Below are 72089 nucleotides of genomic sequence, written 5' to 3' on the forward strand. Positions count from 1 at the left end.
GATTTAGAGGCGTTGACTTTGTAGTATGAGACTTGATTAAAGTGCTCTAACGTGGCGTGTACAGCTGGCAGGGAAGTTTTGGGGTTTGATAAGGATAAGATTACGTCGTCGGCGAATAACGTAATATAATTAGTATGTTTGAAAATTGATATACCTGAAATGTTTGGATATGATCTTATTGTTTCAGCGAGAGGCTCCATTAAAAGGGCGAATATTAAGGGTGATAGCGGGCACCCTTGGCGCGTCACATTTGTGATATTAAAACTATCAGAGAACATGCCTTCTGTATAGACCATTGCTGAGGGATTGGTGTATAATGCCGAAATGGCTGAACTCATTCTACCCACTACTCCAAATTTGTGAAGTACCTGCCCCAAATACCCCCAGTGGATTCTATCGAAGGCCTTCTCCGCATCTAACGAGAGAAGCAGAGAAGGAAACCCCGACGACTCCGCAGCATGGATCAGATTAATAATCCCTCTAGTTGCGTCTGGCGCCTGACACCCTGGCACAAAGCCTACCTGATCTTGTTTTATCAGGGTTGGTAGGAGTCCAGACAGTCTATTTGCTAGTATCTTAGCGTAGATCTTGAGATCCACGTTCAGTAGAGAAATGGGCCTGAAGTTTTGCGGTGTATCTGGTGATTTCCCTGGTTTGGGTAGCGTTACAATTGTGGCCACTAACATTTCCGGAGGGAAAGAAGATTCTGAAGTAGCTTTTTTGAAAGTTTTCAGTAAGTATGGGCTTATTATGGGGCAGTATGCGCGGTAATACTCGGATTAAAATCCGTCTGGGCCTAGAGACTTGTTAAGTGGCAATGACATAATCGTTTTATGAAGTTCACCTAGCGTAATGGGGTCGTTCAAAATTTTGAGTTGGGCGTTGTTCCCTCTGGGCATATTGTGTCCAGGAACTCCTGGATTAATTCCTGAGAGGGTTGTGAGAAGTGTCTTCCTTTAGGTTATACAGTGTGCAATAATAGTCCCTAAATACGTTAGCAATTTCCTTTGGGTTGGATAATTTAGTGCCTGTGATTGGATGGAAAATAAATTGGATTTTTTGCTTTATTGTTTTCTCCTTTATTTGTCTAGCTAAAAGTTTCCCAGCTCTATTTCCTTGGGAGTAGAAGCGGGCTTTCCATTTTTGGAACAAGTGATTATGTTGCGAGATTAGTAAGAGTCTGAGCTCATGCTTAAGTCCATCTAATTGGGAGCTATTGAATGAGTTTGGGGCGTTTTTATTCAGAGATTCTAATTTGGCAATCTGAGATATGAGATCTTGAGTTTTCTGGGTTCTTTGTTTTTTGGCCATACTACTTATTTTTATAAGGACCCCTCTCATAAATGCCTTGTGGCAATTCCAAAGCGTGAAAGGGTCCGACACAGACGGAGCATTAACGTTAAAAAGCTCACGAAGCTCTGAAGCAATTTTGTTATTGTAATTTGGGTGCTCAAAGAGAAATGCGTCATTTTTCCACCTATTGTCCCTGGTCTCCGTGAGGGACCCCTCCACCACAATGGATATTGGGGCATGGTCTGACCCCTGACTAATTAGATGGCTGATAACCAGGCGACCTCTTATCCCCGGGTATTTATATTTTATTATTTTCTGTCTACTTCCATACAATCTGGCCTGCTCTATCTCCTCTTGGCAGAACATAATACAGTACATGTTTGATTTTACCAGGATTAACACCCGGTCGTTTAGAACAAAGGCTACTCTGAACCAGGTTGATGACAGGACCTTTTTCCTATATAGCCATTTATATCCCGTTCTATTCCTACGGACTTTCTGCAACTTTTATGGCCACCCTCATTGTGTTGTATGACAATTGCTAAATACATTGGTACGTAGACATTGAGACTGAATGTTGGGGATACCAGTGTCATTGCCATGGATTATCTATGTACCAGTGACAATGGGTTTATGTTCAGTGACAAGGGGGTTTTTCAACCATTTATTTATTTATTTATTTGGCAATCTTTTTTTCTCTTTTTTATTTTTTAGCCGGCTTTTACTACCTCCCGTGTCCGCCCCAAGGGTGGTCAAAGCCTGGTAGGCAGGGACCGCCCTGGCTCTAAGTTTTATCTGCAACACGGTTTCTCATAGCGGTGAGCCACTCACTCTCCAATTTCTTATGAAAAGTAATACACTGCATGTTTTGAACTGTACTAACTAGATATATATAAAAAAATAAAAAATATTGACATTGTATGTTTAATTTTAGATAGTACCAAGGTCTCCTGAAGAAGCGACAAAGAGTCACGAAACTAGTTGAACAAAAAGACGAACTTGGATACTAAACACTGCCTTAACATACATGTATATGCTGTAACTATACCGTGTATCAACAAATGTTTCTAATGTTTATATCCTTTTCGTTTTGTATTTAAATAAAAATTATTTTAACTATTTTTTGTTATAATCTCTGGGTATCAAGACAGTCCTTCACTTTACTGGGGGATGTGTGGCCGGTTCGTGGTTTAAGTGTTCCACGTATGCTTGACAGAAGCTGTGATCCAGGTTCCCCATCATCCTCTCAAATTCTTGAGTTTTTGCAGGCAGGCCTAGACCTAGGCCTTGCACTAGGTACACTAAAGGTACAGGTATCAGCGATTTCAGCAGCAACCAGTAGAAGATGGGCAGAGGATCCATTGTTAATCCAGTTCTTCAAAGCTGTCAGAAAGATCCGACCGCCAACTAAACAATCTTTTTCCACTTGGGACCTTGCTGTCATCCTGGAGTCCTTGGCCAATCCAGCTAGCCTTCCTGATAGCTATAACCTCTGGCAGACGGTAGAACTCAGAACAGTGCGAGGATTTATTCCCAAGGTCGCATCATCCTTGAATATGTCGGAACCTTGGGCACTCCCAACATTTTCGGAACAGGACTCCGGTTCTCTTCATGAGCTAGACATTGCCTCCACTTTGAGATGCTATCTGCAGGCCACAGCATCATTCAGGGCTTCCATCAGGCTGTTTATAATTCCCTGGGGTAAAAACAAAGGCAAGGAGGCGTCAGCAAGAACGATTGCCTCATGGATGGTTAAACTCATCCACAAGGTGTACAGGACAAATGGACTGGAACCCCCTTCGGCGGTCAGGGCACACTCCACCAGAGCGATTTCTGCCTCTTGGGCGGCAAGAGCGAATGTGTCAATTGAAACTATTTGTCGGGCAGCGACTTGGTCGTCCCAACATACGTTTCTGAAACATTACATGGTGGACCCAGGAGCTCTCTCATCGGTGGAGTTTGGCAGACAGGCAGTCACATCAGCCCTCGCTTCTTCGAAATAATAATTTCTTTAAAATAAACTTCTAAGCATCATCCCACCCATCTCAGCTAGTTATTTGTCACAGGTATGCTGCCATGGAGGCAGCAGGAAAACAGAAAATTGTATCATACTTACCGTAATTTTCTTTTCCTGGTGCCTATCCATGGCAGCATACAATACCACCCTCGGTATTCTATATTACGGAGAATGCGGGGGCCACGCTAACCATTTCTTTTATAATATTCACTAGTCCTGAGGGAGGAGCCAAGGCGGAGCTTGTCACAGGTATGCTGCAATGGATAGGCACCAGGAAAAGAAAATGACGGTAAGTATGGTACAATTTTCTGTTTTACTGATTACCACTTGACATACTGCCACAGTGCCACTAGACTCTGAAAATACTGATGAAATGCAGTCAAATTTACAACTCTAATTTTAATCATTTTTAAGGTGCATGCTACTCCAGTGCAGTAATATTCTGAACAAACGAACATATTTCAGCAGTAGCAACATCTGCCTTGAAATTAGTTTTAGCCCTTGTACACACTGTCGGACATTCCAACGGAAAATGTTCGATCGGACCGCGTTGTCGGATAATCCGACCGTGTGTGGGCTCCATCGGACTGTTTCCGTCGGAATATCCAACCGACAATGTTTGAGAGTTGGATATAAAAAATTTCCGACAACATGATCCGATTGGACTTTGTCCGATCGTTTGTAGAGAATTCCGATCGGACAAAGTGCCACGCATGCTCAGATCAAATTCCTAGACCAAAGCTATTGGCTACTAGCCTGAACATAGTCCCGTCGTAACTAAATAACGTCATCACATTCCGAACGATCGGATTTTCCGACAACTTTGTCCGACCGTGTGTATGCAACACCAGTTTCGGACAAAATCCGTCGGACAAAATCCGATGGATTTTGTTGTCGGAATGACCGACCGTGTGTACAAGGGCTAAGACATTACCAATTATGTAGTTGCTGCAGTCCTTCTTCAACATGTTCAACATGAAAACAGTTTAGGCAGATGCTAAAACCTGGATTGAAATACAATATACAAAGCTTTTTCTTCTAGTCTTTATCTTTTAACCTCTGTTAAAATAAAATAGTATTGGACACAGCAGTATGCGGGTGCTCCTTTAATGGGGAATCAAGTCAGTGTAGGGTCCCGGATGGAGTTGGTTAGTAGGTTGGTTATTTGTCTAGTGCAACCCCTGCGCATTTGTATATCTTAATTTTTCCCGCGCAGGTTTTTGTTCAATGTGTACAATTGTGCTAAATGCTTGGAAAGGTCTATTGGTGCTGTATTGTGTTTTGTCTGTTGTGTTCAATAAAATTCTTCTAAATGAAAAAAAAAAAAGAAATACAATATACAAAATCTGAACATCTTAGCTATACAAGCATTGCATTGTCTCCAAAAATCACGTACAAAAACTTTTAATATTACACTTCTTGAATTAGTTTACACTTTACAATATACGTTTTATACTTTACAACACATTTGTATCAGATTTTTTAAACAATATAACTTTTTTACTTGAAGGCCTAGAATGGCCTTTAATAAATATTAACGTTAAAAGTGTATCAAAGATTGAAAGACGTAATTTAAAAATATATATTTTTGTGATATTTTTCTAAAGTAGGAAGCAAAAAAATGTAATAGTGAAAATATTTTCAGAGACAACATGAATAATGAGGAACTGCTCTTGAAAATCAAAGCCAGAAGGCTTCTAAGACAAGCTCAGTAAAAGTAAAGATCTTTCTGTGATGTAAAAAAAAAAAATGAGACAAAGATAAATCATTTCAGAACTTTTGCCACCTTTAACCACTTGACCACTGGGCACTTAAACGCCCTTAAAGAGGAAGTAAACCCATTATGTGTCACTTACCTGACACAGGAGCCAGCGATGTCACAGCTGTCCCCTGTAGTCCGCCGCATCCATCTTTACGGTGGGGTCTCGCAGCTCTGCGGCTGTCATTCGGCGGAGCCGCGATGACGTCACTCCCGCGCATGCGCACGGGAGCCGACACGCGCGGCAGCTCCATTATTGGAAATGCATGCGCCGTAGACAGCGGTGCCTGTCTTCGGGCAAATATCTCCTAAACCGTATAGGTTTAGGAGATATTTCTTGGACCTACAGGTAAGCCTTAATCTAGGCTTACCTGTAGGTCAAAGTGGTTTGTAAGGGTTTACAACCACTTTAATAACCAGACCAATTTTCAGCTTTTGGTGCTCTCACAATTTGAATGACAATTACTCAGTCATGCAACACTGTACCCATATGAAATTTTTGTCCTTTTTTTCACACAAATAGAGCTTTCTTTTGGTGGTATTTAATCACCTCTTGGTGTTTTATTTTTTGTGCTATAAAAGAAAAAAGACTGAAAATTCTGTAGAAAAATGAATTTTTCTTTGTTTCTGTTATAAAATTTAGCAGATTAGTCATTTTTCTTCATAAATTTTGGCCAAAATTTATACCACTACATATCTTTGGTAAAAATAAGTACAAAATTAAGATTTTTTTTCCTTTTATTTTTCCACAAAATTGTCATATTATCAGTTTATTTCTCACACACAGCATATGCATACCACAAATTACACCCCAAAACACATTCTGCTATTACTCCCGAGTACGGCGATACCACATGTGTGAGATTTTTACACAGCGTGGCCACATACAGAGGCCCAACATGCATGGAGCGCCATCAGGTGTTCTGGAGCACCCAGGACAATTCTGACATTTCTCTCCTACATGTAAAAATCATCATTTATTTGCTAGAAAATTACATAGAACCCCAAAACATTATATATTTTTTTTAGCAAAGACCCTAGAGAATACAATGGGGGTCGTTGCAAATTTTTATCTCACACGGTATTTGCGCAGCAATTTTTCGAACGCGTTTTTTTGGGGAAAAAACAGTTTTGTGCTTAAAAAAAAAACAGTAAAGTTAGCCCAATTTTTGCATAAAGTGAAAGATGAAGTTATGCTAAATAGATACCTAACATGTCACTCTTCAAAATTGCACACGCTCGTGGAATGGCACCAAACGTCGCTACTTAAAAATCCCCATAGGTGACTCTTTAAATTTTTTTTACTGGTTACATGTTTTGAGTTACAGAGGAGCTCTAGGGCTATAATTATTGCTCTCGCTCTAACGTTCACGGCGATATCTCACATGTGTGGTTTAAACACCGTTTTCATATGTGGGCGTGGCTTTCATATGCGTTCGCTTCTGCATGCGAGCACATGGGGACAGGGGCGCTTTAATTTTTTTTTTTATTGTTCATTTTACTTTATTTATTTTAGTTTGACATTTTTTTCCCCAAAAATAAATTTTTGATCACTTTTATTCCTATTACAAGGAATGTAAACATCCCTTGTAATAGGAATATGGGATGACAGGTCCTCTTTACAGTGAGATCTGGGGGGTCAATAAGACCCCACATCTCACCTCTAGGTTGGAAAACCTGAAATAAAAATTAAAAAATAAATAAAAAGATTCTGGCTTTGATCGTATTGGCGAGTTGGTAGAAGCACCGGAGGGGGGGCGTCTATGGCTGGGTATTGCAGGGTATCACCGAGTATGGCTGGGTATCTCCGAGTATGGCTGGGTATCTCCGTGTAAGGCTGGGTATTGCAGGGTATCTCCAAGTATGGCTGGGTATGGCAATTTATGGCAGGGTATTGCAGAGTATTGGTGGGGTATTGCAGAGTATTGGCGGGTATTGCAGAGTATTGGCGGGTATTGCAGAGTATTGGCTGGTATTGCAGAGTATTGGGGGGTATTGCAGTGTATTGGCTGGTATTGCAGAGTATTGGCTGGTATTGCAGAGTATTGGCTGGTATTGCAGAGTATTGGGGGGTATTGCAGAGTATTGGCTGGTATTGCAGCGTATTGGCGGGTATTGCAGAGTATTGGTGGGTAATGCAGAGTATTGGTGGGTAATGCAGAGTATTGGTGGGTAATGCAGAGTATTGGCGGGTATTGCAGAGTATTGGCTGATATTGCAGAGTATTAGCTGGCATTGCAGTGTATTAGCTGGTATTGCAGAGTATTGCCAGAGTATGGAGGGGTTAAATTTGGTGAGCAGTGATGTGGGCACTGCAGATGCAGCCCACAGCGCTGCTGACTCCAATCTCTTTCCCCTCCGCTGTACCGATCGGTACAGAGAGGGGGAGGGAGGAACTGGACCCGGCAGTCACGGATTCTCTCGTGTGCATGCCCCAGGGGGGCGCGCAAGAGCAGAATTCTGGGAGGCTGTTAATTAACGGCCTCTCAGAGTTAAACAACCACCCTGAAGCCGTTAATCGGCTATGGGCGGTTGTTAAGTGGTTAATGTGACCTGTGACCTATAAACTATACAACTCAGTTGAACAACAAATTGAAACCTTTTAGGTGGAGGGAAGTAAAAATAAAAAAATAAAATAATACGGTTGCATAAGTATGCACACCCTTAAACTAATACTTTGTTGAACCACCTTTTGATTTTATTACAGCACTCAGTCTCTTTGGATAGGAGTCTATCGGCATGGCACAAATTGACTTGACAATATTTGCCCACTCTTCTTTGCAAAAACACTCCAAATCTGTCAGATTGGAAAGGGCATCTCCTGTGCACAGCCCTCTTCAGATCACCCCACAGATTTTCAATCAGATTCAGGTCTGGGCTCTGGCTGGGCCATTCCAAAACTTTAATCTTCTTCTGGGGAAGCCATTTCTTTGTGAATGTATGCCTTGGGTTCTTGTCATGCTGAAAGATGAAGTTCCTCTTCATGTTCAGCTTTCTAGCAGAAGCCTGAAGGGGTTTGTGCCAATATTGACTGGTATTTGGAACTGTCCATAATTCCCATAATATCTTGACTAAGGCCCCTGTTCCAGATGAAGACAAACAGCCCCAAAGCATGATGCTGCCACAACCATGCTTCACGGTGATGTTCTTTTGGTGATGCGCAGTGTTGTTTTTGTGCCAAGCATATCTTTTGGAATTATGGCCAAAAAGTTCAACCTTGGTTTCATCCGACCATAACACATTTTCCACATGCTTTTGGGAGACTTCAGATGTGTTTTTGCAACATTTAGTTGGGCTTGGATGTTTTTCTTCGTAAGAAAAGGCTTCCATCTTGCCACTCTACCCCAAAGCCTAGACCTATGAAGAATATGGGAGATTGTTGTCGCATGTACCACACAGCCAGTGTAAGGTGTTCGTCTTCTAGATTCCCCTGGATAGCCTAGGCTGGAGTGGCTTAATGGAGGTCCCATACGCCGGCGGTTAATCAAATACACATACACTCATGGGTACGTGGTGAAGATTACAGGGTTTAATGGGAAGTGGACCTTCTTTTATATGGTATTTACAAAGCCCTGCCCAGTGAGTTTCACATACATCAACAATTTAACTCATGACATTAGTTCTTTCCTGAAATGTAAGTTAAAGGTTATCTCCTGACAGTTATTTTCAACATCTACTGACTGACCATATTCTTGCGTAACCAGTCCTTATCTTAGCTTTGTGCCTCTCACCACAGACAGATGTTTCCTGATGTGTCAATATCTTGCATAGACCCTTCTGGAGAGACATGCAGATATCTATCATCTAGTCACGTAGGCCAGTATGCTGGTGTCTCAATTCTGAAGCTATTAAGAAATGCAAACCCAAGAATATTGGTACTAGATTTTTGACTTAATATATCTTTGGTAATTTTAAAAGGTATTCCCTTATAATCCTCCCTTTGATCATTCTGTGATTTACATAATGATCATTCCTTTTCTAATTTAATAGCACAGGCTTCATACTCCGAACCCTTGTGCTCTTGGTTTTTATACCATACCGTTGGATCCTTAACAATGGAAGTGAGTTTCAGATCCTTCGGAGCGGCCGTGTTTCCCTTTTTACATAAACATTTGATTATCTTATAACAGGCATATAAAAATAGAATGAAGAGAATCACAGTGACAATTGTCATGGCAGCATTTCGGAGCCAAGATATTAATCCCCCAAAACTAAAACTGCTCGAGAATGGATCCCAGTTTTTTCCTATATTTCTTGCCTCTTTCTGTAGTTTATTTACCTCTTCCCTGTGTTGGGCAATAACGTCATAGTAGTCTGGGACTTCGATGCTGGTATTATGAATCCAGGTACAGCACTCATAATCCTCAGTAGTCTCACAGAGGCCAGTAAGGGCTGCACTCATACTTTCTATAGCCAACTCATGTAGTTCTAGTTGCTTCCTAATTGCCCTAGTTTCTAGATTTAGTTTGGTTATGTCATCAGAATTTTCCTCCAGAATCTCATCAATTATGCCAGTGTAATTATTTAATCTTTTCATTAGGTCAATTCCCCATCCTGTCCAGGAAGGGAACCATGCCCAGGCCATATCTTTTTCTAAAAACAATTCTCGTTTATTACGGTGTCTAAGGGGATATCTAGGATGCATGCTAGCTTCAAGGAGGTGACTTCCCTTGTTATCCCCTAATACCCCCATAATAGGAACCAGGGCTGTAAGGTAACACCACCCCTGGGGTTTGGTTGGGATCCAGGGGTGACAGAGTTTGCCGCAGCATATATATATGGTATTTCCTAGAGCTAGGGGCCGTTTATGGAACACGTTCCTAAGAGTATCAGAAAGGCCAGAGAGCATCAGAATTGACATTAATTGGTGTATTGTAGACTTGGTACTGGAGCTAAGAAAGTCTAAAAAGGTGGCATTTAGGGTGGGATCTGAAGTATGGAAGAAAGAAGGACTGTTAAGCGATGTCATTGAAATGTTAAGTTTTGTTTGTTTGCAAACCTCGGCTCCATCTGTGGTGTTTCCCAGTCGGAAACACCAGTCTGGCAAGTGGCTTCTACCTATAATTTGGAAAGTGAGGGTTTTATTTGAAAGGGTCCTAGTAACATTCGTTAGGACAATAGGGGGTGTTCCATTAAGAAGGGGGGTAAAATTCAAGGGGACTGCCATGAGAGGGATTCTAGCTGTACTGGGATGTAGCTTGCTGCAAATCCAGCATTTCTCAAAACCGGATTTTTGAGCATAGCTATATTTGAATTTTAGTAGTAACATCTTGTCAGTCAGTCCCTTAGGTGACTCATTAACGGGTACAATACTTCTACTATGTCTTTGGCCGGGGGTATTATTCATCTTAGGTGGTCCACATATCCCTTTTAATAGACCTAAGTCTTCTGGATGATATATACAGTTGGCTATAAACCATGTGGGCAGGAATACAAGTAGTACCAGACTACCCCAGAGGCATACAGCCTTCCCTGACACTGAAGGTAAAAACATTTCTACAAGTTCTTATGCTTGTCCTTCTTCCTCGCTATCGTGTAGGGTTTCAAGGATTAATTGTCCAATGCCTTCCTGAATCTCTTGCAGTTCCGGTAGCTGTTCGGGTGGGTCGGGTTCTCCTTCAATAGGTGGGGGTCGGGGGTTGTGGGAAGCGGTGGGCACTTTTTCAGCCTGCTGGCGTGGATCCAGGTGTTTCCTTGGTCAGTCAGGACCGCAGTTCTGGACACCTTTTCAACCTTCCAAGGTCCAGAGTAGATTGGTCCGATCCTCTTTTTGTGGGCCAGTTGCTTGACTAGCACTTGATCTCCTGGGATGAAGGGGTGTGTTGGCTCTGTGGAAATAGGAGAAAAGGTGACAGAAACTTGTTCGTTTATTTCGTGGAGCATACTTACCAGATTTTTCACGTACATTTCCTGTTGGGAATAAATGTTAATGTCAGAGTTAGGATTTGTTAAATTAGGATTTGTTATACAGGTTGGTTAAAGGGGCAGCTCCTATGTGTCCTGGGCCATGGAGGCATGAGAGTATGAGAATTCAACTTGCTTCAGGTACTCCCAATACCTTCCCCTCTTTTGTCCAAATACCCTCGGGGTCTTTGGTCAATCCTGCAGCGACCCAGAAATGAACGTCCTGGTCTGTGGCCATTGTTTGTATTTGTGCTACAATTGTTTTGAAGTTGGATGAAGTGAAATGTTCTTTAAAGAAAACTGTTGTGGGGGCAGGGGGGTTAGGGGAGGAGGCGGCAGCTTGCTTTGCAGTTCTATCGGCTAGGGCGTTACCCTTGGATATTTTGCTGTCGTCCGAGGAATGGGCTTTTACCTTGATAATAGCCACTTCCTTTGGAAGGAGGATGGCCTGGAGAAGAGCCATAATATGTGTGGAATTGGCAATTAGTCTATTGTCTGCGGTTTTGAAACCTCTATTAGCCCATATCACACCAAAGTCATGCACCACTCCGAAAGCATATCTACTGTCGGTGTAAATGTTCACCTTTTTATCAGTGAATAGAATGCAGGCTCTAGTGAGAGCTTCCAATTCCGCTACTTGGGCCGAAGAGGGAGGTAGTGGCTTGGCTTCTAGTACCTTGTTTGGCAACTGGACTATTGCATATCCTGTTTGGAAGGTGGAATCGGAGGGACGGGAGCAACTACCGTCCACAAAAACATCGTCTGCATTGGTAATCGGTACGTCGGTGAGGTCTGGTCTTGGTGATGTGATAGACTCCACTTGTGTTATACAGTCATGAAACTGGTCTGGGTCTTGTGATAGGCGTAACATGGAGTGCAAAAGACGGACGGCAGGGTTATTGGCGGGAACATATTTGAGAGACAGATTGTCTGTGTTCATGAGGGAAATCTCATATCCACTGAGTCTTTGTGAGGTCATGTGTTGGGTATTCATGTTCTGTATGAGGTGGGTGACAGAATGTGTGGTGTAAAGCGTCATCGGGTGTCCCAAGACCATCTTGTTGGCATCTTGTACGGCCATAGCACAAGCGGCTAAATTCTGAAGGCATGATGGCATGCCTTGAACCTGAAGGGGGAGTTTTTTAGATAGGTAGGAGACAGGGCGGTAGCCTGTTCCATGCTGTTGTGTCAAAACCGCGGCAAAAGAGGTCCCCGAGACTACACAGTATAGCTGAAAAGCTTTACCATAGTCTACCAATCCCAGGGCGGGTGCACATGACAGACTGTTTAATAGAGCTTGAAAAGCTTGTAGTCTGTCTTCAGTCCAATCTATTAATTTAGGGGCTGTCGAGCCAGTAGCCTCTCTTAGGATACTATCATAATGAGAACAGTCAGGAATCCATTGGCTGCAATATACCATTGCACCCAAGAACGAGAGTAGGGCGGCTTTGTCTTTTGGGGGACTGAGAGCTCGAAGGGCTGCGGCACGTTTGGGGGACACTAGCCTTGTCCCTTCCTTTAGAATGCACCCTAGGTATTCTACCTGTGGCTGGCACCATTGTATTTTCTTCCTTGAGGCTAGATGCCCGGCGTGAGCTAGGTGTTGTAACAGTGATGTTGAATCGACCGCACAATCTTCAGCAGTTCGACTGCACAGGAGCAGGTCGTCCACATACTGTATTAGTACCGACCCATGCTCAGAAGTCCAAGACTTGACAGTCTCGTTGAGTACCATAGAGAAGGCGGCTGGACTGTCTACATACCCTTGCCAGGTTAGTTGGCCCCCGGCCCAGGAGAAAGCAAACATAGGCTGAGCTTCCTCTGCAATGGGAATGCTAAAGAAAGCATTCGCTAAATCAATTACTGTGTAGCATAGAGAGTCTGCCGGTATGCATGAGAAAATAAAAGTGATGTCTGAGACTAGGGGTGGGAGGGGAATCACTTGTTTGTTAACTGCCCTTAGGTCTTGTACAAGTCTCCACTCCCCACTGGCCTTTTTTACAGGGTAAATGGGTGTGTTCCAGGGGCTAATGATTGGTTTTAGGATACCTTTAGATATGTAGTCATCGATCTGGGGGGCAATGCCTTGGGTCTTTTCGGGGGGCAGGGGGTATTGTTTGTGATATTGTGCTTCTGCGTCAGGGCGCATCTGAGGCGAGTAAGGCGTACAGTTAATAAAACCTACGCTACCTTTGTTTTCCTCCCAGATAGCATGTGTTTCGAGAGAGGCGGGGAGTAGCATAAAGAAGCCTCTGTGTGCATGTCGCTTAGGGCCATGTAAGTCACATAATGGTGAACTAGCTGTAAGGGAACCTTCTCTATTAAACTTAATGGTAATACACAGTTGTGCCAAGAGGTCCCGTCCCATAAGGGGCACAGGGCATGAGGACAAGACGGCAAAAGTTTGGGTACATAATTTCTGTCCTTCTGGAGTGGCTACAGTCAGTGGTGGAGTGATGGGATGGGTGACAGGTGTCCCATTAATACCAATAGAGTTTCCCTCGGTGCATTGTGGTGTGTTAAAAATCTCATCGTTCACTGAACTAGAGGTGGCGCCAGTGTCTATCAAAAAGCAGACACGTTGTCCATCTACATGTAATACAACTTGAGGAAGACTTCTCCATGAGGGATTGTAACACACTAGGCTGAGGGAAGGGACATACTCTAGGCATCCCTATTGGGGTGGTGGCTGCCGATTGGATGGCCACTGCATAGGAATTCTGGGTGGTGGTCTATTGGGGGCCTGAGGGTGCATTATTTGTGGCTGTGTAGGATATTGGGGTAGTGGTTGACGAGGGTTCTGGTATGGCGGATAACGGGGATACTGTGGGCGGGTCTGGGGGTTAAATCCCCTGCCTCTGCCTCTTGCTCTAATCTGTCCAGTCCTATAAGGGCACTGGGATTTCCAGTGTCCTTGCTGTCCACAATTGAAACAACCTTGGTCCGGGGGATAAACAACAGCTGGACCAGGATATGTTTGCATGGCCATTAGGGTCATGGATTCCCAATTGGTGACACCTTTCCCGGACTTGTGTCCAAAATGGTTCTACCTGGGGGCCAGGGATCATATTACTGACAAATTCATAGGGTGATGGGGTGGCCATGGTTTGGGTTGCTGCAGAATTCCCCATCTAGTAGTCTGGGCAGTGTGTGTCTAGTGGCAGGACACAGGTGATAACACCCGGTTTGTCCAACAATCCGGTCTCTGGTCTGGGAGTAGGATCCCTGATCTTTTTTGGGGCAGATGGACTTATATAAAACTATGAAGATTTACCCTTAATATATGATGAAGGGTAAATCTTTCCTGGTGGCGGGATATACCCCTCTTACACCAAGTCTGCAAGAGAAGCCTGTAGGTCTAGTGGTCAAAAGAATCTACCTTTCATAAATGCTAAGAAAAAAAATAAACCTAGCGTGCAGTGTGAACAGGCGGGTGCTACCTTACTACAATCTGGTTCTTAATACTCTGTATTCATTTAACAACATTTAGGTTTATTCAAACAGATATCCACTCTATATAATTATATCTTATACAACGTTAATACTCTATATACTTACGCTTGCACCTAAAGAGAAACAGACATATTGTTATGGTTTAAGATTTCAGCTTTAAAACTTTACATGTACATTTATCAAGTAATCACATCATGATGCATTTCATTATTTATAGTGCACTTTTAAAAGTTCTCAAGTGGGCGTCCATTTAGCCAATCCTTATGTCACGGGCGTATATGATACCTCCCGTGTTAGAATATAATCATGAATCTCTCTCTTAGTTTATAGTCGGACCAACCTAGTCAGACTCCTCAATACCTGCGAACCCTTTTCACCCCCCAAGGGACCAGCCTAGTCCGTTGCGAAGGCACAGTTTATATATATATATACAATTAAATTTCTTATAATGGTTGTTTGGACAGATCAAGCATAAACGCCAATTACCATAAAAAGAGGCAAAAGGTGTAAATGACTTACCTGTGCAAACCCCACTTCCTGGTACCAAAACTGTAAGGTGTTCGTCTTCTAGATTCCCCTGGATAGCCTAGGCTGGAGTGGCTTAATGGAGGTCCCATACGCCGGCGGTTAATCAAATACACATACACTCATGGGTACGTGGTGAAGATTACAGGGTTTAATGGGAAGTGGACCTTCTTTTATATGGTATTTACAAAGCCCTGCCCAGTGAGTTTCACATACATCAACAATTTAACTCATGACATTAGTTCTTTCCTGAAATGTAAGTTAAAGGTTATCTCCTGACAGTTATTTTCAACATCTACTGACTGACCATATTCTTGCGTAACCAGTCCTTATCTTAGCTTTGTGCCTCTCACCACAGACAGATGTTTCCTGATGTGTCAATATCTTGCATAGACCCTTCTGGAGAGACATGCAGATATCTATCATCTAGTCACGTAGGCCAGTATGCTGGTGTCTCAATTCTGAAGCTATTGAGAAATGCAAACCCAAGAATATTGGTACTAGATTTTTGACTTAATATATCTTTGGTAATTTTTTTTTAAACATTCAATTTTTATTGAAGTTTTGATGATACAGAAAAAAAAAGAGGACATGAGATAATACAAATTATAGGGGGAAGAAAAGAAAAAAAAAAAAACAAAAAACATTAGCACACACTACTGTATCGATTAAGAGTCATCATGCAGTAGAATACAATACAATCTCAAAATGAACATAGAGATGTATAGAAATAAACAGAGAACGGAATGTCAACAAAACTTAAGACTTCTGATATCGAGCACTCCAGATACTCCCACATATTATCAAATTGCTTGCATTTTAAAGTGTTGATAGCTAACGCTCGTTCTAGGGTGTAGTGATGATGAACTGTGTTGGTCAGATCCGTAATGTTTATGGTTGTGGCTGATTTCCAATGTAATAAAACCAAGGATCTTGCTGCCAGGAGAATATTAGAAACAACTACCCTCATGTTGTAGGGGAATTGGTCAATACCAATATGTAGGATCGCTAAAGCAGGGTTGGGGAGAGTAATTATACCCGTAATGGAAGTTATGAGTTGGAATATTTGATTCCAAAAACTTATCAGGTTGGGGCATTCCCAGAACATGTGTAGTAAGTGGCCTGATTGCCCGCAGTTCCTCCAGCAAAGTGAGGAAGTGTGCGGAAAAATTTTCGACAATCTACAAGGCGTGTATTGCCATCTATTGACGATTCTGATAGACATTGCCCAATAACTAATGGAATGAGAGGCTTTTTGGATCTCACGAAATGCTGTGGTCCATTGATCCTCTGGAAAAGTGAGTCCCAAATCAGCTTCCCAAGCATTAATCTGTTTTGTCTTCGTGAAGGATTTTTTATCCTGTAGAAGAGCATAAAAGATCGAAATGCCTTTGTTTCTTGAAGATTCGCATGAAAGATAGTGCCAAACAGAAGGTGGTAGTTTAATTGTAGGAAGAGGATTTTTCTTCAGGAATTGGGAGATTTGGATACACGTGAAGAAATGATGGCGAGGGAGATCAAACTTTGCCATTATTTGATCACTATCAAGGGCCCTGTGGTCAATAAAGAAATTTTGGATATTGTGTATACCGTAGCTCGGAAACTGTTTCAAAGACAACATCGGGATACGAGCTGCTAGAAGACTCAGGGGAAATTGATAATCGATAGTTTGGAGGGTGCGGTGATCTTGATTAAGGAGGAATCTCCATGCTTGTATGGAGGTTTGTATTATGGGGGAGAGTTGGCGTAAGTCCCAAGGCTTCCAAATGTCGCCCATAAGGAAAGCTACGAGATCAGGAACTGGAGCCATGGCTCGCTCTAATTCAACCCAAAGAGGAGTATTAGTGGTTCTAAACCACTGACGGAGTTGGTCTAGTCTAGTGGACCACAGGTAGTCATAAACATCTATCAGTCCTGCCCCTCCCACCAGTCTATGTGGAATTAGGCTACGGGGAGTACACCGTGCCTTTTTCCCATTCCACAAGAAGTTCCATATGAGCTTGGAGATAGCTTTAAGAAAATAAATGGGAATGTGTAATGGAATAGTCCTAAACAAATAGAGTATGTGAGGGAGCACCAACATCTTACAAGCAGCTAGTTTGCCCAACCACGCAAGTTCAGTTTTAGCTATGTGTTTAAGGGTTTCTTCAATTTTGGCAAGCAGTGGTCTAAAATTTGAGGTAACGATGGTGCGAGTGGAATTAGTTATCTTAATACCCAAGTATGGTATACCATCATCTTGCCATTTGTATGGTAGGTCTCTTTTAAGTTGGTCCTGTATACGCCTGTCCATACCCAGGTTTAATATCAATGACTTAGCAAAGTTGACTTTGTAATAGGAAATATCACCAAATTTCAACAGAGTGTCATGGACTAACGGTAATGATCTGGATGGATTTGTTAGCATAAGGATGACATCATCTGCAAATAAATTGATAACATGGTTGCGGGAACCTATTTCGAAGCCAGATATGTCGACATTAGACCTGATGGTCTCCGCCAGGGGTTCTATCATCAGGTTAAATATAGTAGGGGACAGTGGGCACCCCTGACGGGTACCATTCGTAATCAAAAAAGTATGGGACAGCATACCAGCCGTTAGCACCTGGGCAGAGGGACAGGAATACAGGGCCAACATTGCATTGAATATAGTGCCCTGAAAACCGAATTTACAGAGTACCTCTCTCATGTAACTCCAGTCTACTCTATCAAACGCCTTCTCTGCGTCAATGGAGAGCAGCAGAGAAGGCGTCTTAGACAGAGCAGCGTGATGAACAACATTTATGATACGTCTCGTTGCATCAGAAGTTTGTCTCCCCCTTATGAAACCCATCTGGTCGTTTTTTATGAGGGACGGTATGAATTCTTCCAGGCGCTTAGCTAAGAGTTTGGCGTAGATTTTGATGTCTGAGTTAAGTAAAGAAATTGGCCTAAAGTTACTTGGGGTGGTGTGGTCCTTTCCTGGTTTGGGGATCGTAGCAACATATGCTGTCAGCATTTCCTGGGGAAATGATGCCCGTTCCGCCGCTTGGGTAAAGACCTTTTGTAAGTATGGGGAAAGAAGTTTAGGGAAGGTTTTGAAATATTCATTAGAAAACCCATCAGGGCCTGGGGATTTCCCATTCGGAAGCGTGGTGATAACAGATTCTATTTCACCTGTGGTGAATGGGGAGTTCAGGGAAGCTAAGTGAGTACCCGACAGCAGAGGGAGGTTCAAATCCTTCAAGAAACGTTGTATGGCGGGTAAGGTGGGCTGTACAGTATGTGGATCAGATTTAAGGTTATATAATGCACTGTAATACTGTGCAAATTGATTAGCAATATCTTGAGGATTAAGAATTTTGTGGTGTGACACAGGGTGAAGTAAGTGGGAGATTTTAGTTTTAGTGCGTGTTGTCTTGATTCTGTTGGCTAGGTATTTACCCGCCCTATTCGCATTGGCATAAGAGGACAGCTGTAGACGGCGAAAGTATGAGTCATATTTTTGGGTGAGATGCTCCCTCAGCTTCTCTCTAAGTGCAGAAAGCTGATCAGTTAGAGATTGTGATGGAGACGCCATATTCAACGCTTCTAACCTATGTATGTCAGATGTAATAGAGTCTAAGGTTGCTGTGTATCGTTTCTTTGCTCTAGCTCCTAGTTGAATTAAAAGACCTCTTACTGAAGCTTTGTGGGCATTCCATAGTGTAAAGGGGCTCTCTACAGAGTGTTCATTATGTTGGAAGAATTCATGAATGTGCTGGGAGATCAATTGGTTAGTGCAGGGGTCTTGTAGCAGTCTAACATTACTACGCCAGATGGGTGGAGAGGGGGAGACACCCTTCTCATGAAGGGATAATGAAATAACAGCGTGGTCTGACCACGTGATGTCATGAATACATGAGGAGGAGACATTTTGCAGAGTCCATTTATCTGTTAAGAACATGTCAATTCTTGAGTAAGAGAGGTGTCTGTGGGAGAAAAAGGTATAAGACCTTTCGTTACCGTGGGTGCATCTCCACACATCATATAAGTCTGCAACATGAAGGGTTCTGTGTAGGTAAGTCTTGCCGTGTTGAGCAGTGGAAGAGGTGTCCAATTTAGGATCCACAATCAGGTTGAAGTCACCTCCCAAAATAAGGTTCCCATATTGGACAGACTTTACCTTTCGGAGTAACCTGTTGAGAAATCTGATCTGGTGTGTGTTCGGAGAATACACTGACACGAAGGTGTATGGTTTAGAATTAATGTCACCTTGGATGATAATATATCTGCCATTTTCATCTATCCAGGAGTTGCGGAGGTTAAAGGAGACTGTATCTCGGATTGCTAGGAGAACTCCGCCTTTTTTCTTTTTCGGATTAGGCACTAGAAATATATGCGGGTAATTCCTGTGTGTGCATGAGGGATGATTGTTGAGTTGGAAATGAGTCTCCTGCACACACAGAACATCAGCTTTTTGCCTCAGGGCTTCAGACCACAGAGAGTGACGCTTTGCAGGATGGTTAAGGCCCCTAGCGTTTATAGATACACATGTAATAGTCATTTAGCAGGAGTAAAGTACGCTGGGAGGGGTCGTACTCACTGTGTCAGTCGATGAGTGGTGGGAGCAAAGCCGGGTCAGAATAAGTATCCAACATCCCTGGGAATGTACAAGGACAGGAGGTAGCCAGTAAGGGCATGCAGAGTCTGTGCTAATTAGGAAGGAACTGAGAACATAACAAAGAACAGAACAATAACCAACAAAAATAAGCAAAATATTAAGAATAGAATCTGAGAAACGATTCATGTGCAGACGTAACTGCATAGGAAGGATATTAATCCGGGGGATACAACAAAGGTTGCAATAAAGTGAACAACCCTTGTGACCTAGGAGAGAACCTTATACGTTGTAGTGAGGATTAAGTAGAACCATCAGCAACTTTTTTAGGAGCCCTTTTGCGAGACACCACTTGCCACTCGTCTGGAGTGTTGGTCAGTGGCGGTATATGCGGACCAGATGTGTCTTGTGGGGGTATTATACCCCATTGTCGTAAGAGCGCAATCCCTTCAGCCAGGGTAGAAACGCTGTGAGTGGTTCCTTCATGGGAAATGACCAGTTTCGCCGGGTGTCTCCATTTATGGGGAACACTGTGATTCCTCAGCGCCTTCGTTATGGTGGCTAGATTACGGCGTTGCTGGAGAGTGTGCCGTGACAGGTCAGGGAGAAGAATTATTTCTGCATATTGTGGATGTTTATTGTCGGATTTCCGTGAGGCAAGTAAGATTTGCTCTTTAACATGGTAGTAGTGCATCTTTAGTAACACATCTCTGGGAGAGTTGTCGGGCAGGAATGCTGGCTTAGGTAGTCTATGGATCCTATCGATAGTCAAGTCCTGAGGGGATAGCGTAGGAATAATGGTGGAGAACAGTGTATGTACATACTGTAATAGTTGGGTGGGAGGTATGACCTCGGGGATACCTCTGATTTTTATATTTGACCTTCTGGAGCGGTCTTCAAGGTCAGCTACCTTGTTTTTTAGCCAAGCAATTTCTTCTCCGTGTGATTTATGGGCCTCTACTAAGCCATTGAAGGAATTAGTGTAGTTACCTAATGAGTTTTCCACTTGATCCACTCTGTTGCCCAGAGCCATAACTTCTCTATGACATTTAGTAATTTCAGCAGTAATATCAGTTTGTATGGAAATTTTGAGGGATAGCAACATCTCCTTCAATAGTGTGTCAGAGATCGGCCTGTCTGAGGTGGGATAGGTCGCAATGGGGTCAGCGATGTGTGACTGAGGAGTGAGGCCTATAGCAGAGGGCCCGCTTACCTCCATGTCGCGGCCTTCTGGTGAGGAGATCCGCAGCTTTTGTTTCACTGGACTCCTTGTGGAGGGGCTAGCAGTCCCCGATGAGGATTCGCTGAAAGAAGCTGCTCCGGTATGCAGGTGAGTCGGCGGTTTCTGACTGATCATCGCAGGCGGGAGAGCGGAGCGATCGTCTGGTGTTCCGGCGCCATTTTGTGGCGGTCCGCGCGTTCCGAAGAAGCTCGGAAGTTTCCGCGGAGTCTGCGGGTGTTTCTTGTTTTTCGGCATGGCTGACAGGATATTCGGTGTCAGCGGAGATTGGCGAACGAGTGCGTTCTGTTTAAAGTTGTCGATGGTCGTGAGGTTAGTCGGTTCTCTCCGGCGGCCGAACGGAGCTCCTAGATCACACGTCCATCTTGGAGCTCGGACGCCACGCCCCCCCATCTTTGGTAATTTTAAAAGGTATTCCCTTATAGCCAGTACTTGCTGGATGTTCCTGCAGCTCCTTTTAAGTTGCTGTAGGCCTCTTGGCAGACTCACCGACAAGTTTTCTTCTCGTCTGTTCATAAATTTTGGATGGACGTCCAGTTCTTGGTAATGTCACTGTTGTGCCATATTTTCTCCACTTGATGATGACTGTCTTCACTGTGTTCCATTGTATATCTAATGCCTTGGAAATTCATTTGTAGTCTTCTCCTGACTGATACCTTTCAACAATGAGATCCCTCTGATGCTTTTAAGCTCTCTGCGGACCATGACTTTTGCTGTAGGATGTGACTAAGAAAATTGTCAGGAAAGACCTACTAGAACAGCTGAACTTTATTTGGAGTTGATCAGAGGCACTTTAACCACTTCAGCCCCAGAAGAATTTCCCCCTTAATGACAAGGCCATTTTTTGCGATACGGCACAACATTGCTTTAACTGACATTGTACCAAAACCAAATTCTTGTCCTTTTTTTCTCACCAATAGACCTTTCTTTTGGTGGCAATTGCTCATCTCTGCAGTTTTAATTTTTTTATGCTATAAACAAAAAAAGAGCAACAATTTCTTCATCAGTTTAGGCCGATATATTTTCTTCTACATATTTTTGGTAAAAAAATAAAAATAAAATTGCAATAAGCGTATATTGATTGGTTTGCACAAAAGTTATAGGGTTTACAAAATAGTGAATAGATTTATGTAAACTGTATTTATGTCATTTTCTTTTTTTTTTTTACTAGTAATGGCGGTGATCTGCGATTTTTAGCAGGACTGTGACATTGCGGCAGACAGATCGGACACTTTTGACACTTTTTTGGGACCATTGCCACTTATTCAGCGATCAGTGCTATAAAAATACACTGATTACTGTGTAAACGTTGCTGGCAGGGAAGGGGTTAACACTAGGGGGCGATCAAGGGGTTAAGTGTGTTCCCTATGTGTGTTTCTAACTGTGGGGGGATGGGACTGACTAGAGGAGGAGCTAGATCACTGTTTTTACTTAGTAAGAACAGACAATCTGTCTTTCCTCCCCTGTCAGAACAGGGATTTATGTTTACACACACAACTCCCTGTTCTGGCTCTCGTGCCCATGATCGCAGGTGGCCGGCAGTGATCACGCCCACTGGCCACTATTATCGGGTCCCCCGCCATACAGCATGCACCTGCTATGGCTCTTAAAGGAGCCACCCTACATATACGGCGATTCGCACAGGAGAGCCAACCTGCTGCCCTATATGTATGGGAGCCGGTAGGGAAGTGGTGATGGAATGTATGTACTGACTCCTATTTACCATGAGTTTGAATGTGATGGCTTAATTATGAACACAGCTACATGCCCAGTTATAACAGGGTGTGCACACTTATGCAAACATATTATTTTTGTTTTTTATTTTTACTTCCCTTTACCTAAAATATTTCAGTTTGTTTTTCAACTGAGTTATACAGTTTATAGGTAAAATTAAAGTTGGAAAATGTTCTGAAATGATTTATCTTTGTCTCATTTTTTTATATCACAGAAACCTGACATTTTAACAGGGGTGTGTAGACTTTTTATATCCAGTGTATATATATTCTGTGTATATATACAGCTCCTTAAAGTATTCATACCTACTCCTCTGGCACCTGCAGCACTGAATGTATTTAGTGGCAATGGGTGTATATATTTTTGGAGGGGGGTCTTTTTTTTGCTGGGGGTGGGTCTTATGTTGCTGGGCTGTCAGTTGTTGCTAGGAGGGATCTACTGTTGAGGGAGGAGTCTATTGTTTCTGGGGCAGGAGGATCTATTGATGGTGGCTGTTTGAAGATTTGTTGTCGTTGCCAGGGGGTCTGTTGTTGCTGGGGAGGTATATTGTTGGAGGGGGTCCATCGTTGCTTGGAGATTGTTGTTGATGGGGGGGGGGTCTATTCTTGCTGGCTGCAGGGGATCTATTTTACTGCTTTTCTTGTCATTGACACATTCCATAAACATTATTTAGCACCACAAATGTTACTTGGTTCTGTATTCTCTAAAAGGGGTGGTAAAGAGAGGTGGGTAAGGGTTGGAACCAAGGGACAGTGTTCAAAAGTGGGTAGGGGGCAGAGACAATGGATGACTCTTAAAAGGTGAGTTCCTGCACCTATTCTGAGAAAAAAACCAACACAAAGTGGCTCATAATTGTGAAGTGGAAGGAAAATGATAAATGGTTTTCAAAATGATTTACAAATAAATATCTAAAAAGTGTGGTGTGCATTTGTATTCAGCCCCCTTTACTCTGATACCTCTAACTAAAATCTAGTGGAACCAATTGCCTTCAGAAGTCACCCAATTAATAGAGTCCACCTGTGTGTAATTTAATCTCAATATAAATGCAGCTGTTCTGTGAAGCCCTCAGAGGTTTGTTAGAAAAGATTAGTAAACAAACAGCATCATGAAGGTCAAGGAACACACCAGACAGGTCAGGGATAAAGTTGTGGATAAGCTTAAAGCAGGGTTAGGTTATAAAACAAAATATCCCGAGCTTTGAACATCTCACAGAGCACTGTTCACTCCATTATCCAAAAATGGAAAGAGTATGACACAACTGCAAACCTACCTAAGACATGGCAGTCCAACTAAACTGGCAGGCCAACCAGTAGTCCTCCCTGGACACTCTTAAAAGTGTTCTCTCCCGCAGTCCTTTACTTGCTCTCATATGTGCCTCTCCTTCCAGGATTTTATCACTCCCCTTGGATGCACCTGATCCCCAGCCCAGGGTCACCCCCCCCCCCCCCCCCCCCAGATTGCAGAGCTCCCCATGGGCTCCCGACAGCCTCCACGCTCTCTCACACCAGCATCTCCTCCACCCGACAAACCCCCCCCCCACCACCACCACCACCACCCAGCTGGGCTGACCCCAGGTATTTGAGGAGGCCTGCCCCCTGCCAATCCAAGTTGGGGATTTATCAAAGTTCCTTAAGATACCCCAGGCAGTCCCACCTCTCTTCTCCTCCTCTCCTTCTAGCACTTTCTAGAAGGAAGAGAGAGGTGGCAGTGAAGTGATGCGGCCTGTGAGTCACCAGCTGCTACCCTGAGCTACTCCCAGCCCAAAATGAAAACAAACAGGCCTATTAACCAGCTGCCTAAATGTACCTACTCTGCCAACAAAAAATCTTCACTCTAGCACCTACCTAATTAGAGGGTGCTACAGACATATGCTTTTTCCTTTCCCTCCATGCCTGGTGATCCCAGTGCATGTCTTTTTTAACCACCCTGCTGCTTGGGGAGGCCATTTTTCCTTTTTCTGCCTCAACTATTTATTCCACTGCTGGCTGCGTGTCACTGTTTTTCACCAAGACATTATAAATATTGCAACCTCCCTTTTCATTAGAGTACGCCATGCATTGTACATTCTTTGAGCCCGAAAAGTACCAAATCCTTTTAGGGAATTATTCAAGCAGAACCATATAACCTTGTTTTCTCTTTATCTGACGTAAAGGAGAACTCTGATAGGGACATCTAATGTAAAGGGGGACTCTGATGGGGACATCTGATGTGAAGGAGAACTCTGATAGGGGCAGCTGATGTGAAGGAGAACTCTGATGGGGACATCTGATGTGAAGGGGACTCTGATTGGGACACCTGATGTAAAGGGGGCCACTTGCTGTAAAGGGGGACTCTGATTAAGACTCCTGATGTATAGGGGGACTCTGATGAGGACACCTGATGTTTAGGGGGATGCTGATGGGGACACCTGTTGTAAAGGGGGACTCTGACTGGGACACCTGATGTAAAGGAAGGCACCTGCTGTAAAGGGGGACTTTGATTGGGACACCTGTTGTAAATGGGGACTCTGATGCGGACACCTTCTGTTAAGTGATTTTATTTTATTTGAAATGTGGATGTGAATGGCCTACTGTGACATGCACAGTGAGGCTGCAATTGATTGACGCAGTGAGGCTGCAACTGATGGGCACAGTTTTATCTGGCACTGATGATACATAATCACCTGATAAATGGCTATTTAGAATGATATAAAAATTATTTTAAAAAAAGATATTAAGTCCTTAAGCAACAGAGCCTCTAAGAGGATAAAATTAATTTGCTATTAAAATTCTTAGTGTAATATAGTCTTGCTATTTAGGATACATTGTAAATCTTTGAATCAATTTGATTGACTTTTTGTGAAAGGAATAAGTCAACACCTGAGAAAATAGTAAGATGCTGCCACCTAATGATGATTATCTCTTATTACATGTTATGTTCTGATAAGTATACTAGTTCTTTTCATCCATTTCTGTATTTTCTTGTACAGTATATATGTGAATTAATTTATTTATAGGGTATTATTTTTTTAGACTGATATAAATATATGGTGTTTTAGATATGCATACCATCCCAAACTTTGGTTATAAAAATACATATATTTATAAAGGCCTCCTGACATTTTAGAACATTTTAGTGTATTTTGGCCTTTTAGATCACTCCTTTTATGTAGCAATAACATTTTTAGAATCATGTGTAATAATTTGTTTTGTAATGCTAAAAATGCATTTGTGAAAGCCAACCAGAAAGCCAAATAATGGAGGATTAAGCACTTAGCAGGCTAGGCATGATAAAATTGTATTCAACCCAGCAATTGTATTCAACATTTACTAAAACTGGTGCAGTTGTGCATAGTAACCAATCAGCTTCTAACTTCAGCTTGTTCAATTAAGCTTCGTCACTAATACCTGGAAGCTGATTGGTTACTATGCACGGCTGCGCCAGATTCTGTGATTCTGTGTGCAGCAGTCTTAGTAAATCCTACCCCACTGTCTCAGTAAAATACTGCTTTAACCCAGAAAGTGGGAAGAGGGGAATTCTATCCTTTCTGCCACAAGATGCCATGTATATACATTGCTCTCTTGCTTCTGGATAGGCTCTCAGACAGCCTAGCAACCAGATGTACCGGGGATATGCCCAAACTCCGGCCTAGCAGCCGGGGCAGCACAACATACGTCCACCCCAACAGCCATCCAGCTGGCACAGAACCCTGATCACCCGACCTCACCCAAATAAATAGGCTCTCCCAGCAGGCCAACGGGCCCAAGATCCCTGCCCATTGGCTGAGATACCCTATATATTCCTAATCTGTTCTTGCAATGCCCTTGTCTTATCTAATGTCACCAGATACCCGGCCATCTAGTGACAGAAGAGAAGTGCAACAATTCCAGACTTAGGGTGAAATCAATTGATCCCTGACAATTGGCCAAGGCAAATACACCTGGTAGGTAAATTTAAGAGCAAACCTGCCTAAACATCAGGGTGCCTGTCTACAGTTTGCAGAAAAAAATAATTTGAGCTCTCAATCCTGAGAGCGAATGTCCTGGCAAAAACTGGGATGGGTGGGGAAACAAGGAAAGAGTAACAATGACAACAGTACATGTGGCGCACCACATGAAATAAACATGAGTATCGGACACGTGAGAAATGGTAGGTCATATATGACAGATAAATATCAAAATTATGTACAATTTTAAAGGAGATAAACCAACCAAATATTTAAAGACAGACATGAGAAATCACCTTACTTCCTTACTATCTATCTAATATATACAGTGATGAAAGGGTATAAAGGGTTAGTGTTGTTGTCAGGTTGGATCTCCATCTCTCCTTGTCCAAAGAAGATGTAGTGATGCAGCAACACCTGAAAGAGAAATAAACAGCCATGCAAATGCATCCTATCCTATAAGAACATGGTGCAATATATACATACGTGATTAAGTGTTTTTTAGTTGTCCTCAGTCGAGAACAGCATAGTAGTGTAAATACACCCTAAAATAGAACTACATTATACACATCATGAAAGCAGACCCCATTCTCAGCCAAGAATGACACTCCCTTTTTCTTATCAAACAGATTTCACTAATGTTTCATTAAGCAACAGTCCTGATGCATGGATTAGTCCATTATTCACAGAGAAGGTAAAAATTTGCCCCTTTGCCACAGCTCATTCTACCTAACTAACTACACACCCAATGTCCATGACATGTCACAGTCCATAAAATTTCACTCTGGGTGGAGAACATCTCCCAGCAGTTCCCCTTCTTCCTTAGGAGTAACTCTGGTGACAAAGAGGCACAGCTGCATTCAGATAACAAGCAGCCAGGCCATGGTGCAAGGGACCTAGGTCCCCTTGCAAGGATGTCCTCAATCTGTCCGTATGACACCAGGGGCCTGAGATGATTTTCTTTATCAATTGGAGAAACAACAACCTGCTGAAGATCACATATCACAAGTCACTTTTCAGAGTGAAACACCCTGACAACTTCAATCACTAACCAACATGGCTCAGGTAGATACTCCCTGTATCTGCTGGCAGCATTCAGTCCAGCACAATCTCAGCAGTCCAGCCCTGGAATGTTCTCCTCTAGCAACAACTTTTGGTTTAAAGATGAAGTGGTTAACAGCATAGTATCCTTAACTTCATACAGCACACATTTGTAATCCACAGAGGGTAAAGAATAGATGCATTGTCATAGAATTCCCCAGCAATACCCGGGATCGGACAAGATTAAGGACTCTCCTTTTTCATTCACTGTGGTGAATGAAGCGTTTAATGTCCTTGTCTGACTAAGGATAATTACACCATCCAGATTGATTTTCCGGCCATAGCCCCAGGTGTTTAGCACTGAGAGTTACCTTCTAGCCACCTTAGGTGACAATTTTGGAAAGTTCAACTGGAGAGGGATCCAGAGAAAACTGTGCACAGTTTCATCCACCCACTGGACCTCTTTATCCAAAAATTCTTCTTCCGTGTGGGCCAGGACATAAGGGTATAGATACCCGTATTCTTCCGCTACTTTATTTATAACGATCCACTGCACTTTAGACAGCCGAGGCAGAGTTCTAAGGTCTCCATACCCAGGCAGGACCCGTGCGTTTGGAGCACAGTGAACCAAGCACACAGCAACTACATCTGGCTTATAATCAGGCTTGGTTACCGGCATTGGTTTGGTAGGGTGAACTTTGGGGACCCATCTAGTCCAACAGTTCTCCTCAAAAGACTTGGTAATATTTATCAGCGGAGCTTCATTAGCAGACTGCTCAATTTTCACACTAGTGGCCATGGCAATGGAAACTTTATCCTCCTCTACTTCACTCATCTGCTCCTCATCACTTTCGCTCCACTTACCTGTCCAAGATAGAGTGTCTGAGAACAGCTCAGATAAGACATCAGATTGTATGTCTGAATTGGTTATGGTGGAGCACTCTTTGGCCAGGATATAGTTGCGCTTGGCGCTTGCTTTAACTAGCACAACTGCGTTATCCCCCTTAATGGCCACAGGCATCACTTCCCCTACAGGCACACTGTTTTCACCTCTTGCAGGCTTACCCGACTCCAGCACTCTTTTCCCCAGTGGCTCCAATATTAAAGCAAGCAGCTGGGCCCGACCGTGGCCTCGAGGAGCGCCTGAAGCACTGGATCCTGGGGCAGTCATAGAGACAGGGAAAGCAGCTTCCTGCACGATTCGGGTGATGGCAGGTGGACTCTTGATATCACTCCCAGCCGGGATAGCGACATTCTTGTCCCAATCAGCCTGTAGTATCCGTGGAGGTTGAGCTGGTGCGACTACCTCGAGCAGATGTTCCCCACAACATTCACGGACAATCCAAAGCCTCAGATGCTTGGGCGTACTGGAACACTTCCTGCAGATCAGTCCCAAGGCCTCAAAGCCATCAGTCGTATACAGAACAAGATTACCCTTCGGAATGTACCGCACTCTGGTGTCAGTCAGAACAAGTTTGGACTCACTCAGGCAGAAACCAACACCCAGAGCATACGTTTTCCAATCTTCCATCTTTCTCTTCAACCCACAACCAGGCACAAGTGGCAACACTTCCTTATCCTCCTCTGCAGAGCAAAAATTCCTCCCCTGCCAACGGATTGGTGAAGCTACTTTCTGGAAACTTTGGCACCCGCCTTCTTCATGCTACGGCACACCAAAACTGTAATGGAGTCTGTTTTAACCCTCGCAGCACTAGGGGGAAGTGTCAAAAGACCAGGCTGATCCTCTCCCATGAGCAATGAGACTTGTTGGTTCTTCCCCATGTTGCCAGAATGCACAATAACACAGTCTATGAGAAGTATAAATGTTACTTGCCACCTTCCCACAGAGCCAGATGAAATCCTGATGGAGCTGTAGCCAGTTGCTATGGGCGACTGCTGCGAGGATAATGTCTTTGCCCCACGTTGGGCGCCAAATGTCTCCTATGGCAACAGTCTTAGAACAGTTACAAACACAATTGTAACAAATTTCTTTACTTTTATACAGACACTTCCTGTAGACTCTCAGCCCACTGAGCTCCCAGTCTCTCTCAGTAGACTTGCTGATTCACTGCCACTGAATCCCATGAGATTTTCTAATCTTCTTACTGTAGTATTTTCCTCTAGCATCACCCCTGCTTCCCTGCTGGGTCCCTGGCTTGGCACCTGCTGAAGTTTCCAGATTCATCACCGTCCCTGGTTGGTGAGAATACTGCTCCAGTACTTGCATCAGCTACTCACTGTGGTCCTTGGTAACAAGGTGGATGGTCCCTTAGTGGCGACAGCTTCCCCTCTACCCCCGACCAAGACAGGTTCTCCAGCCGGCAGAACTGTCACTTCTGGTCGGACTGCAAGCCACAATCCCAACCCTACACTGCTCTCTTGCTTCTGGATAGGCCCTCAGACAGCCTAGCAGCCAGATAAACCCGGGATAGTCCCAAACTCTGACCTAGCAGACCGAGCAGTACAACACACGTCCACCCAGACACCTGTCCAGGTGGCACAGAACCCTGATCACCTGACCTCACCCAAATAACTAGGCTTTGCCAGCAGGCCAAGGGACCCAAGAAAATCCCTGCCCATTGGCTGAGATACCCTATCTATTCCTAATCTGTTCTTGCAATGCCCTTGTCTTATCTAATGTCATACAATACCCGGCCATCTAGTGACAGACAAGAGAAGTGCAACAATTCCAGACTTGGGGTGAAATTAATCGATCCCTAACAATTAGCCAAGGCAAATACACCTGGCAGGCAAATTTAAGAGTAACCCTGCCTAAACATCAGGGTGCTACACATGTATAAATAACGTATGAGCAGGTCTTGTATCTTCTCACAGATCCTGGTGTCCCTGGATGTGTTTCAGGGTTAACCCCCGCAACTAGGCAGGTGGGTTTCTGGACCTCACAAGATATCTTTATTTTACACTATTGTGAGTGCATCCTATTGCATTTATTCTTTTTTAAAGTAACTTTGATTACTAAATCAGTTTAATTGCCTCTTTATCTTTACTTTGGGCAGTACAGTGGCTAAGTGGTTAGCACCTCCACCTATCAGCACTGGGGTTGTTGGTTCAAATCCTAACCACAGCACTACCTGCATGGAGTTTGCATGTTGTGCCTGCATGGGTTTCCTCCCACACTCCAAAGACATACTGGTAGGTAAATTGACCCTAGTATGTGTATTAATGTTCGTTAGGGACATTGCACTGTAAGCTCCTTAAAGCGGGAGTCCGCCGGGACTCCGCGTTTTTTTTTTTTTTTTTAAGTCAGCAGCTACAAATACTGCAGCTGCTGACTTTTAAAATAGTGACACTTACCTGTCCAGCGCGCCCGCGATGTCGGCACCCGAAGCCGATCTCTAGATCGACACTCGAGTGCTGCCGCCGCCATCTTGGGTATGGGAATCAGGAAATGGAGCCTTTCGGCTTCATTTCCCGGTTCCCTACTGCGCATGCGCGAGCCGCGCTGGGCAATGAGGACGGTCCCCGCTGCCTCTGGGATCTGTGTGTTTCCCAGCAGGCAGCGGGGCACTTGCGGAAGGGGGCGGGCACTTGTGGAAAGGGGCGTAATGTACGCCCCTTTCCGCAGAGAGCTAGCTCGGAAGTGGGTGCAGTTACCTGGATTATCCAGGTAACTGCACCCCCCTCCCCCTGAAAGGTGCCAATTGTGGCGCCGGAGGGGGGGGGAATCCGATGAGCGGAAGGTCCATTTTAGGGTGGACCTCCGCTTTAAGGGTAGGGACTGATGCGCAATATATGTGTAAAGCACTGCATAAATTGATGGTGATATATAAGTACCTTTAATGAAAAAAATCTTAGAACTTCATCCAAAAACCATCTTTCTGTTTTGGCGTGCTGGACCGATGCAGAGACCCCTGCTTCCTCCTGAGATTTGCAGAATTGTGAGCTCCTTACAGAATCTCCTGCACCAAGGCCACGAATGCAGATTTGTCACATGGAAAAAGTAAGTACCCATACATTTACAAACACTTCAGAAATATGACGATAGAGTTAATTACCAGTGATTAAGCCCAGGTTCACACTGATGTGGGTTAGAAATTGTGTGAGTTCAGCTGAACTCGCATGATTTCAAACCAGCAATGCAGTCTGACTTCGGGGGTCATTTGACAGACATCTGTGTGGGTTCCTGCACAGATGTCTATTCAAATGGCCCCGAAGTCACCAAAAGTTGACATCAAATCGCATGCCAAATCGGCCCAATGTGAACTTGGGCTAAAACATCACTAGGGAGTACATAGGTGTGCATATCTTATTTAAAATTGTGATACCCAGGGTCTGGTGTTCTCTTAATGATGTGTGTGGTGTCATCATGGCAAGATCGAAAGGATCCTTTAAGGTCCCCAGAAAGTTGTGGAGCTTATCAAGGGGTTTTGAAAGTTCACCAAGTTATTTGAAATCAATCATTGCACTGTAATAAAGATAATCTATAAATGGTGTTGATTTCAAATGACTGGTAAAATATGCCCAAGTGCTGACCACTTGATGCTAAAAGAAACCTCCATGTACCCCGTACTTTAATTGCAGGATCTGCAGGTAACTCCTGCTGAAATTTATATCAAAGTGTGCGCATCTACAGTCAGAAAGCGATTGCATCATTCAGAGCTGGGGCAAAGTCATCCTAGATGCCAAATAGTACCAAATTCTATCACAAACACACTCATTTTGTACCATATTGGATCTTACAGATAAGGTTTTCTTTGTATGAGTAGGGCTAGAGTAAATATACTCTAAATGGAATGTTCAGGTAGACTCTTGTATAATGTAAGGGCTGGCAAATTTTACTGACGTGTCAATGTGTCAGATTGAATCTAACCGTGTTTGGCCAACTTTACTGAGCAAACCAATAATGCTACAAGAATAGCCAAAAACATTAAAAAAAAAATATGTAGGAGCAATGGGAGTTTAAAAATGCAGTTCTTACAAAGGCCAGGAGTGATCTGTAGGAAGAAGTGACTATGATAATTAAAAAAAGAAAACCAATAAAATAAATTATGCAAATGAGGAATCGATGTGCCAAGTCAGTATTGTGTGCAAATCAGTGACCAGAGGCAGCAGAGCCAGCATGTATACCAGCCATTGCAGGGTCATTATGAAACACTGGAATGCAGAAGGAAATAGAATATTGCAGGGATAGAGAAATGAGTCCAGCAATATTAAACATGCCACAACCACATTCTCCTGGTGGAATGGAGCTCCAGGCATGCCATGCAGGATCAATGGCAGCCTTAGCAGCACAGACTACCCCCATTGAAGAGCAGAGTGAAGTGGGGAAGACTTCCACTTCAGTCTTGGGCCTGATTAGGATGCAGATTATAAAGAAGTCGATTCACTGCTTTGCCAAACCTGGTCCCACCTCTCCTCCAATAAAAGTCCCACCTTCCCTCCACCCTAACCCACCCCAGCCCACCTGCTCTGCAAGCTCAACCTATTGTTTGTGATTATTAGGGATGAGCTCCAACGTGTTCGCACAGCCCACTTGCAGAGCCCACCAGGAGGTTGACACTGTGCTGCACAGGCAGTGAGACATTTCCCGATCTCTGTAGCCACGCATTGGGACAATGTCTCACTGCCTGTGATTAGTGCAGCTCAGTGCTGCACTAATCACCCTACACAGTAGGAGTGAAACGGATTGTCACCGATCCATGATCCGAACGGGTCACCCTGTTCGGATCAGCACACGCCACGATCCACGGAGTGCTCCGCGGGCCTCAGCCTTAGGAAAGACCGCAGCTTCGGGCCTAGCTCCGGAGCGGCGGCCACCTTGGTAGACCCGTCAGCCATTTACAATGTGATCGCTCTGTAAAATGACGGAGCGATCACTTGTAAACACTCTCCCCTCTGTGTACAGATCTGTACAGCGGAGGGAGAGATTGGATGACAGCAGCTCTGTGGGCTGGATCTGTAGTGACCACAGCGCTACTCTGTGACAATTGCAGTCACAGCCATCCCTCCATACTCTGCCAATACCCTGCTAATACTCTGCCATACCTGCCAATACTCTGCCATACCCTGCCAATACTCTGCCATACCCAGCCATGCTCAGCCGTACCCTGCCATACTCAGCCAATATTACAGTGGGGGAGATGACATGGATATTACAGTGGGGGACATGCATATTACAGTGGGGAAATTGTGGATATTACAGTGGGGAGTATATGGGGGTGGAATAAATTTTCACAGGCTTTTGAAAATTCAATTACTATTTTCTGATCGGAAAAATGATCCGATCCGTGACTCTGATCCAGGGAACGATCCGATCCGTGAGTTTTTTGATCCGTTGCACCCCTACTACACAGGGATTATCTTCTTCATATTCACTGTCTGACACAGCAGCCGAAGGATGGTTTGGTAGAGAAGACTCCCAGGTGTCTTGAATTTGTGTCTCCCTTACTGGTGACTGTGGCGACTCTGTCTGAGGAACATGGGTTTGGCTGGACCTGATACCTTTAAGGGATTCTTTAATAACCCTTTCAACCAGGGATTTTAGCTGCTGGTCCGTACCCCCTCTTTCACTAGAAGCTTTGGAATAGCAGAGGTCACATAGGGATTTCCCACTGGGTATTTGCGACCTGCACCCCCAGCAGGTACTAATAGCTGAACAGCTGGAGTGAGCCCTGGAGGAGAGAGTCCTTGGTCCTCACTACGGCGCCCAGATCTTGAGGGTAAGCCGTGGTACTTAGACTTAGAAGAGGAATGCCGGTGATATGATTTCAAAGAGTCGCTTCCTCTGTGAGAGCTGTGTCGCTGTTCTGACCTGGATGGGCTGATGTAAGAGAAAAAATACAAGGAACATACATATAAGGAAAAGATAACCAGGCTGACCAAGACAAGTCCCCCCCCCCCCCCCCCCCCACAAGAGACAATACCTATTGTGAGAGGGCTGGCCACATGCAGGCGGTGGAGAGTCCATGTCGCTAGAGGCTTCCATCGGTGCTTTAAAAACAGACAGATAAGGACAGGAGCAGCCAGAAATTGCCCCCCCCCCCCTCCCAGAAAGCCACTTACCTAAATAAGACAATCCAGGACTAGGGGAAGCTTGCAGGCTATTTACCCTGTTTAAAAAGGCGCCCTTGTGACAACATCACAGCACCGAGCGGGGCGCCAGTGCACATGCACGATTAGCGTCATTTTGCTGCTATCGCGCATACGCAAACCAAGCCTCGTTCACGCGCTGCACTCTTGCATACGCAGTACGGCCGAGCGAACAAAGCAGGAAGTAAACGACGGCTGGAGCGCAAAAGAAACCAGCCGCCATGCCTGCTATTCTGAAAAGAAAAGATGAAGAAAAACTGCTGCCATGGATAAAGAGGAACAATCTCACCACTCCCACACGATCTTCTCCAGGGCTGAAGGTAAGGAATACACCAGACTTCTCAGGGCAAAAAATAGGTCACCTGCTAATTAGCTGGGCTGTGAGACCAGTGAGCAGCCTGCCTGCCTCTTCTAGTGCCCGTTCCATACCCCGCTAGTAGCTAGAGCTTAACGGAGCAATGCGACATTCCAATCCCAAGTCGCTATTTGGCCAATCCTGATCATGGAAACGTGTGGGAGCAAATCTTCAGGTAGACAGACCATAATGGGTCCTATGGAGGAGGACAAAAAAAGAACACGGCTGTGGGCAGAGAGCAAAGATTTATGGGAGTAGTGTCCTATAGGGTAGTGGAGGCGGGACTTAACCCACGCGTTGCTGCCATGCAGTCTGTCAGGAAAATATTATGCTTGTTATTTATTTATTTATTTTTTTGGCGCAAGTTACCACAACACCATTATCCCGTAGTTTTTAAGATCATAGATACAACTATTTTGGTGTCCCTTGTTAATTTTACATTGTATTTTTTAAAATGTAACTACATAAACTGTTATTTGAGTAAAACACATTATTCTCCACAATTTTTTTTATTGTTTTTTTCTACAAAAAGGTTTTTATTAAAAGATAATATAGTTGCATGTACAACACATTGAACAAATATTTGAAAGGAGCATTCATGACAGTATTATAGATTGGCAATATAGAAAAGGTTATTACACTACAAGTCACGGAGAAAGGAACTGCAGGGTTAACTGAGCATAAGTAACCCTTGATGAGGATAAACATTATATGAAATACCAACAGTTGTATGCCCTAAGAAGAGACATTATAATCAAAACAAGTTTTATCATAAGTGATTATTGACCATGGAGACCACTATCAACAGGTCCGTCCATGGCCTTGACAAGATCCTGAAACTTGTATGTAGGGTATAGTAAGGTTTAATCGCCTCTGTTGGGGGATGAAATGATACATTTGCTGGTTATTTCACTATATCGGCATAAGAACCGTGTGGGGGAGTGGAGGGGAGTGGGGGGATATAGATGGGGCTGGGTGAGAGGGGAGAGGAAAGGGGGGTAAGGAAGAGCGGGGGACAGCATGATGGAGCAGAGAAGGGGCAGAAGAAAAAGGGAAAGGGAGGGAAGTAGGGGACCGCTCCTCTCTTCCAATCCCCCGATCCCCTGGTTTCGGTCAAATTATGACACTTGTGTATGCATCGAGTTCGGGAGTATCACAGAGGGAAGTGGGATTTATATGCTTCTGTGAACTTAAAGTGTGTCCAGCAAGCCCAAGCAGCAGAAAATTTCTGTATGCGGTTTTGTGAGGTGTAAATCAGCTCTTCCATCCCCTCAATCTTTGCAATTCTCATCAGCCATTCTCTGATGGTTGGGGCAGTGGTGGCTGATGAAGTTTTAGGATGAAGCGGGCGCCCTTCCTCTTTGACCCCTCTGACTTGGTGAAAATGGGCATGGTTTCAGCAAAATAGTGGGCGTGGCTCATAAGGTGGTGTGGTTAGCGTCTGAGTTGAACAAGAGATGGAGGGAGAGGGTAAGAGGGATGGAGGGACAGCAGGCCCAGATCCTACACAACAATAGAAATATGTGTATTCTAGAAAGTTTAACAAGCAGCGGATAAAGATATTCCAAACACCTGGTGTTAGCACTTCAATCATCCGGCATGGTTGTTATGGTGTCAGGATGATTGAACCACATTATTTCTATTATTACATTGTAATATAAAATGAAATCATTCAACTCACCATAATGCAGAATTAATGGGAGCCCTGAGCGTGTCACTAGTCACATCATCTGCCACCAGCTGCCATCAGGTGTCCCCAGCGGAGTCCATCCTTCCATCAGGTGACCCCAGCGGAGTCCCTCCTTACATGCAGCCTGTGTCCCCTCAAATGCAGCCTGTGTCACATCAAATGCAGCCACAGTAAATGCAGCCAGTGTCACATTAAATGCAGCCTGTGTCACATTACATTACGGCCGAAGAACGGAGCTGCCGACGTCACTTCTAGTTTTCGTCTAGAACACGAAACCCAGAAGTGACCTCTACAATTAAACAACAATGTCGCCTCATAGAATCACAGTGATTCTATGACTGGAAGCTACTCTGCGCTTTGTATTGCTCCGCAAGGCGGGTTAAATGCCTACAAAAGAAGTGCCACGTCTGCAGTCTCCTGATTGCACTTAGTTAAAGGACTTTTTTTATTTTTTAAAGGGGCTGTTTTAAAAAAATTAAATTCAATTTTGTGACTACAGGAGGGGAGCGGCACCCCGGCGCCCCCTATGGACGGGTTGGGGTGTTAGTTGAACCCCAATGAACAGGAATAGAGTCTAGCTGCATTAACCATGTGCATGGCCAGTGATTTATGATAGAGTCTAGCTGCATTAACCATGTGCATGGCCAGTGATTTATGATAGGATTGTTTAGGCAGGGTTGTATGATGGAGGAGATATTGAGCAGGGTTGTAGTCTAATGCCGCGTACACACGAGCGGACTGTATGGCGTACTTAGTCCGTCATACAATCCGACGGACAGTCCGTCATACTTTCGACTGAACGGACTTGACCACACACGGATGCACAAACAGTCCGTCGAAAGCTTGCGCGATGACGTGTACAGCACGTACGACGGGACTAGAAATAGGAAGTCGAATACACAGCAAAGCACCCTTCCGCCATGTAAATCCTTTCTGGGCATGCGCCATTCTTAGTCCGTCGAACTAGCCTACTGACGAGCGGATTGTCCGCTGAAACCAAAGTACGACGGACAGAATTTAGAAAAATCCGAAATACTTAGTACGCCAGACTGCACGCTGAAAAAGTCCGCTGAAGCCCACACACGAGCGGACTGTCCGCTGAAATGTGTTTCGACTGACTAAGTACGCCATACAGTCCGCCCGTGTGTACGCGGCATTAGGTGTAGGTGGTAACCTGTGTTGTTATGGAGTGTACCTCCTTCCAGAATGGTTGAAGCGCAGTGCACTCCCACCATATGTGGATCATAGATCCTTCTTCTCTGTTACATCTCCAACAGGTGTTTGAAATTGAGGGTGAAAATTTGTGTAAGCGGGATGGGGTTCTGTACCATTTTGTGATTGTCTTGTAGCCATTTTCCTGAATTGCTACATTCAATGATCCCTTATGTGCATGTGCATATATGGCTTCCCATTCATCGTCAGTGAATGTTATGCCACGTACACACGTAGCGGACTATCAGATGGACTTAGTCTGGCGGACTTCCCGCCAGACTGTCCGTCCGACTTTCCGAACGGGCTACTTGCCCACACACGGCACTTTTTCAGCAGACTAATACGGCGTACTAAGTCCGCCGTACTATCCGCCCTACTTTTGAAATGAACGGACTCGCCCACACACGCCGAGGAAAGTCCGCTCATTTCGAGCGGGTCTCCAGGTAGGAGGGGCCCGCGAAGGAGACGTCGCTGGCCCCGCCACCTGGTATGGACTTAAAGGGGAATCCCAACGCCGAAAAAAAACGGCATGGGGGTTCCCCCCAGGTCCACATCAGACCCTGGTCCGAGCACGCTACCCGGCCGGCCAGGAAAGGGGGGATGAGCGAGCTCCCCCCCTCCTGAGCCGTACCAGGCCACGTGGCCTCAACATGGGGGTGCCTTGGGGAAGGGGGGGCCGCGCGGCCCCCCCATCCCAAAGCACCTTGTCCCCATGTTGATGAGGACAAGGGCCTCTTCCCGACAGCCCTGGCCATTGGTTGTCGGGGTCTGCGGGCGGGGGGCTTATCGGAATCCGGGGAGCCCCCTTTAATAAGGGGGCCCCCGGATACCGGCCCCCCACCCTATGTGAATGAGTATGGGGTACAATGTACCCCTACCCATTCACCTGTGAAAAATCTTCTATCTTCTGCTAGCTCTTTTGCTAGCGGAGGAGTCCGGCGACAGAAGACCAGGCCACCGCCTGTAAAAGAGCTATAAGAAGGCGCGGTGGCCCGGCAGAAGAACCGAAGAGGGGGACAAGACCCCCGAAGTCGGAAGAAGAGGCCGACGGCGAGGAAGAAAGCCAGGCTCCTCCGCTAGCAAAAGAGCTAGCAGAAGATAGCGGAGGAGTCTGGCGAGAAGACCCCCGAAGACGGAAGACCCCCGGAGCTGTGCAATAAACTATTTTTACCCTGTGTTGTGTTTTTTTTGTAAGTTTTTTCACAGTTGAATGGGTAGGGGTACATTGTACCCCATACTCATTCACATAGGGTGGGGGGCTGGTATCTTACCTTATTAAAGGGGGCTCCCGGATTCCGATAAGCCCCCCGCCCGCAGACCCCGATAACCAACAGCCAGGGCTGTCGGGAAGAGGCCCTTGTCCTCATCAACATGGGGACAAGGTGCTTTGGGGTGGGGGGGGCGGGCGGCCCCCCTTTCCCAAGGCACCCCCCATGTTGAGGGAACGCGACCTGGTACGGCTCAGGAGGGGGGGCGCTCGCTCGTCCCCCCCTTTCCTGGCCGGCCGGGTAGCGTGCTCGGACAAGGGTCTGATGTGGACCTGGGGGGAACCCCCACGCCGATTTTTACGGCGTTGGAGTTCCCCTTTAAGTCCATACCAGGTGGCGGGGCCAGCGACGTCTCCTTTGCGGGCCCCGCCTACCTGGAGACCCGCTCGAAATGCGAGTCCGGCGGGAAGATTGGAGTGCAAAACTACTTTTTAAGTCCGCCGTACTTTCGGGTCAAAAAAGTATGATGGAGGCTACACACGGGGGGATTGTCCGGCGGACTTGAGTTTGCCAGACTTTTCCACCCGATTGTTTGATCGTGTGTACGCGGCATTAGTTGTAGGTCCTTTCCCTATGATAGCCTTGAGGAGTCTATCTGTGTGGGATGGGCGTCGTCTTGGAAGAAAGAATAGATCAGAGATACAGTGGTGTGAAAAAGTGTTTGCCCCCTTCCTCATTTCCTGTTCCTTTGCATGTTTGTCACACTTAAGTGTTTCGGAACATCAAACCAATTTAAACAATAGTCAAGGACAACACAAGTAAACACAAAATGCAATTTGTAAATGAAGGTGTTTATTATTAAAGGTGAAAAAAAATCCAAACCATCATGGCCCTGTGTGAAAAAGTGATTGCCCCCCTTGTTAAAACATACTATAACTGTGGTTGTCCACACCTGAGTTCAATTTCTCTAGCCACACCCAGGCCTGATTATTGCCACACCTGTTCACAATCAAGGCATCACTTAAATAGGAGCTGCTTGACACAGTAAGGTCCACCAGAAGATCCTTAAAAGCTACACATCATGCCGAGACCCAAAGAAATTCAGGAACAATTGAGAAAGAAAGTAATTGAGATCTATCAGTCTGGAAAGGGTTATAAAGCCATTTCCAAAGCTTTGGGAATCCAGCAAACCACAGTGAGAGCCATTATCCACAAATTACGAAGACATGGAACAGTGGTGAACCTTCCCAGGAGTGGCCGGCCGCCCAAAATTACCCCAAGAGCGCAGCGACGACTCATCCAAGAGGTCACAAAAGACCCCACAACAACGTCCAAGGAACTGCAGGCCTCACTTGCCTCAGTTAAGGTCAGCGCTCATGCCTCCACCATCAGGAAAAGACTGGGCAAAAATGGCCTGCATGGCAGAGTTCCAAGGAGAAAACCACTGCTGAGCAAAAAGAACATCAAAGCTCGTCTCAATTTCTCCACAACACATCTTGATGATCCCCAAGACTTTTGGGACAACATTCTGTGGACTGATGAGACAAAAGTGGAACTCTTTGGAAGGTGTGTGTCCAAGTATATCTGGCGTAGAAGGAACACTGCATTTCATAAAAAGAACATTATACCAACAGTAAAATATGGTGGTGGTAGTGTGATGGTCTGGGGCTGTTTTGCTGCTTCAGGACCTGGAAGACTTGCCGTGATAAAAGGAACTATGAATTCTGCTGTCTACCAAGAGATCCTGAAGGAGAATGTCCGACCATCTGTTCGTGTACTCAAGCTGAAACGAACTTGGGTTCTGCAGCAGGACAATGATCCTAAACACACCAGCAAGTCCACCACCGAATGGCTGAAGAAAAACAAAATGAAGACTTTGGAGTGGCCTAGCCAAAGTCCTGACCTGAATCCTATTGAGATGTTGTGGTATAACCTTAAAAAGGCCGTTCATGCTCGAAAACCCTCTAATGTAACTGAATTAGGACAATTCTGCAAAGATGAGTGGGCCAAAATTCCTCCAGGACGCTGTAAAAGCCTCATTGCACGTTATCGCAAACGCTTGGTTGCAGTTGTTGCTGCTAAGGGTGGCCCAACCAGTTATTAGGTTTAGGGGGCAATCACTTTTTCACACAGGGCCATGATGGTTTGGATTTTTTTTCACCTTTAATAATAAACACCTTCATTTACAAATTGCATTTTGTGTTTACTTGTGTTGTCCTTGACTATTGTTTAAACTGGTTTGATGTTCCGAAACACTTAAGTGTGACAAACATGCAAAGGAACAGGAAATGAGGAAGGGGGCAAACACTTTTTCACACCACTGTTTTAGATATCTCTGTGGTGTGTTTTGGGAATGAATGATCTCTAATGGGGTACGCTGTCTTGTCCATATGTCATTCTGGTTCTTGGAGGTAAAAAAATGTCTCAAATGTCTGTAACTCCAAAAGGGAAAGTCCTTTGTGCGTGATATGGATTTTAGATCTCGGACACCCTTTGTGGAAGAAGTGGTGTGTTAGGACGTCATCATGTGGCCATTCCTGTGTCAAAAATGTAGTTGACTCCCCAGGGGGGAAGTCCAGGTCCCCCCTCAGGGGGGTCAGAGGGCTTGGTTTTGAGGATATGTGGCAGGAAGTAATTGCTTTCCCGAACGCTAGCAATGAGGGGTAAATAAGCGGGTGTGTTTTGATGGATTGGGACCAATGTTTCGGTGAAAGCCAGGGGAGAGTGTGCATTGGATATTGCGAGAAGGAGCTTTCCAATGTGACCCAGGTCTTCCCCCCTTTATGGGCTTTCCAGTCCACCACTCTAGTTAGGCGGCAGGCCAGGTAATAATTGTGAAGGTCGGGTAGGGCAATTCCACCTTTAGTCTTGGGGCGCATCAGGTGAGTATATTTAATGCGTGGGGTATTGTTTTTCCAGATAAATGTTGTACAGGTCTTTTTGTATGCCAAGAAGAAGGAGGGGGTATGTGAATCGGGATTGTCTGCATAAGATAGAGAAGGCGTGGGAGGACTATCATTTTTATTGGGGCCGAGCGTCCAAACCATGAAACATTGAGATTGGCCCAACTTTTCAAATCTGACTGGGATTTTTAAGGGCTGTCAGGAAATTATAGTTATAAAGGTCTGTTATTTTCCTGGTAATTTGGATGCTAAGATAAGTAATAGCTTCTCGTTTCCACTGAAAGGTGAAGGAGCCGTGGTAATGGAGTACTTCTTGTGAAGGTAAGGAAATGTTTAAGGTGTGGGATTTGGAGTAATTAATTTTAAGATTTGACAAGATACCGAATTGTTTAATGTCACTTAAAAGGTTGGGTAAGGATGTCCGAGGTGATTGCAATGATAACAAAATGTCATCCGCAAATGCGACAACTTTATATTCTTTATGGTTAATAGAGATTCCTCGGATGTCTGTGTTAGCACGGAATCTATTTAGAAGAGGTTCTAATGTCAGGACAAAAATCAGGGGGGATAAAGGGCATCCTTGGCGGGTGCCGTTGTTTATAGGGAAGGCATCTGACAGGAGGCCATTGGTTTTTACCCTTGCCGAGGGGTTAGTATACGGAGCATTGGTGTATGCAACCATGCGGGGAGGAAGGCCAATGTCCTTTTAGAACCTCCCGCGTCAAGTGATAGAAGGAATCCCTTGGTTTCCGTCGTGGTGAGCCAGTGTTGAATATTTAGGGCATGTATGGTATTATCCCTGGCCTCTTTACCCGGGACAAAGCTCACTTGGTCAGGTGAGATGAGGCCAGGGATAAGGGGTGAAATTCTATTTGCTATCATCTTTGCGTAGAGTTTGATATCCACATTGAGTAAAGAGATGGGCCTGTAATTAGACACTTGTGAGAGGTCCTTACCTTCTTTAGGGATGACTGTTATGTGAGCTTCTAACATGTTGCCTACGGGGGTAAGTGGATTCGATAGGGAGTTAAAAGCAGTCAGCATCTTGGGAGAGAGGATATCGGAAAAAACTCTTGTAGTAGATTAGGGGGAGACCATCAGGACCTGGGCTTTTACCCGTTTTCATTTGTTTTATAGCAAGGTGCAATTCCTCAATGGATAGCGGTTGATCTAAGGTCTCATTTTGTTGTGGGGTGATTGGGTTGGGGCCATATTGAGCTAGGAATGCTCTCATTTGTGACAGTCGGTCAGGTGTATCAGAGGACCCTGTGGTGTTAGGTGGCAGGTTGTAGAGTTTCGAATAGAAATTCTGTGCGGCTATATTTTCATTTTTAGAAAGGAGTGTGCCTTGGTTATCTCGCATATGGTGAATTATGGATGAGGTTTTAGCTGCCTGTATCATGCGGGCCAGTAGTCTCCCACTTTTGTTGCCGTGTTTGTAAAACACTTTTTGCTGGAGAATATATTGGCGTCTAGTGCGCTTCCCCAATTTGTCAACAAAGAGGAACGAGCGTGTAAAATGTCCTGCAATGTAGATTGTGAGGTTGATTGTTTGTGTGCTGCTTCAAGTCTGTTGATTGTATTGATAAGCGATGTAAACAGTTCCTGGTGTCTTTTTTTTTTGCAGTTGCCATCAAGGAAATAAGTTTCCCCCTTATCACACATTTATGTGCCTCCCAAAGTGTTATGGGTGAGATGTCTGGGGTAGAGTTTTCCTGAAAGTATAGAAGGATTCAGGAGTTTATTTACCGTAGTGTTTCTGGGTCTTTTAGAAGGGATGGATTCAACCTCCAAGTTTTAGTAAGGGTCATTGTGATGGGGTGGTGGTCACGCCTCTCACAAGCCACATTGAGCCACATTGGCTCTATTGTGGCTTGTGAGAGGAGTGAAAGGTCAGTCTGAGATAGGAATATGTAGTCTATTCTTGAGTACTTCTGGTGTGGAGAAGAAAAGAAGGTATAGTCCTTGTCTGTCAGGAATGTGGTACGCCATGTGTCATGGAAAGTCAGATTCTGTAATTGGATTTTGATCTGTCATAGTGCAAGGTATGGGAGTGCGGAAGTACCTGTAGAGGAGTCCAATATCGGGTTTAGTGGGATATTGAAGTCTCCTCCTAAGATTAGTATTCCTTCTCGAAAAGTGGATAAGAGATCACATATTTGTTTGAAAAAAGTTACTTGATGTTCGTTTGTGCAGTAGATATTTGCCAGTGTGATTGGTTTGGATGTGTATGTGCCTTTGATAAAAATATATCTACCTTTATGATCTATTAAATGGTCAGCTAATTGGATATCAGCATGTTTGGAAATGAGAGTGGAAACCCCTTTAGTCTTGCAGACTGGGTTTGTGGAATTTAGTGCTTGTTTGTATACGTGGTTTGCTAGTTTGGGGAATGCATCTGAACAGAAGTGTGTTTCCTGTAACATTAGGAGGTGGGCTTTGTGTACTGTATAGTTAAGGCCGAAAGAACTTGGGATCTCTTTTCTGGAAGATTTAGGTCTTTCACATTGAGTAATAGACATTTTAGTGAAAGTTGTTTTTTAGTGGTTGGTTCTTTCTGCATATTACTTGTTTTAAGGATATTGGGTAATAGTACGTATGTTTAGCTTGTTCTGCTAAAGAGCCTCTGCTTCTGTAGGGATTGGTTTTGTGTCCCTGTGGGTGGGGGGGGGGGGGGTGAGAGGAGCGGCCCCAACTGCAGAAAGAGGGAAAGCGTAGAAGAAGGTGTGGGAGGGGGAGAGAGGAGGGGGAGTAGGTAGAGGAGGAAAGAAATGAGAAAGGGGGGAGAGGAGGAGGTTAAGGTTGAAGTTAGTTCAGTAATCAAACTGGGTTTCTAATATATATTTTTACTGGAGGTGGACGTAGGTGTGCCTATCCACCTAATGGGGAAGATCCAGATTGTCAGCTCTGGTCTGCGTGACCAGCTGTCTGGGGACAATGAACTTGGAGAGGATCAGATGGTGTAGCACTGAGGAGGACTAGCAGGTTAATCAGCTGTGACAAACATAGTGCGTGTTGTGTAGGGTGGTATATTTTAAGGGTTGGAGATATAATCTGTGAGGAGAGATGTTTAGTTTATTCCGACTATGCGTGAAGTTGGTCTGAGTACACTAAAATAAACTCTTTCTGGCTGAAATACCCATTTATACTTGCTATTAGGGATGAGCCGAACACCCCCCGGTTCGGTTCGCACCAGAACTTGCGAACGACCCCCGCGTTACGGTACGAACGTTAGAACCCCATTGAAGTCTATGGGACTCGAACGTTCGAATTGGAAAGTGCTAATTTTAACGGCTAATATGCAAGATAGTGTCCTAAAAAGGGTTTGGCGACCTGCCTCCTGCCTCAGGGGACATGGGTCACTGCAAAAAAAAGTTTTAAAAACTACAGTTTTGGCAGGAGCACTGATTTTAATGACGATAAAAGTGAAAAAAAAAAGTGAAATATTCCTTTAAATATGGTGCCTGGGGGGTGTCTATAGTATGCCTGTGAAGTGCCACGTGTTTCCCGTGTTTAGAACAGTCCCTGCACAAAATGACATTAAACGGAAATAACACCATTTAAAACTGCTTGCGGTTTTAATGTTATATCTGGTTCCTGCAATATGGTTGAAAATCATTCAGAAAAATGGCATGGGTAGCCCTCCCTGCCCATTACCAGCCTATTTGGGTCTTGTACGCATATTAAGGGGAACCCCGTACCCATATTTAAAAAAGGAAATGCGTGTGGCCCCCAGGCCCTATATACTCAGAACAGCAGTATACAGGCGGTGCAAACAAGACAGGGACTGTGTAGGTTTGTTGTGTTAAGTTGAATCTGTTTGTCATTTTCAACCGGTACATTTTTAAAGTGTAGCTCCAGTCAAAAAAAATATCTTTAAGCTTTTTGGAAAACATAGGGAAGGGTTATCACCCCTGTATAATTTGTTTTGTCGTCCATCTTTTTTCATCTCACTTGCTGCTGTCTCCTTGCGTTTGCAAGTAGGAGATGTTTGTAAGTTGGATGTTTGAAAGTAGGGGCCTGCCCTATATTATAGCGGTATGTACTGGGTACAGAGCACGCAGACAGCACGCACTATCTCCTAACACTACTGACTGCAAGCTCTATTATTAACCACTTGTTAGCCCAATGTTTGCATAAAGTGAAAGATGAAGTTATGCTGAGTAAATAGATATCAAACATGTCACTCTTCAAAATTGCACATGCCCGTGGAATGGCGCCAAACGTCGCTACTTAAAAAATCCCCATAGGCGACGCTTTAAATATTTTTTTACTGGTTACATGTTTTGAGTTGCAGAGGAGGTCTAGGACTAGAATTATTGCTCTCGCTCTAACATTCTCGGCGATACCTCACATGTGTGGCACATGCGAGCACATGGGGACATGGGCGCTTTAATTTTTATTTTATTTTTTTATTGTTCATTTTACTTTATTTATTTTAGTTTGACATTTTTTTTCCCAAAAATATATTTTTGATCACTTTTATTCCTATTACAAGAAATGTAAACATCCCTTGTAATAGGAATATGGGGTGACAGGTCCTCTTTACAGTGAAATCTGGGGGGTCAATATGACCCCACATCTCACCTCTAGGCTGGGAAGCCTGAAATAAAAAATAAAAAAAAGATTCTGGCTTTGATTGTACTGGCTGGGTATGGCAATTTATGGCAGGGTATTACAGAGTATTGGCGGGGTATTGGCGGGGTACTACAGAGTAATAGCAGGGTACTGCAGAGTATTGGGGGGTACTGCAGAGTAATGGGGGTTACTGCAGAGTAATGGGGGGTACTGCAGAGTAATGGCGGGGTACTGCAGAGTAATGGCAGGGTACTGCAGAGTAATGGCAGGGTACTGCACTGCAGAGTAATGGCAGGGTACTGCACTGCAGAGTAATGGCGGGGTACTGCACTGCAGAGTAATGGCGGGGTACTGCACTGCAGAGTAATGGCGGGGTACTGCAGAGTAATGGCAGGGTACTGCACTGCAGAGTAATGGCGGGGTACTGCACTGCAGAGTAATGGCGGGGTACTGCAGAGTAATGGCGGGGTACTGCAGAGTAATGGCAGGGTACTGCAGAGTATGCACTGGTATTGCAGAGTATTGGCAGGGAATTGAGGGGTTAAATTCGGTGAGCAGCGATGTGGGCACTGCAGATGCAGCCCACATCGCTGCTGACACCGATCTCTTTCCCCTCCGCTGTACCGATCGGTACAGAAAGGGGAGGGAGGAACAGGCGTCATAACATGACGCCGGTTTGTTTCCAAGTGATCACTCCGTCATTTGACGGAGCAATCACGTGGTAAACGGCCGCTATGAGCCCGGCGGTCACGGATGCTCTCGAGTGCGCACACCTCGGGGCACGCGAGAGCAGAATTCTGGGAGGCCGTTAATTAACGGCCTCTCTGAGTTAAACAACCGCCCTGAAGCCGTTAATCGGCAATGGGCAGTTGTTAAGTGGTTAAAGCTAGATCACTAGCTATATAGGTGAGGTGAATATAGTGGTGTATACTGCAGTCAGGGCACAGACAACAACCACTACACAGCAGCAAGATAGGAAATCAGCCAAAAACGATTAGTGTGTACTGTGTTGAAGGTACACAGAACACCCACTGCTTCAGATGCAAAGTAACACACTACAGGAGGCCGCCTTAAAGGCGGCCTTATATAGTGTGGGGCGTGCACTACACAGCCTGAGCTATGATTGGCCACAGGCAGGATGCCTGTGGCCAATCATGGCTCTCCTCGCTGCCGGCGCTGCGATTGGCCAAGCATGCGGGGTCACAGTGCATGCTTGGCCAATCATCGGGCAGCAATGCACTGCGCCAACGCAGTGCATTGTGGTCCGCGCGCGCGTCACTCGAATTTTGACGCGAACGGCCAAAACGTTCGGAATTCGCCGAACGCACGAACAGCCAATGTTCGAGTCGAACGTACGTTCGACTCGAACACGAAGCTCATCCCTACTTGCTATGCTATATTCATCTATTCAAATTAAACTCCCTAAAAAATCTTTCTGAGTCCATTTTGAAGAGTACTTTTAAATTATGGTCAAATGATTTTCTTTTCTTACCGGCCTGTTTTTATTTTTGTTTTTGGTATTCACCACTATTACGGGGCACCTCTGGACTAAAGCTTGCACGGGCGCACAGGGCCTTAATATAATCTCGCATTGTTTGATCAACTGTTACGTGGCTATATTCATGTAAGTCCCTATTTTTCCTCAGCACTCTGTTGGCTGCTTATGCCCTATGTTAATGATTCTTTCTCCTTCACCTAGGAGCATTTATCATGCTCTTCGGTGTAGTTGGACTCGATCCTTTGCTGCGTTGTGTTTTTGAGCAGATGGTTTGTTCACGGGCATTGTTCCTTCCCTCCGGGTTTGTCTTGGTGGTTAGTGGTTTTGCACTCTCAATGCCTGTTCTTTTCCCTCTGCTCCTCCATTCTAACCCATGCACAGTATATTGTGGGTTTTCCCTCAGTTAGTATGGCATATCCTGTGTTTTACCTTTCTACGCAGGCGCAGGAGTTGTATCATAGGAATCTCCCGGCTTGCCATCACTGTGGACGGCGACGACCGTCTACGTCACGGCGTGCATGTGCGGAACACTCCTCGGTTCGTTCTGAGACTGATTGCTGAGACACTTCCGCCCGCCCACCGGCGGCGTTCCCAGACGCCGCTGTGTTGGGGGAAATGCTTTATAAGGCAGCATTTCACTGCCTTTCACTCATTCTGTGGAGGACTGTGTGCGTGTAAGGTCCATACGTTCGTACAACAAGGTATGCAGCTACTTGCTTCTGTCACTTCCAGCTCAACCTCGATCTCTACCTGATTTCTTATTAAGATACTTATCAGAACTAACCTGTGGTTCTTGCTTGTTGGTCTGTTTTTTCCTTTGTTTGTACCAGACTTGATATGCCTTAGTGCAATACGAAGTTAATCCCATCTTTTATCTGAGCGGTTAGGGGGATACCTTTCCTCTCTACTTAGGAAGCCGCAGACCGGCTACGGCAGCCTCTGACCAATTTGTATGGGCTCAGTTATTCAATTTGATCCTATCAGGTAATCACTTCAAATTATCTATTAATGTAGTCTATATAACATCCCATCGGAATTGCCAAATTTGGCGATTCCTAAGAGGAATACTATGCTTTTTTTAAACTATAGCGGTGTTTTTTTTCCCCTCTTTTTGTATTGTGTATTTAGACTGTTATTCTGAAGCATTTTCCTGCAAGCACACATAGCCCGGATGTCCCCCATCCACCATTGAGGCTCTTCATTTTTTGCAATACGGGATTATTTTGATTGACTTATTTTGTGAACATACAGTGGGTGAGTATGTGATCTTTCAGCCCCTTTGATTTTGAACGACCTAAATGCCCTGTTATTTATATATTTAAACATATAATTTTTGATATTTTTTCTGTAGTAATCATATTTACTTGTTGGTTTCTTTTTCTAAAGTTTATTGTGTATACTGGAACATGCACTCTATATTCAACTAATTCCTCTATGTGTTTATCCATGCAGTATTATACTTGTCAATGATATTCAAAGCTCCTGAAGAAACTCGCCTATGAGTGAAACATGTTGAGCACCATATTACATTGACTGAATTCACAAATGATTCTTCAAGATCTCTATGTATTGTATGGATTTGTATCTGTATTGATAGTGCTGTTTTAGCAAAATCTGTTATTTTTTTGTATAATAAATTACTACGAATCTTTTTTATTCAAAATTCTTTTTGAGTGATTACTATTTGATTCTCTTTATTATATTTAATGTCTGATACCGTTAAAAGTCCCGTGAGGTTGGTTACCTCTCCCTACATTTCCTTTTTTTTAAGTTAAATATTTGGGATGTGGTATCATTATGTTTGGTTGGCTTCACTTCATCCTCTAAATACACTAAAATAAACATTTAGGAACATAACCAAGAATGTAAGCAAATTGTTTGTAAAACATTAGGGTATACATTCTAATGAAAAACCATTCATATTCTGTGCATGCTTACATAATAACCTAATTCAGGTAACATTATTGGAAATTGTAGGATTCTCTTATCTCTTCCCTCCTAACAGTTATTGTTTCTTGCTTCTTCCTCACGTGGAACTATCCTCTTAGTAAGTAGGTCTGGAAGTAATGGTTGGGAACAGGGTATATGTGTATATATAGGAGAGAAGACTGTCTGTGTTTTCTCACGGTAAAGGAATTTAATTTGAGCCCTTGGTTAGTGCTAAAAGAGGCATGTGTTAACTAGTCTGTTCTACTACGTGGGTAACCTCAGTTTTGTGGTATTGAGTAATGGCATAGGATGCTTCTTATGGAGTAAATGTTTTGGGGGAGATATGAGATTTGCCCAAGAGGGAAGAGGATACCCGTATAAAGAGCTTGTTGGGTTGTGGGGAGGGGACGTTTGGGTAGTTGACATCAATCTCAGACCCCTTCTGTAGGGGGAAAGGAAGTGATGTGAATGGTTACCTGTACTTGTCCTAATGTTTATACGAATGATTAGAGTTAGTGCCAGGATGTGGCCGGAATGGTTTGTCCCCATTAGGAATATGTTTTCTGCTGGTGAACAGTTGTATGGATGGTAATAATATCTCAATCAGAGCAGCGTAAGACTTCAAGTTCGTGGGTCCAGGAGAAGATCTATGTGAAGTCAGTCCTTGCTGGATGTCGAGACTCACTGGTGATCCAGAGTTTCAGCGAGAAAAAAACAAAAAGAAGAAAAACAGGGGACCAGATGAGACAAGAAAAAGGAAAACAAAAACAGGCAAACAAACAGTTCAGGTGTCAATTGGAGTGGCATCGGTTCGGAGTTGTCTCAGTTTACTGATTCAGACATGAAAGTTAAGGTGAGGTGTTTATGCATCTTGATATCCCCGACTTGGGGTAGTGGCGAAACGCTATGAGGGGGAAGGTCTCTTCTTGATTGACGATCTCCAGGCTATGTGGGGTCCAGTCTATGGTGCCTGGAACGTGGTCGCTGGGCTCTAGGTGATGAGTTGTGCAACACTAGTTTCCACGGTTCAGTGGGGAAGTAGAAGGAGCACCATTCTGGTATATCAACTGGCAGTATATCCAGAAGTTGCAGAGAGACATAATGGAAATTTTCATCTGTACTGGATGTTACATGTGCGTAATATGTCCAGTAGAGGGTGCAGGGCACACCTGTTCTGCAGTGTTATCTGTGAGAGGTCCTAAAAGAGCTTCATTTCTACCCCAATTGAATAAAATGCAGCCCAGTTTGCTCGCTTTCCTGAGGATTTTCTCTTTAAGGGGGAAATTGACTATACAGCAGATAATGTCTCTGGGGGATTTAAGGTCACGGGGAGGGGGTCTTAGTGCACAATGTATGCGTTCCATCTCGATAGGAGAGTCGGCTGGGCGATCTAGTAGGTTATTGAATATGAAGCATACTGTCTGTGGTAGTGCTGCTCAATCCACCCCCTCAGGAACCCCTCTCAGTCTAATATTATGCCTGCGGCCCCTATTGTCCAGATCTTCCACTTGTCTGTGGAGCTCAAATATGTGTGGAAGTTGCAGATCATAAGATTTTTGTACTTGCCTGATGGCTGGGGCCTGTAGCTGCAAGGTGTCTTCTACTTCTGTTAGGCGTTGGTTCATCGCGTGAATGTCCGTTTTTAGCTCTGCTATTGCTGCCGTCAGGGTATGTTTAATGTCCAACGTTTTGCATATCTCTCTGAAGATCTAGAAGACTGGGGGCCGTGGGAACCTCCATTGTCAGGTCTGCAGCACTTCTAGGTGAGTCCGGGTATGAGGCCTGCGTCTCCACGTGTTGGCCTGCCGGGCGGGAGAGGAACATCTCCGGTATGTTGTTGCTCAGTTGTGACCCGGTCTCTTTCATGGTGCGGGGAGTTGAAGTGATCCCATTTGATCTGCCCATGATCAATGTGCCTCTGAATCCCTTGTTTAAGGGCTTTTCCATCCTCTTTGTGCGGGAGCTCTCGTCTTAGGCAGCCATCCAGGTCCTGTCCAAGCCACGCCCCCTCCTCCACAATTTTTTTATTGTGCATTAAAAAAAGAAAACAAATATATTTAGACATGCTATCTACCAATAGAACTTAACCAAAAAGTGCATTCTATGCATCCAAAAATATAGAATCATTATTCAATCAAAAATAAAATAAAAGCCTCATGTATGTGTCCTGCTTCTTAATATTGGGGTCAACAATGCCAAGAGTTGGTGAAGGCAAGGGTCTGTCATCCAGAGATAATTCCGAAAATCATCCGGATTATTCTCCTGGAGCTCCCGCAGCAATGGCATATGACATAATTGGTCACGATTAATAAAGCAACCAATTTTTTGGTCAAAGTAATCCTCCTTCTCTTGTTCCTGGACTGGAATTGGGTCAAAGCAATAACACCAAGGCCAATAATGTTATCTCCTCTGATTCCACAACATGGCATGTTGACGAGCGCCCATTTAGAAACAAACTGAAAAGCGCAAAATGAAAAGCACAAATGAAAAGCGCAAAATGAAAAGCTCAAATCAACACTCACCAAACTTCTACTAACATGAAATTAGCAGAAGGAGCACAAAGCATGGTGCTAAATAACTAAACAACATGTGCAGTGAGGAGGAGAGCTGTCTGCACTACTGATCATTTAATCTGCGTTTTTTATCAAACAAAATGTGAGTCTATATTCTATATCAAGTAGGAATAATTGAATATGCACCAATCTTGTGCAATGATGTATTTTTATCCTTGTTGAGAGCCAATTTTATTTGGAAGAACTAATCATCTTTGGAGAAAACACAGATAAATATCTGAATCACCATCAAAAACGGGAAATATATAAACTGATCCCCAGTGAGGATCCCTGCTCTGAAAAGCGATTGAGGACCTAGGGGTTTTCCATTTTTTGAAGGTGAGCAGGAACTTTACACTGTGGTGGTGGTGACTTTTTCGTTGGAATTTTTTATTTTATTTTTCACATATTTAATTATTTTTGTCACTGTTTGTGTACACATCTTTTTTCACCTCTACTCACTGAGGAAGGAGTACTTTTAATATATTTTTTATTATTTTTTATTATTTAAGTTACACAACTTTGATATGCTTACGACCAGTTGTACCTAAGTGTTTGCAGTACTGTGCACTGTGTATTATTATTATCAAGTTGGGTTTAAGCACACTATTACTATTTTTATATATTGTTCATGTATGTGATATCAGAACACATTTAAATAGCTGCAGATTAACTATTTATTCACACTTATTAATTTGTTTCTCATCCAATCTGTATCAGCTCTTAAGTAAATTGTTTTAATACTTCACATGTGTGGTTTGAACACTGTTTACATATGCGGGAGCAATTGACATATGTGTTTGCTTCTGTGCGTGAGAACGGATAGAGCTCTTTAAAAAAAAAAATCTTATTTATTTTACTTCTTATTTTTACACTGTCTCTTTATTTTATTTATTTTTTATCACTTTTATTCCTATTACAAGGAATGTAAATATTCCTTGTAATAGAAATAAGCATGACAGGTCCTCTTTATTGGGAAATCTGGGTTCAAAAAGACCCCAGATCTCTCTTTTACCCCTAAAAGCAAAAAATAAAAAAAATAAAAATCCCGTAGCGCACCCCCTAAGGTACTAAGGTACTGCAAGTAGAAAGGGATTCCCCACCCTGTACAGCCAGACACACCGTATTTTCACAGCACACTTGAGGCAAGGAACAGTCCAGCGCTTTGTTTTGTATTTTTATTAGGGGATTTAACTTGGATGGGGAGAAGGGTAATATGGGATGCCCACGTGACTTTAATAGACCTTTCAGGGACAACTTCTTCTGTACAGCTACATTATTTACACTCATCAGCATCCTCCAGCACAATACTTGCTTGAAGCACTACAACTTCCAGGACCAGCTGGCACTATTAGATTGGTAGCAAATGCCTTTCACGTGGGCCCCTTGTTTGTGTAGCAAAGTTCTAGTGTCCAGCTGTCCTTCTGTGGCTAATGATCTCAGCACTAGTGATGGTCGAACTTCCGAAAGGACGTTTCGCGAACGTGAAACGCGAACGCGGCCGATAGTTCGTGAACCGTAACATTCGCGACGGGCCCCATTGACTTCAATGGGAGGCGAACTTTACAAACCTACAGGTCAAATTTGCAGCCACAAAATAATTACTAGCTGTGCACACATAGTCCCACCACATGGCCAATGACATAACACATGTATGAGGTGAATCTAGGATCGACAACTACAAGCATTCTTTTTTTATATGTGAAATTCTGACAATTCAGGACTCATGAGGCAATGGAGGCGAGGGAAGGTCAGGGTAGGCAAAGAAGAGGGTGCAGGTGATGATCACCAGCACTGTGATAGAGAGCACTGACATCAGCACCGTTACATAAAACACTGACATCAGCACCGTGATATAGAGCACTGACACCTGCACCGTGATAGAGTGATCTGACACCAGCACCGTGATAGAGAGCACTGACATCAGCAGCGTGACATAAAGCACTGACACCAGCACCATGATATACAGCACTGACACCTGCACCGTGATAGAGTGATCTGACACCAGCACCGTGATAGAGAGCACTGACATCAGCAGCGTGACATAAAGCACTGACACCAGCACCGTGATATACAGCACTGACACCTGCACCGTAAGCAGCCCCAGGAGGAAGTCAGCATAGCACAGGGATGGTGGGAGCCCCTCATAATGAGCATAGCACAGGGATGGTGGGAGCCCCTCATAATATGCACAGCAGAGGTACAGCCCCAGGAGTAATTCAGCATAGCACAGGGATGGTGGGAGCCCCTCATAATAAGCAGCCCCAGGAGGAAGTCAGCATAGCACAGGGATGGTGGGAGCCCCTCATAATGAGCATAGCACAGGGATGGTGGGAGCTTCTCATAATATGCACAGCAGAGATACAGCCCCAGGAGGAAGTCAGCACAGCACAGGGATGGTGGGAGCCCCTCATAATAAGCAGCCCCAGAAGGAAGTCAGCGCAGCACAGGGATGGTGGGAGCCCCTCATAATGAGCATAGCACAGGGATGGTGGGAGCCCCTCATAATGAGCATAGCACAGGGATGGTGGGAGCCCCTCATAATATGCACAGCAGAGGTACAGCCCCAGGAGGAAGTCAACACAGCACAGGCATGGTGGGAGCCCCTCATAATAAGCAGCCCGGAGGATGTCAGCATAGCACAGGGATGGTGGGAGCCCCTCATAATAAGCGGCCCCAGGAGAAGGTCAGCACAGCACAGGGATGGTGGGAGCCCCTCATAATGAGCATAGCACAGGGATGGTAGGAGCCCCTCATAATATGCACAGCAGAGGTACAGCCCCAGGAGGAAGTCAGCACAGCACAGGGATGGTGGGAGCCCCTCATAATAAGCAGCCACAGGAGGAAGTCAGCACAGCACAGGGATGGTGGGAGCCCCTCATAATGAGCATAGCACATGGATGGTGGGAGCCCCTCATAATATGCACAGCAGAGGTACAGCCCCAGGAGGAAGTCAGCACAGCACAGCACAGGGATGGTGGGAGCCCCTCATAATAATCAGCCCCAGGAGGAAGTTAGCACAGCAAAAGGATGGTGGGAGCCCCTCATGATAAGCAGCCCCAGGAGAAATATAACACCGCTCAACCTCTTGAAACAGGAGGGTACGGGCATATAGTACGGTGTGCTTTTTTTGTACAAGGAAGCGAGCCAAATGAAGAATGAAGGTCTGTGTGCTCGATTAAAAAAATTGTTTATAGGGCGTGGCTTGGCCGCTGACCGGAATGGCCGCATAAGCGCTGAGCTCCGCACATCCACACAGCATCGCTAAGCATCCAGCGCCATCCGACACTGCACTTCGTCCCACGGAGCTCCAGGGATCACCCCACACCACCGGGGACATGACCCGAGGCAGAACCGCCGCCCACGGAGCGAGGAAACTAACAGACTTCTACATGAAGCCGCCCGACGCGCAGGCCCAAGATGGCGCCGACCGGGATTAAGGCCTCACATCGCAGCAGACGCCCGCGGCCTCGGCGGGACCCGCAGCCATGGAGGATCCCCTTTCTGACATGGAGGAGGCCGGAGATCAGCAGCGTTCACCCGCCATGTCGCCGGCTGATAGAGGTAAGGGAGCAGCAATTTCCCCAGCACACTCTCCCTCTAAGCCTCCCCTAGTGAAGAAGCAACATGGCGCTGAGTCCTGTAGTCCCACAGGAACACTTGGTGACTCCAACTCATCACTGGCTGCATACCACACCTCAGGTAGCCCTGCTTCTGAACACACACTGAAAGCCATGCTACTCTCATTGCAGGCAGACATGCAGAAGGAGCTCAGATCCTCCATTAACCATTTGCTGGACAGAGTGGATGATATGGAGGACCGCATAGATCATATTGAGCACCATCTCTCTGCCGCTACCAGCTCTCACAATACTGTGGTCGACATCCAAGATGAGCATACCACAGCTATCTGCCAACTGCGTCTTAAAATCGCAGACCTCGAGGACCGCTCGAGACGGAACAATATCAAAATTAGGGGAGTCTCAGAGACTGTGTCAGCCCCAGATATCGTCCCCTACCTGCACCAACTGTTTCACAAGCTCATACCGGCCCTTACGCCACAGGATCTCCTCATTGACAGGGCACATAGGATCGATAAACCACAGCACCTACCTGATTCTATGCCCAGAGATATCCTGGCCAGGATACACTTCTTTAACACCAAAGAACAGATCATGAGGGCCGCTAGAACCATTCGCAACCTTCCTGATCCTTTTGCTAAGATTCAACTTTACAACGATATCTCAGCCGCCACCTCACAGGCTCGCAAGGCCTTCTCCCAAATTACTGCGATACTGATAGAACACAAAATCGCATACAAATGGGGGTTTCCCACCAAGCTTCTGGTAAACTACCAGCAACAACAAGTCGCATTTCTGACCCCCAAAGATGGTTTCAAGCAACTGCACAATTGGGGCATAGCCCCCCATGCATTCCCGGCTCCGCCTCTGAACACTAGATCTGCAAGGATCCCTCCAAAATGGGCAACAAAACTTAAATCCTGAATCTCCGGAAAACTGGCTGGGGGGCCGCCCCACTGGGCAACCCCCCCGCTCAACAGGTGCCTGACTTTCCAGGTTGAAGTGGATGTCTGCTTCTTTCCTTTTTGAAACCCCCCACGCCGAACTGCCACTGTGTGCCACGCACACGGCATTAACCACCCCCATACCCCCAATTTGCTATTGCAACGAACTTCCAGCTACTTTTATCTTATTTCCTCGGAAGCCATCTAGATCCTTGGCTTCGCCTCTATATCTTCCGGTCATAGATTTAGAGGCCTTAATATTGATTGCTTTATATATTGCATTTTCGTGATTGTTCTCCTTTTTTTGTTTTCATTTTTATCTGTGTTACTGTTATAATACCTGATTATCTCTACTTCAAATCAACGGTTGTTGGGTACATTCTCTGTATACAGAGTTTCTGTTTGTAATTTGTTTTTTTTTGTTATAGGTCCGTCAACCTCAGTACCATTTTGACAACTTAACTTAGCAGCACATGTCCCTTAAAATCACATCCCTTAATGTTAAGGGACTCAATAGTCCTTTCAAGCGTTCTCTTTTATGGAGGGAAGCAGCGTCTTCCCGATCCGATATTCTATGCGTACAGGAGACACATCTATCCTCCCGCAACCCTCCACAATGTACCAATAAACGATTCCCCCATGTTTTTCATTCCTGCACTGACAAAAAAGTCAGAGGAGTACTAATCGTAGTACGCTCTACGGTGGCGCTCACGGTCGCCAATGTAGAACAAGACCCCGACGGACGGTACCTAATTCTGAATGCCTGTTTTAATAACAAACCCTTGGTGATTGTGAATGTATATGCTCCTAACACTCACCTGAAGCCCTTTCTTAAGTCCATTCTTGCCAAAATTCAGCACTATCCGAAAGATCAAATCATTCTATGCGGAGATTTCAACGCGGTACTAGACCACGCACTTGACTCCTCATCTCCCCAAAGGAGAAGGTCCTCCACCCTCTCCTCCTTTTTACATCTGGAAGAATTCTATGACCCTTGGAGGTGTCAACATGGTACTGAGAGAGACTATACGTTCTACTCTAATGCCCAGAGATCTTATTCCAGGATTGACCTGTTCTTGACACCCAAAGTGCTACTACAAGCAGTTACGTCCACTAATATTGGCGTAATATCATGGTCTGATCATGCCCCCATCTCTATGGTGCTCAGCCTCTCCCCTCCTACCACCCCATTCACAATCTGGCGCCTGAATCCCAACCTGATCAGCGCTAAGGACATTAGGGAACAGGTCAAGACTGCTATAGACGATTATTTCACTCTAAATCAACATTCTGTGCCCAATCCCACTACTTGCTGGAATGCTCATAAGGCGGTCCTACGGGGAATTCTATTGAAGCTAGGGGCTCAGGAGAAGAAAAAGCGCTCAGCGACTCTTAATGATTATCTGGATAGAATTAAGTCCCTAGAGAAGAGCAATATGAATTCGCCCTCTGTACCTGCCCACGCAGAACTCAGTAAACTGAGGTCAGAACTAAGTACTTATCTTCAGAACAAACATGAATTTTATCTCCGAAAGCTTAAGCTGACCTGGTACTCCCAAGGTAACAAATCAGGGAGAGCTCTGGCCCAACAATATAAAAACAGGACAGTCCAATCCACAATCTCCCATCTAATAGATTCTGAAGGCAATAGATTGACTAACCCCAAAGACATAGCCAACTGCTTCGGCGCATTCTACCGACGACTGTACAACTTAAAAGACTCCATGACTGAGACACAGCCCACTGAAGCGACTATCAAGACGTTCCTCTCTAGTATTGACCTCCCTTCCCTGTCCCCCTCTCAAGCTGCTGATCTGGCCTTACCTTTCTCCCCCCTTGAAATTGAAAACGCAATTAAAAGCCTCCCCCTACACAAGGCCCCAGGACAAGACGGTTTTGGAAACGAATATTATAAGACATTCATAGATGTATTGACCCCGCATTTATGCAGCTCCTTTAACCACATGTTGGCCACAGGGGAGATCCCCACGGAATCCCTGGAAGCAACCATTTCCACCATACACAAACCTGGGAAGGCCTCACACGACCCAGCGAACTACCGCCCTATTTCATTACTTAACACCGATTTGAAAATGTATGCCAAACTACTGGCCACCCGACTTTCACAACACATGACTGCCCTCATACACCCGGACCAGGTGGGTTTCATACCCCGCAGTCAGGCCTCCGATGGGACCCGTAGGTTTGTAGATCTCATCCATTGGGCTGAGCACAGTCGAACGCCTTCTCTGCTGATATCACTAGATGCGGAGAAGGCCTTCGACAGAGTCCATTGGGGTTACCTCGAGGCGGTTCTGAAGAAATTTGGCATAGAGGGCGAGTTCTTACGAGCGATCCTAGGTCTATATACCTCGCCTACTGTGAGAATCCGCACTTCAGGCATTCTCTCAGACCCCCTTAGAATTACTAATGGTACTCGTCAGGGCTGCCCACTCTCACCTTTGATCTTTGCACTAGTCATGGAGCCTTTAGCGCAATCCATCCGCACACACCCCCATATATCTGGTATCAATGTGGGAGACACCTGTCACAAGATAGGTCTTTATGCGGACGATGTCATCATAGCTATCTCTGACCCAGTTAGATCCCTGCCTATCCTGACTGACGTTCTACATAATTTTAGTGAAGCATCCCTGTACAAATTGAATCACTCGAAATCTGCCATGCTTGGCATTGAGATTTCTCCTGCGCTCAAAGCAGAAATCACTAAAATATCACCCTTCTCCTGGGCCCCCGGCTCCTCTTTGCAATATTTGGGCATTCAACTAGTCTCTCCCTCATCTGTTTTACTACAAACTAACCTTACCTCCTTACATATGAAACTGAACAACCTAACCTCGAATATGACCTCTTTAAGAGCCTCATGGGTTGGTAGGATAGCACTGACCAAAATGTTTCTTCTCCCACATATACTTTATTTCTTTCGAACTCTTTCGCTTCCAATTCTTTCAGCAGACCTAACCAAATTACAGCGTACAATGGACTCGTTCATATGGGCAGGACGTAAACCCCGCTTGAAATCCGCTGTCCTGCGCACTCCCTCCTCTTTAGGAGGGATGGGATCACCAGACATTAGAAAGTACCATAAGGCAGTCATTCTAGACCAAGGGAGACAACTGTGGTCACAAGACCCCAGCACTAGGTGGCACCAAATCGAAGCTGCAACTCTCCCGGCCGATCCACAACTGACCCTAGCTGCAATTTGGCTGTCTCTCCCTATCGCACGATCCATCCTTCCAACTGTACGTGCCTGCCTAGCTCAATGGAGTGCAATACGCCAAGATCATCAAGGTTTACACAGAGACGCACTTAAAAATCTACCCTTATTAGCGCTACAACTTCTCTCTCCAGACCTTTCGCTCAAGCATTGGCATGTGGCAGGTATCAAAACAATTGGAGCCCTGTTTCTTGGTACAGATCTAAAGAGTTTTCAACAACTGATATCGGAATTTAGTCTTTCACATAAGGACTTTTACATCTACCTAAGGCTCAGGCATATCATCTCTCAAAGCTTGACGTCTCCAGACCCTATCTCCAAGGACCTTCTCCGCCTTTACAATCGTCCTCTTGCTGTCTCAAAGGGCATATCCTTCATCTACAAACTTCTCTCCAGTCCTACCACGTCCTCAAAATCCTCGAACATTCTCTATTGGGAATCCCTGTTACACTGCTCTTTCCCTCTGGAAGACTGGCATCGAGTACTACGCACCCCACTAGTCGTCTCCAAAAATATAACACACTGGGAAACGGTCATGAAACTGTTTCATAGATGGTACTATACACCGCAAAAACTGGCGACCATCTTTCCCACCCATTCTCCAAAGTGCTGGAGGAATTGCAACTCCACCGGAGACTTATTACACATCTGGTGGAGCTGCTCGGTTATTGGGTCCTTCTGGCTACAAGTTTCCTCTCTGGTCCAGACACTGACCAACTCTTCCCATCAGCTGACTTCGCGTATGGCTCTATTTGGTCTGGATACCCAATATTGGCCTCCTACTAGTCTACCTATGGTGCACCATGTACTAATCTCTGCGCGCCTGCTTATAGCACGTGCGTGGAAAAATCCCCTCCCACCAACACTATCTGAGCTTATAAACACGCTCAATGTTCATTGCCGCATGGAATTTCTCTTTTCCAGAGTAAACATGACAGAAGCTAGATTCAACAAACAGTGGTCCTCCTGGTTAGCACACCCAAGCTGCGTTCAGCTTGGGTAACACGTAATCTAACACCCTCAGACCAAGTAGAGCCGGCAGTGACAGTCACTGGTTTAATGTACTAATATATATTATATGTAAGTTAGCTGTGATTCTCCTGCAGTTCTGGTTATCTGATTCAGTCATCTCAACCAACTTTCTTTTCTACCCTGTTTGTTCTCTTTTCCCTTTTGCAATCACTTTGGGACTAAGTTCCACTTACATTTTATTTCACTGTGGCTGGCCGTGCCGTCCCCACTCGGCACTACTCATTGGGGTGTCGGCGGGGGACGGGATGCCCCCGGACCTACCGGATCTAGCTATAAAGAATGCGTGGTATACAGCAGCTGTATGCCAGGCCCATATGTTTCTATGCTAGTTACTCAAGTTGTTTTGTATATCTGGGCATTACTTGCTTATTTGTTTATCAACCCCCTGCAACCCTTGTACAACAGTTGGTATCAAAGTTTGTTAATGTGTTCTATCACAATAAAATCATTTGAAACCTAAAAATGTAAAGGATAAAGGTGATTTCTGCAGTTTGTCAATGTGCACTACAGCACTCTGATGTTGTCTTCCATGATTTCTGCAGTTTGTCAGTCTGCACTACAGCACTCTGATGTGGTCTTCCATATAAGATTTCTATCTGAAATGCCTTTTCAAACTTGACAATTTAAAAAAATTGTTTATATACATGGCCTACTGGTCACATGTGTTGAATTCCCCCGAGATCCATGCCTCATTAATTTTTAGAAATGTGAGGTAGTTAACACTGTCGTGAGCTAGGCGAGTACACTTATCGGTCACGATCCCCCCTGCTGCGCTGAACGTCCTTTCGGACAGGACACTGGACGAGGGGCAAGCCAACAGTTCGATTTCAAATTGGGCAAGCTCTGGCCAGAGGTCAAGCCTGCCCACCCAGTAGTCCAGGGGTTCATCACTCCTCAGAGCGTCCACATCGGCCGTTAACCCGATGTAGTCGCACACCTGACGGTCTAGGCTTTCCCTGATGCTGGATCCGGATGACACCTGTCGATGGGTCGGCTGAAAGAATGACCTCATATCAGAAGTCACCAACACATCTTCAAACCGGCCTCTTCTTGCAGGCGCTGTTGGATTGGTACCCGCAACTCCTTCTCTGGGAGTGGGAATTGCTCCTCTGCCAGCGCACACAAAAGCAGAATGCAGCATTTCTCAAAGCAAGGCCTGGAAGTGCTCCATTCTGACAGCCCTCTGTGACGGCGGTAACATTTCCACCATTTTGTGTTTGTACCGGGGGTCTAAGTACGTTGCCACCCAGTACTGGTCCTTGACCCTTATGCTTTTTATACGGGGGTCCCTATTAAAACACTGGAGCATGAAGGCCCCCATTTGCACTAAACTGGAAGCGGTGTGGTGGCCTTGCTCCTGCTCATCATCCAGGATAATGTCGTCCTCTTCATTCTCCTCTCCCCATCCACGCACAACAGGGATCCCAGAAAGGTTTAAGGCATGCTCTTCTTGCTCCTCCTCATCTGCCCCGACACCATCCTCCTCTGACTCCTCTTCAGACTCCTGTTGTTCACTTGTCTCAGATAGAGTAGCCCTCCCGGGAATTCATCCAGCATTGCGACTTCCTCATCTTCCCGCTCCTGCTCCTCCACAGCTTGATCAATGATACGATGCAATGCACACTCCATAAAGAAGGCATAAGGTACCATGTCACTGATGGCACCATGGCTGCAACTGACCAGTTTGGTAATCTTCTCAAATGGCCGCAGGAGTCTGCATGCATCGCGCATGAGCACCCACTGGCGCGGTGAAAAAAAAAACAGCTCCCCAGAACCTGTTCTGCCGCAGAGTTCATAGAGGTAGACGTTAACTGCACGTTTCTGCTGGAGCAGCCTATCAAGCATATAGAAGGTTGAGTTCCATCGCGTCGGGCAATCGCAAATAAGACGTCTGACCGGCAGATTGTGTCGCCGCTGAATGTCAGCAAGGCGAGCCATGGCCGTGTAAGATCTTCTGAAATGGGCCGAGATTTTCCTTGCCTGCCGCAAGATGTCCTGGACCCCAGGGTATTTGAAAACGAATCGCTGCACGACCAAGTTTAAGACGTGTGCCATGCATGGCACGTGCGTAATTTTGCCCTGTTTCAAAGCGCTAAGCAGATTGGCACCGTTGTCACACACCACTTTACCAACTGTCAAATTGAGCGGTGTTAGCCACTGATCTGCCTGTGAACGCAAAGCTGAAAGGAGTGCCGGGCCAGTGTGGCTCTTGGCTTCCAGGCACAACAGACGCAGCACGGCATGGCAACGTCTCACCTGGCATGTCGAATAGGTTCTGGGGAGCTTGGGCGACGCAGAAGAAGAGACGCTAGCAGCGAAAAAGGAGGAGTCAGCCAAGGAGGAGAGGGAGGAGGATGGAGTAGGAGGAGGAGGAGAAGAAGAGCCAGGCCTGCATGCAATCCGTGTCGGTAAAACCAAATCTACACGGGTGCTACGGGTTACATGCTTGACGGCCGTCAGAAGGTTTACCCAGTGGGCAGTAAAAGTGATATACCTTCCCTGCCCGTGTTTGCTAGACCACGTTTCTGTGGTCAGATGTATCTTGGCACCGACACTGTGTGCCAGAGATACATTCACTTGCCGCTGAACATGGCCATATAGCTCTGGGATGCCCTTCTGTGAGAAATACTTCCTTCCTGGGACCTTCCATTGTGGTGTTCCAATGGCCACAAATTTTCGAAAGGCCTCCGAGTCCACCAGTTTATATGGCAGTAGTTGGCGGGCTATCAGTTCTGACAAGCCAGCCGCCAACCGTTGGGCAAGAGGGTTATCCGGCGTCATCATTTTTTTACGCTCGAACATTAGGCCCACGGAAGATTGCCTTTTTGCAGAAAAACGTGAGCTTGGCGTGATGGAAGGTGGAGTGGAGGACAATTGTGAGGAGAGAGGAGAAGGAGAAGTAGAAGACGAGGCTGGACGGTGAGAGCCTGGAGTGTAGCTTTGTGTGTTCCGTTGCTCCCACTGGGCTCGGTGATGGCAGCTCATGTGCCTTCTTAAGGCGGTCGTCCCTAGGTGAGTGTTGGGCTTACCGCGACTAATGCGTTGACTGCAAAGATTGCAGATGGCAACACTATTGTCAGCAGCAGACACGTTAAAAAAAGCCCACACTGCGGAGCCATGTGCTGGCGTCCTGGGAGCGCCAGATATGACCGTACCTGGTCAATGACTCGTTCCTGATACATTAGCAGTCTGCTTTGTCCCTCCTGTGCAATGTAAGTTATTCCTGCTTCTCCTCCCTATCTGCTGGTCCATATCTCCCTCTGAACTCCCCTCCTCTTCCTCTCTTGTGGGCACCCACGTGACATCACTAGACACGTCATCATCGACGTCACCTTCCCCACCGCTATAATTAGAGATCTCGGAGTAGGCAGCAACACCGGTGACCAACCTCCTCCTTGGGCTGATCTGGGTACTGTCGTCAGACTGCTGAGTGGCGATTGTTGCTACCTCCTCTTCCTGATCCAATGCCAAGAGTGGCTGCGCATCAGAAATGTCTTGATATGGATTGGAAAATAATTCCTGGGACTCAAGCGGAAGGTATGTGGTGGTGGTGGTGTTGTTGGTGGTAGTGTCTTTGGGGGTGCTCATAGCAGAGAGTGAAGAAGAGGGTGTACATCGAGAGGATGAGGAGGGTGCAGAAGAGTAAGGCTGAGTGAGCCACTCAACCAATTCTGGTGCTTCCTTTGATGTAATCGCAGGCACCTTCTGCAATTTCCCACTTTGGCTCAAGCCTGTTGCTCCTGCCCTACCCCTACCACTCCTGCGGAAGGGCCTGCCTCTTCCTCTGTCTGTCATTTTTTAAATGACCCTGTGACAAAACTCTCTACAGAAGTGCAGTATGTATGTGGAAGAAGGTATATAACACCCTGCTTCAATCTGTTGTTTTTGGGCGCCACTGGTCTATCACACCAGTTACAATACTTTTTTTTGGATTGCGTTTGTCACTCTTTGTAGTATCGCTGCAGAACCGCTCAGCAGTCACAATGCTGCACAGTGGAAACGCACTATACTATGCTTTCTATATGTGCAAGTATTTTATATGTGTTTTACACAACTATATACTGCACACCAAATAGTACACCTATACCAGTCCTTAAGGACCTTTGTGGAACTAGTAGGTTGTGATTAGCAGACTGTACCTCACTCAACCCTATATACTGTAGTACACTATACCTTACCAGTCCTTATAAGGACCTTTGTAGAACTAGTAGGTTGTGATTAGCAGACTGTATCTCAGTCCCTATACTGATAAAGGACTGCTGCAGAATAGGGCAGCAGTCAGCAGTAGTGTACCTCAACCCTATATATTGTGGACCTATACCAGTCCTTAAGGATTAGCAGACTGTACCTCACTCAACCCTATATACTGTAGAACGCTATACCTTACCAGTCCTTAGAAGGACCTTTGTGGAACTAGTAGTTTGTGATTAGCAGACTGTACCTCAGTCCCTATACTCATAAAGGACTACTGCAGCAGAAGGGCAGCAGTCAAGTATAATATTCTTTCTATATTTGGAAGAAAGAATATTATACGTGTACAACCCTATTACCATACCAGTCCTGAAAAGGACCTTTGTGGACCTAATAGTAACAGCTAATGATTAAACCGACTATCCCTCACTGCTACACACAGCCTGTCTGTCCCTCTCTCAGCACTGACAAAAGACAATCTGCTGCAACAATGACTTGAATAGCAGTGCCTCAAACCTATATCCTGAACTACATCTACACCATACCAGTCCTTAAAAGGACTTTTGTGGTCCTAATAGCTAGCGATTTGGGTCACTGCAGTCTCTCCCTGCTCCACACAGCAACCTCTCCCTATAGTGACAGAATGTAAAATGGCCGGCGGATCGGGTCTATTTATAAGTTAGGGGGAATGTCCAAGTGTCCATGTGCTGTAATGTAGGGATGAGCTTCGTGTTCGAGTCGAACGTACGTTCGACTCGAACATTGGCTGTTCGTCCGTTCGGCGAAATCCGAACACTTGGTCCGTTCGCGTCAAAATTTGCGTGGCGCTCACGGCCCACAATGCACTGCAATGGCGCAGTGCATTGCTGGCTCATGATTGGCCAAGAATGCACTGTGACCCCGCATGCTTGGCCAATCGCAGCGCCAGCAGCGAGGAGAGCCATGATTGGCCACAGGCAGGATGCCTGTGGCCAATCATAGCTCAGGCTGTGTAGTGCACGCCCCACACTATATAAGGCCGCCATTGAGGCGGCCTCGTGTAGTGTGTTGGCATCTGAAGCAGTGGGTGTTCTGTGTACCTTCAACACAGTACACACCGATCGTTTTTGGCTGATTTCCTATCTTGCTGTTGTGTAGTGGTTTTTGTCTGTGCCCTGACCGCAGTATACACCACTATATTCACCTCACCTATATAGCTAGTGATCTATCTTTAATAATAGAGCTTGCAGTCAGTAGTGTTAGGAGATAGTGCGTGCTGTCTGCGTGCTCTGTACCCAGTACATACCGCTATAATCCACCTACATAGCTGTTCTCTATTTGAGCCCAATTGCCATCTGCAGGAGTTATTGGAAGTTGTGTGTGCCTCCAGCACAGCACAGTATACATCTGTATATACCCCTTTATCTCTGGTGTTCTATAAAAAAGGCATCTGCAGGAGTTAGTGGGTGTTGTGTGCCTCCAGCACAATATAAACTACCCAACTGCTGTTTTACCCAACTCCCTTCAGGCCATTACCATGTCTGGAAGGCCACCAAGGAGAGGCAGACAGGCGCGAGCCGATAAAAGAGGGCAAGCAGGCTCTGTGTCTAGAGACAACAGTGCTGGTCGTGGACGCGGTGCATTGTCATCAGCACGTGGCCATGGGACATGCTTGTCCTTCTTTTCGGCAGCTGGACATGTTGAACCGCAACATGCCAACGACTTGGTAGAGTGGATGACCAAGCCCTCTTCATCCTCCTCATCCTCTCTCACCCAGTCTCAGGGTACTAGCAAAGCAGCTGCCAACGCATCGTCTTCCCTCCTCTCAATGTCATCATCAGTGACTCCTTCCCTAGACCCACCACGTCCTCCTGAGGAGTCTTCTGAACTCTTTGAGCACAGTGTTGGGTACATGCTCCAGGAGGATGCCCAGTGTTTGGTGGGCTCTGATGATGACACTCAGCTAGAGGAAGGCAGTAGCGTGAGCGCAGAGAGAGGGGATGCTCAAGAAGGACAGCAATCTGGCAGTCATGTTCCACAAGCTGCAGCATACTGCCAGGTTTGCTACAGCGATGAAGAGGGAGGGGATGATGAGGGCACTGACTCCACGTGGGTGCCTGGAAGGAGGGAGGAGGAGGAGGAGGAGGAGGAGGCACATGTCCAACGAGGCAGGATGCCCTCCGGGGGCCAGCTTAGGGGCAGCACACCAACTGAATCACACCGCAGAGCTCCGCCTGTGCAGAGCGCTGCCTCTGCGCGTTATTCTAAAAGTTCTTTGGTGTGGGCCTTTTTTGAGACGAGTGCATCAGATCGCACCGCTGCTATTTGCAACATATGTCTCAAGCGTATCTCACGTGGCCAAAACATCAGCCGCTTGGGCACCACATGCTTGACCAGACATATGTTGACCTGCCATGCAGCTCGTTGGCAAGCGGACCTCAAAGACCCACACCAAAGAACAAAGCGGACCTCTCCTTGCTCCTCATCAGCTGGCATCTCCAACCCCACTAGACCTTCAGTCCTCTCTGAAACCTGCTCTGAGAGGAATGAAGGTGTAGAATTATGTGTGTCACAGCCAAGTGCTTCCGGGAACTCTGCTAGTGGTACACCCACGTCCGATTATAGCAGGCAAATGTCCCTGCCCCAGCTGCTGGACCGGCGGAAGAAGTTTACTCCCAGCCATCCACATGCCCAGCGGTTGAATGCTAGCTTGGCTAAATTGCTAGCACTTCAACTGCTGCCTTTTCAGTTGGTAGACTCGGCCCCCTTCCGTGAGTTTGTACAATGTGCGGTTCCTCAGTGGCAGGTCCCCAAACGCCACTTTTTCTCACGGATGGCGATTCCGGCTCTCTACCGGCATGTGGAAGGCAATGTCCTTGCCTCGCTGGACAGGGCGGTCAGCGGTAAGGTGCATATTACCGCTGACTCATGGTCCAGCAGGCATGGACAGGGACGTTACCTGTCTTTCACGGCCCATTGGGTCACTCTTCTGGCTGCTGGGAAGGATGCAGGACAAGGAACAGTAGTGTTGGAGGTTGTTCCGCCACCACGCCTCCAAAATGCTACTATTGGTTGTGACACACCTCTCTCCTCCACCCCCTCCTCATCTTCTTCCTCCATGGCCTCTTCCAGTGCTCTGTCCTCAGAACCAGCGGTGCTTCGTAGGCGTTCCAGGGGCTACGCAAGTACCCAGGCAAAACAATGCCATGCCGTGCTTGCGCTGGTTTGTTTGGGGGACAGGAGCCACACTGGGGCGGATGTTTTGTCAGCTCTGCAGGGGCAGGCCGAGAGGTGGTTGACGCCACGCCAGCTTAAGCCAGGAATGGTGGTTTGCGACAATGGCACCAACCTCCTCTCCGCCCTCCGACAGGGACAACTGACCCATGTGCCCTGTGTAGCTCACGTCCTTAACCTGGTGGTGCAGCGGTTCTTGGGCAGGTACCCCGGCTTACAGGATGTCCTGAAGCAGGCCAGGAAAGTCTGTGTGCATTTCCGCCGATCACTTAATGCCTGTGCTCGGCTGGCTGAGCTCCAAAAGGAGTTGAACCTGCCCAAGAACCGCCTTATATGTGACATGCCCACCAGATGGAACTCAACATTGGCCATGCTGCAGCGGCTGCACACGCAGCAGAGGGCCATCAATGAGTACCTGTGCGACTACGGCACCAGGACAGGGTCAGGGGAGCTTGGTTTTTTCTCACCACGCCAGTGGGGCATGATCAGGGATGCATGCACTGTCCTGTCACCGTTTGAGGAGGCCACAAGGATGGTGAGCAGTGACAGTGCATGCATCAGTGACACTGTACCTCTTGTCCACCTCTTGGAGCATACGCTGCGTGGAAAAATGGACAGGGCACTTGAGGCAGAACAGAGGCAGGAAGAGGAGGACTTCCTTGCCTCTCAACGCCCCCTTTATCCAGACAGTGTTCCTGCTGTGCCACCCATCACACAGGAAGAGGATGAGGAGGAGGAAGAGAAGGAGGAGGATGATTGTGTCAGCATGGAGGTGGAGGCTGGCACTCAGCATCAGCAGCAGCAGCAGCAGCAGCAGTCTTATAGGGATGATTTACAGTCCCAAGAAACACGTGGACTTGTACGTGGCTGGGAGGAGGTAGCTGCGGATCATGTTGTCCTTAGTGACCCAGAGGACTCCGGACCGAATGCCTCAGCTAACCTACGCTGCATGGCCTCCCTGATCCTGCAAAGCCTGTGGAAGGATCCTCGTATTCTTCGGATCAAGGAGAGGGACCATTACTGGCTGGCCACTTTCCTTGATCCACGGTACAAGGGTAAGGTTGCCGACCTTATCTTGCCATCGCAGAGGGAGCAGAGGATGAGACATCTCCGGGAGGCCTTGCAGAAAGGTCTGTGCAACGCGTTCCCAGAGACTGGGAGGTTACAAACTCCTGGTCCTGGACAACGTGTTGCTGAGGCATCGGTCAGAAGGAGCGGTGGAGAAGGTGGCCGTCTGACTGATGCTTTCAGACAATTTTTTAGTCCGCAGCCCCAAGGTATGATTGGTTCCAGCACCCATCGCCAGCGTCTGATTTACATGGTGCAGGAATACCTAGGGGCAAGTTCAGACTTGGACACCTTTCCCACCGAAAATCCTCTGGCTTACTGGGTCTTGAGGATGGATCACTGGCCAGAGCTTGCACAGTATGCAATTGAGCTACTGGCCTGTCCTGCATCCAGCGTTCTTTCGGAACGCACCTTCAGTGCTGCTGGTGGCTTTGTTACCGATCACAGGGTGCGCCTGTCCACCGAATCAGTTGATCGACTGACCTTCATCAAGATGAATCAGTCTTGGATCACCCACAGCTACCAAGCACCTGAAGCTGATGTAACCGAATAATTTTTTTTTGAAATACCACATCCCTTCAAGACTGCCTATGCTGATGCTGAGTGACTGTCCTGTTATGTTGATTGTCTATCCTCTTCCTCCTCTGCTGATATGTTGGAAGAACATTTTTGGTTCTGGGTGATGCCAGCAGCCCAATTTTTCTGCCCCTGTTTAACAGGGGCGTTTAATTACAATTTTTGATGCAATGCTTTGCAGCAGGGCTAATTCCTGCAATAAAACTAGAGTATATGGCAGAGGTTGCAGTGTGGTGGCACCAGCACCAGTGCCTAAGGCCCAATTTTTCTGCCCCTGTTTAACAGGGGCGTTTAAGTACAATTTTTGATGCAATGCTTTGCAGCAGGGCTAATTCCTGCAATAAAACTAGAGTATATGGCAGAGGTTGCAGTGTGGTGGCACCAGCACCAATGCCTAAGGCCCAATTTTTCTGCCCCTGTTTAACAGGGGCGTTTAAGTACAATTTTTGATGCAATGCTTTGCAGCAGGGCTAATTCCTGCAATAAAACTAGAGTATATGGCAGAGGTTGCAGTGTGGTGGCACCAGCACCAGTGCCTAAGGCCCAATTTTTCTGCCCCTGTTTAACAGGGGCGTTTAAGTACAATTTTTGATGCAATGCTTTGCAGCAGGGCTAATTCCTGCAATAAAACTAGAGTATATGGCAGAGGTTGCAGTGTGGTGGCACCAGCACCAGTGACTAAGGCCCAATTTTTCTGCCCCTGTTTAACAGGGGCGTTTAAGTACAATTTTTGATGCAATGCTTTGCAGCAGGGCTAATTCCTGCAATAAAACTAGAGTATATGGCAGAGGTTGCAGTGTGGTGGCACCAGCACCAGTGCCTAAGGCCCAATTTTTCTGCCCCTGTTTAACAGGGGCGTTTAAGTACAATTTTTGATGCAATGCTTTGCAGCAGGGCTAATTCCAGCAAAAAAACTAGAGTATATGGCAGAGGTTGCAGTGTGGTGGCACCAGCAGCAGTGCCTAAGGCCAAATTTTTCTGCCCCTGTTTAACAGGGACATGTAATTACAATTCTTGATATAATATTTCACAGGAGGGCCCCTTCCTGTGCCCACCCAGAGTAATGGTGAGGACTTATAGTGTTGTGGCACCAGCACCACAACCACCAAAGGTCAATTTTTCTACCACTGTTCAACAATGGCATGTAATTACAATTCTTGATATAATCGTTCACAGCAGGGCGCTCCAGCGCCCACCAGGAGTCACTTTGAGGGCTTACAATGTTGTGGCAAAACCAACACCTTGTTCCGCCATTTCTGCAGAGCATATAGGGCAGGCCCCTACTTTCAAACATCCAACTTACAAACATCTCCTACTTGCAAACGCAAGGAGACAGCAGCAAGTGAGATGAAAAAAGATGGACGACAAAACAAATTATACAGGGGTGATAACCCTTCCCTATGTTTTCCAAAAAGCTTAAAAATAGTTTTTTTGACTGGAGCTACACTTTAAAAATGTACCAGTTGAAAATTACAAACAGATTCAACTTAACACAACAAACCTACACAGTCCCTGTCTTGTTTGCACCGCCTGTATACTGCTGTTCTGAGTATATAGGGCCTGGGGGCCACACGCATTTCCTTTTTTTAATATGGGTACAGGGTTCCCCTTAATATGCGTACAAGACCCAAATAGGCTGGTAATGGGCAAGGAGGGCTACCCATGCCATTTTTCAGAATGATTTTCAACCATATTGCAGGAACCAGATATAACATTAAAACCGCAAGCAGTTTTAAATGGTGTTATTTCCGTTTAATGTCATTTTGTGCAGGGACTGTTCTAAACACGGGAAACACGTGGC

General features: G+C 45.6%; 1 long non-coding RNA gene across 1 annotated transcript; it reads right to left on the minus strand.

Moving 5' to 3' along the window:
• Nucleotides 1–8583: 8583 nt before the first annotated feature.
• On the minus strand, nucleotides 8584–15472 carry LOC143943181 (uncharacterized). Its single transcript, XR_013264886.1, has 2 exons — nucleotides 14946–15472; nucleotides 8584–10897 (listed from the first exon to the last, which is right to left on the minus strand). It is a non-coding gene; the product is annotated as an uncharacterized LOC143943181 (long non-coding RNA).
• Between the last annotated feature and the right edge of the window lie 56617 nt (nucleotides 15473–72089).

The sequence above is a fragment of the Lithobates pipiens genome, unplaced genomic scaffold (assembly GCF_037356315.1).
Source record: "Lithobates pipiens isolate NorthernLeopardFrog02 unplaced genomic scaffold, aLitPip1_a1.2 Scaffold_30, whole genome shotgun sequence".
Classification (NCBI taxonomy): domain Eukaryota; kingdom Metazoa; phylum Chordata; class Amphibia; order Anura; family Ranidae; genus Lithobates; species Lithobates pipiens.